Source organism: Scyliorhinus canicula, chromosome 27, assembly GCF_902713615.1.
Source record: "Scyliorhinus canicula chromosome 27, sScyCan1.1, whole genome shotgun sequence".
NCBI classification, from domain to species: domain Eukaryota; kingdom Metazoa; phylum Chordata; class Chondrichthyes; order Carcharhiniformes; family Scyliorhinidae; genus Scyliorhinus; species Scyliorhinus canicula.
The window spans coordinates 12,507,067-12,578,294 of record NC_052172.1 but is presented as its reverse complement, the minus strand read 5'-3'; the positions used below and the strand labels follow the sequence as shown (position 1 = coordinate 12,578,294).

The 71,228-nt window shown below is 49.2% G+C and overlaps 3 protein-coding genes across 6 annotated transcripts in view; 2 read left to right on the top strand and 1 right to left on the bottom strand.

Moving 5' to 3' along the window:
• LOC119957725 (synapse differentiation-inducing gene protein 1-like) overlaps positions 1-14,575 on the bottom strand; it is a 20,718-nt gene extending 6,143 nt beyond the window's left edge. The window contains exons 1-2 of the mRNA XM_038785805.1: positions 14,407-14,575; positions 8,554-9,053 (exon numbers count right to left, since the gene is read on the bottom strand). Of these exons, the coding sequence (XP_038641733.1) occupies positions 8,554-9,003 (450 nt within the window). The 5' untranslated portion in view covers positions 9,004-9,053; positions 14,407-14,575. The remainder of the gene's footprint in view (positions 1-8,553; positions 9,054-14,406) is intronic.
• A 34,064-nt stretch (positions 14,576-48,639) lies between these two features.
• b9d2 (B9 domain containing 2) lies at positions 48,640-70,475 on the top strand. Of its 4 annotated transcripts, none has more exons than XM_038785978.1 (5): positions 48,640-48,658; positions 52,241-52,332; positions 53,692-53,817; positions 60,285-60,579; positions 69,871-70,475. In XM_038785978.1, the coding sequence occupies exons 2-5, from the start codon at positions 52,245-52,247 to the stop codon at positions 69,932-69,934; spliced, it is 573 nt and encodes a 190-aa protein (XP_038641906.1). In that variant the 5' UTR covers positions 48,640-48,658; positions 52,241-52,244; the 3' UTR covers positions 69,935-70,475. The 4 variants fall into 4 exon arrangements, with proteins under 4 accessions (XP_038641906.1, XP_038641907.1, XP_038641909.1 ...); XM_038785979.1 differs by having other exon boundaries at positions 69,867-70,475; XM_038785981.1 differs by lacking the exon at positions 48,640-48,658 and adding an exon at positions 48,712-48,863 and having other exon boundaries at positions 69,871-70,455.
• LOC119957836 (PAX-interacting protein 1-like) lies at positions 64,991-66,783 on the top strand. Its single transcript, XM_038785977.1, has 2 exons — positions 64,991-65,867; positions 65,931-66,783. The coding sequence occupies exons 1-2, from the start codon at positions 65,283-65,285 to the stop codon at positions 66,693-66,695; spliced, it is 1,350 nt and encodes a 449-aa protein (XP_038641905.1). The 5' UTR covers positions 64,991-65,282; the 3' UTR covers positions 66,696-66,783.
• Positions 70,476-71,228: the final 753 nt, after the last annotated feature.

Genomic DNA, 71,228 nt, shown 5'->3' with positions numbered 1-71,228 from the left:
TTATCAGCGTGCAGGTACTTGTGTTGGCAAAGACAACAGGCAATTTGTACGCAGCAAGGTCCCACAACGGGCAAATAAAGTGATGGAGTCATTAAACCACAGGAGGCCATTTGGCCGATTGAGTCAATGCTAGCTCCTTAGTGCAAATCAGTCAACCCCCTTTCCCCATATTACTACACGCTTTTGCAATTTTATTTCCCTCAAATGTCCAGCCCGTTCTGTTCCCTGACGAAATCATCGATTGTCTCCGTGTCGACCACCCTTGTTAGCAGCGGGTTACAGAACCAGTGGCACTTGATGCATAAAAAAAACGTTCTTCCTCACCCCCTCCCCAGCATTTCTTGCTAAAGCCCTTAAGTCTCTCTTCCCCAGCCCTCGTACCGCTAGCTGATGGGAACAGCTCTCCTTTTGTCTACCATTTCTAAACCCGTCATGATCCTGGACACCGCCAATAGAATTTCCCCTCAACCTCCATTGATTCAAGGAGAGAGGTTTGAACAAATGAGATGCATGAGCAGCGATGCTGTTTCCAATGATGTGTGTTGAGAGCACAGTGTTGGCCACGGGGAGAACTTTCTACTCTCTGTGTGCGGGACCTCTTACATCAACGAGTTTAACATTCCACCTAATGAAGATGTAGAGTTGCAAACCCTCCAGGATTGCCCAGGAGTCTCCGGGAGTTGAATTGCATTGAAACCCAGGGAAGAACCAATTGTGTCCACCTGATACAAGATATAGGAGCGGAATTAGGCCATTCGGTCCATCAAGTCTGCTCCGCTATTCGATCATGGCTGGTATGTTCCTCATCCCCATTCTTCTGCCTTCCCCCCCATAATCCCTGATCCCCTTATTAATCAATAAATCCCCTTATTAGTAAAAACCACCAGAGTTATTGGATAGGCCCATGGAGCACACCAGAATGGCAGGGAGTGGAATAGCTTGATCTTGGTTTCGGACAATGCTCGGCACAACATCGAGGGCCAAAGGGCCTGTTCTGTGCTGTACTGTTCTATGTTCTATATGTGCTTGAGGTGCTGTTACCTACAGGGCTGGAAGGTTGAATTAGACAGAATAGTTCTTCCTTGGAACTTAAGAACTAGGAGCAGGAGTAGACAATTTAGCCTCCCGAGTCCGCTCCACCATTCAATACAATCATGGCTGATCTCATCACAGCCTCAACTCCACCGTCCCTGCCTGCTCTCCGTAACCCTTCAGCCCATTACAAACTAAAAATCTGTCTAACTCCTCAAATTTACTCACTGCCCCAGCATCCACCACACTCTGGGGTAGCGAATTCCACAGATTCACCCTTTGGGTGAAGTAGTTTCTCCTCAACTCTGTTTACATTTTTCTACCCCTTATCCTAAGAATATGATCTCTTGTTCTAGAATAACCCAAGAGGACGCATCAGCCCCACCTCTACTTCATCCATACCTTTTATCATCTTGTATATCTCAATTTGATCCCTCATTCTTCTAAACTCTCGAGAGTATGGGCCCAAACTGCTCAATCTCTCCTCACAAGACAAACCCCTTATCTCTGGAATCAATCCGGTGAACCTCCTCTGAACTGCCTCCAACGCCACTACATCTTTCCTCAAGGAACGAGACCAAAACTGTGCCCAATACTCCAGGTGCGGTCTCACCAATGCCTTGTATAGTTGCACCAACGCTTCCTTACCTTTTATACTCAATTCCTTTTGCTATGAATGCCAACACTACATTTGCTTTCCTTATTATCTGCTGCACCTGCAATGCTCATTTTCTGTAACTCATGCACAAGGACACCCAGATCCCTCGACATCGGATCACCCAGACGTCTCTCCCCATTTAGATAATAAGTTTCCTTCCCATTTTACTGACCAAAATGGATGACCTCACACTCATCCATGTTAAACTCCATCTGCCATGGTCTCCATCTTCTTTTGGCAACTTAAAACGATTTGAGAATTAAAATGCACTCACTCAGCATTAAATTCACTTTGATTAATTTATCTCTGCAATGCTGTTGATTTTTCCAATTATTTCCTCGTTATCACTTCTGTGAAATAAATTAATAATTCACACGATTGAAACAACCGGGATTTATTTTAATTAGTTCCCTTAGGATTAGGATAACATTAGGCAGAAATTTATAGCATCAAAATCCATTACAATCTCTTAAACACTTTCGAGCAGAGCGAGGAAGAGATAAATGGAGATGGGAGAGGAGGTTGCAAAGAGATTGAGCAGGAGCAGAGATAAAGAGAAACAGGCCAGGAAAGAGAGAAATGGAAAGCCGGGGGGTGGGGGGGGGAATGCAGAGAGATATAATAATAATCTTTATTGTCACAAGTAGGCTTACATTAACACTGCAATGAAGTTATTGTGAAAATCCTCTAGTCGCCAAACTCCGGCGCCTGTTCGGGTAGACTTTTTCCCTTTTTTCAATTTTTCCAATTAAGGGGCAATTTAGCGTGGCCAATCCACCTACCCTGCAGATCTTTTGGGTTGGGTTGGGGGGGAGGGGGGGGGTGAGACCCACGCAGACACGGGGAGAATGTGCAAACTCCACACGGACAGTGACCCAGAGCTGGGATCGAACCTGGGACCTCAGCGCCGTGAAGCAGCGGTGCTAACCACTGCGCCACCCTCTACTTAATGTTAATCATCAACCAATTGTCGGTTAATGTTGCAGGCAATTTACTAGTCATTGGGTCAAGTGGATCACCCCTAGTTTATTGGAGTATGGTAGGTTTACAGATTTGGTGAAATGGTGGATGTGTGCATCGCATCGCGAAACAATGGGCCACTTTTATCTTTCTCAATAAAAGAATCATGAAGGAAGACATTTCTACAGCACCCAGGAGGTCCCAGAGCACTTGACAGTCAGTGAAGTACTTTTGAAATGTAGTCACTGCTGCGATGTGGGAAATGCAGCAAACGCTTTGCACAAAATAAGCTCCCTCAAACAACAGTAACGTGTGATTTAAGCACAATGACTGTCCCAAGGTTAAAAACCAGGTTAAAATTTTATTCCACTGGAATCAAAGCTGTATAAACGCTGAAGGGAAAGCTTAACTTCAAGGAACCAACTATTGAATATTCACAACTGATGAGCCAGATCCTTGTTGCTGCCCTTCCCTCGCTGCTTGATGCCTGACTCAATCTCCAATTTTGCGCTATTCATGGCCTCTGCTCATCACCGGCCCATAACTCTCAAGATCTGGACATGGAGGGGCAGCACAGTAGCATGGTGGTTAGCATAAATGCTTCACAGCTCCAGGGTCCCAGGTTCGATTCCCAGCTGGGTCACTGTCTGTGTGGAGTCTGCACGTCCTCCCCGTGTGTGCGTGGGTTTCCTCCGGGTGCTCCGGTTTCCTCCCACAGTCCAAAGATGTGCAGGTTAGGTGGATTGGGCACGCTAAATTGCCCGTAGTGTCCTAAATAAGTAAGGTTAAGGGGGGGTTATTGGGTTACGGGTATAGGGTGGATACGTGGGTTTGAGTAGGGCGATCATTGCTCGGCACAACATCGAGGGCCGAAGGGCCTGTTCTGTGCTGTACTGTTCTATGTTCTATGTCCTGGCTGCCAACCAGTTCCCCTGCTCAGTGACCTCCCCCACCATCGCCACCTGCTGACCCGAGGTCCTGCTACACACTTCCCTGCTTGAGAGTTGCCATCCCGGGTGGCTGTTTACTGACCAATCTTGTGAGCAGCTGGTCCAATTGAGTTAACGTCAGCTAGCATATTCGAATCCACATTGGTGGCAGCATTTCCTTTGTGCATCACTGAGGTAGTGGTGCAGTGGTATTGGCATTGGGCTAGTAATCCAGAGTAATGCTTTGGGGGGGCCCTGGTCCGAATCCCACCACGGTAGATAGCAAAAGTTGAATGGAATAAATATCTGGAATTAAAAGTCGTCAAATGCCATGAAATCATTGTTGGTGGTTGTAAAATTTGACATCCTTACAATCTTGGTCTGGCCGACACGTGACTCCTCCCACAGCAATGTGGTTGATTCTTAAATGCCCCAACAAAGTCATGTAAAAATATATTCGGGTGCTGCAGTGGTTAGCACTGCTGCCTCATGGCCCCGGGTTTGATCCTGACCCTGGGTCACTGTCCGTGTGGATCTGCAAGTTCCCCCAGTGTCTGCGTGGGTTTTCTCCGGGTGCTCTGGTTTCCTCCCACAACCAGATGTTCAGGTTAGGTGGATTGGCCATGATAAATTGCCCTCAGTGACCAAAAAAAAGGGTTAGCTGGGTTTACTGGTGGAGGCGTGGGATTAAGTAGGGTGCTCTTTCCAAGAGCCAGTGCAGACTCAATGGGCCTAATGGCCTCCATCTGCACTGTCAGTTCTAAGATTCTGCATGGGTCTCACCCCCACAACCCAAAGATGTGCCTGGAGGGTAAATTGGCCATCCTAAATTGGGTACTCTAAATTAAAAAAGAACTGGGCAAATGGTGCAAGGAAGATATTCAGCATTTTCTCAAAATGACCTTCTCAGCCCCTCTTCCAAATTGGCACTTCCAATAGCACCAGGCTCTGTGTTGGGTCAACGTTGTTTCCAGGGACTATAGTTGCAGCCTCCCTGCTTGACATATTGGCATCTCCTTCCCACACCGCACATGACCTCCTTACATTGGATGCAGCAACGGAATGTCAGACACGCACACAATACAGGATTTCCTGTCACCACCCGACTCCTCTTTACTCTGGCCACCGCTTCAGGTTCAGCTACCCTGTTACGTGGGCAGCCTGCCCCCCACATCATACCTCAGGCATCGGGTAACTCCCCTCAGAGGCAGGTCTGTGGTTACCCACCGCCCTCAGGTCACGTCGAGCCGCCTCACTGCTTTGCCCAAAGTACGGTTCTCACAGTTCCGGCAGTAACCAGCCATATCGGCAGCCATGAGACATAGGAGCGGAAGTAGGCCACTCGGCCCATCGAGTCTGCTCTGCCATTCAATCGCGGCTGATATTTTCTCATCCCCGATCTCCTGCCTTCTCCCCATAACCCCTGATCCCCTTATTAATCAAGAACCTATCTATCTCTGTCTTAAAGACACTCAGTGATTTGGCCACAGCCTTCTGCAGCAAAAAGTTCCACAGATCCATCACTCTTTGGCTGAAGAAATGTCTCCTTATCTCAGTTTTAAAGGATCGTCCCTTCAGTCAGAGGCTGTGCCCTCTGGTTCTAATTTTTCCTACTAGTGGAAACATCCTCTCCATATTCTTGTCAGTGCTGCTGTCTTCTCGGATGTTCGGTGTCCCAGCTGATCGTGAACCGCGGCCAACACTTGATGCTTGAGCCTGCCGGGCTTCACCCCTCTCCCATGAACCATCTGGCAGAGAGCTCCTCCCTCATCCTCTTCCAGCATCTCAGCCGTTTACATGTCTGTTTGGACCCAACCAGTAGACAGAGATGGGTCAGTGGGCATTTAATCTTCCAGCAGAAGTGCAATCCACCAATATCTTCTTCAACCAGCTGAAGCTGCCTGAGGTCCTCTTTCGAGATGGATGGCAAAGATGAAACTGTACTTGGCTCTAACCCTCTGGTTTGGGTTTGAATCTCCATCACAAGCACATCGGTGATACTTTGATTCCCTGCGTAGATTCCACCGGGGGGGGGGGGGGGGGGGCGGGGGGGGGGGGGGGGGTTGGATGAGCCATAAACCTCTCTTAACTGGCAAAAGTAGGCTGCCTTCCATGTCCAGTCTTCCGTCTGAGGGCCTCAGCCTCCCCCATTCCCTTTGCCAGGCCTGTACCTTCTCTGGTGAGGGACGAGGAATGGAGTTGCGCTGGACTAGATGACCAACTCGACATCTGTGGTGTTTGTGGTTGTTGGAAGTGCCCGACACTGATACAATTCCAGCACCTCTTTTGGAGTATCGCTTGAGCCCGCCCGGTCCCAAGACTTACTGTAGAGGTAGGACACAATCCATTTGCCTCTTCAGCCTGAGGCCTACACCCCCATCCTTGCTCACAGTCACCTGCCTGATGATAGCTTTCTCTCCTGGTCTTACAAGTCTTCCCCCATGTCCTGGATGGTACCATCTCGTTTGTCAAAGAAGGACAGTCGGGTTTTATCTCTGTTAGGTGTCCTCAACTCTCTCCGGATGTTCTGATCCCTCACCCCTTAGCTAGGCTATATTTCAGCTGTGTGCCTCTGGTTGATTTGAAGGAGGAATCCAGGAGGACAATGCGGTCACCTCGCCCTTCCATTTCCTCTGCCATTATTCGCTGTTTGTGGAACCTTTGGCCTGCCACCAGAATGTGCCACCAGATTGCATGGAGGTTAAAAAACTGGGTTCCTTTATTCCACCGGCATCAAAGCTGTACAAACTCTCAAGGGAAAGTTTAACTTCAAGGAACAAACTATTTTGCAGTAAATATTCACGGCCGATGTGCCGGACCTTTGCTATTGCTCTGCTCCCTCTCTTCTGCCTCTCCACAACGCTTCTCAGACTCCAGTCAATCATAGAATCATACAATTTACAGTGCAGAATGAGGCCATTCAGCCCATCGAGTCTACACCGGCCCTTGGAAAGAGCACCCCACTTAAGCCCACACTTCAATCCTATCCCCGTAACCCAGTAAACCCACCTAACCTTTTTTTTTGGACACTAAGGGCAATTTACACGGCCAGTCCACCTAACCTGCACATCTTTGGACTGTGGGAGGAAACCTGAGCACCCGGAGGAAACCCACGGAGACACAGGGAGAGCATGCAGACTCCGCACAGATAGTGACCCAAGCCGGGAATCGAACCTGGGACCCTGGAGCCGTGAAACAACTGTGCTAACCACTATGCTACCATGCTGCCCTGACTAGGTCTCCAGTTTTGCCCAATCATGGCCTTGGCCCATCACCAGTTGACGACTCACGAGTCCGAATCTTGCCCCTGCTGCTTTCTCCCTCGCCTCAGCCCCGGACTCTGCCCCCCACTCCACATCCACCACCCTCAGCTTGCCAACGACACTGCTTCTTGCAGGGAGCGGCCCACTGGGGTTGACCAGATCCCCTGTTCGGTGCTCTCCCCCACCGTCGCCACCTGCTGCTGGAGGCCCTGCTGCACAGCAATAAGACAATGACTCGGGGGGAGGTGGGGGGGGTGGCGTTAAGCTCAGTTGGTTGGACAGCTGCTTTATGATGCAGAGCAAGGCCAACAGTTCAATTCCCCGTACCGGCTGAGGTTATTCGTGAAGGCCCTGCCTCCTCAAACTCGCCTGAGGTGTGGTGACCCTCGGGTTAAATCACCACAAGTCAGCTCTCTCCCCTCAAAGCCTATGGCCACCTGGGACTATGGCAACCTTATGGTGTTGATTGAGAGCAGACACCAGAGAGAACTTCCCAGCTCTTCCACAAGTAGAGTTATTTGATCGTTTATGCGCACCTCAGAGAGCAGACGGAGGCCTTGGTGCAAGTCTCATCTGTCAGGCAGCATCACCAACTCCCTCAGTATTGGCACTGGGAATGCCAACATAGAGTCTTGTGTTCAAGTCGCTTTAGTTGGTTCCCCTCATCCTAATTTGCCTTCCCTGCTTCCACATCCTTCATCGACCCCGCCCAGTTGGGAGCCACAGATGAGGCACGTATTTGACCTCTGGTTGGGCCATGCCAACTCGTCCCTTGGGTCACACAAATCCCCCTGGAACTTTGAAAACGTATGAAGCGGATATAGATCAGAAAATGCTGGCAAAGCTTTGAGACTAACAAAGGTTTTTAAAAAAACACATGCTATATTTAGCTAATCACAGAGATTCTGAATAAATTGTTGGGCAAAAAGGTAGTGTTTGTATAAAGCTCGTCACAATCCCTGGAAAATGCCTCAATCTGCTTCACGTCCAATGAATTGCTTTATAGTATAGTCACTGTTGTCATGGCAGCCAGTACAGCAGCCACTTTGCCCGTTGAAAGGTTCCACAAATAGCAATGAAAGGAAACATGGGCTGTTTGCGGTGTTATTGAACAAGGGTGGAATATTGGCCAGGAACATCAGTGGGTTGAAAAGGTGACTAGGCATACTCACGGGGAAGCAGGGATTTGAGATATGTGAAAGAGTAATAATTTTTAAATAATCTTTATGAGTGTCACAAGTAGGCTTACATAAAGACTGCAATGAAGTTCCTGTGAAAAGCCCCCAGTCGCCACACTCCGGCACCTGTTCGGATACACTGAGGGAGAATTTGGAATGTCCAATTCACCGAACAGCACGTCGTTCGGGGCTTCTGGGAGGAAACCGGAGCACCCGGAGGAAACCCACGCGGACACGGGGAGAACGTGCAGACTCCGCACAGACAGTGACCCAAGCCGGGAATCGAACCCTGGGACCCTGCCGCTGTAAAGCAACAGTGCTAACCACTGTGCTACCGTGTTGCCCACGGAGTAGATGGGGGAGGTTACCAATCTGAAGGGGTGGGTTTCTTGGTTCTAACTCAAATAACCTATTTGCACAGTCCCAACACTGTATTTCCCTCAGAAATCTTTGAAAGACCCTAATGTAACAGGCAAATTCTGATAGTTTATACTGCCTGACATCCATTTTTACTTCCATGGTAACCAATTTACCTGCGTCTCCAGGAACGGAAGTTCCTCCACATCGATCGAGACAGTTGGAACTTTTGCCTGGCTGATTTCCGATCTCAGGGCGTTGGGTTCTTTGGGGTTTACGATCTCCTGGTCCCCTGCACCGTCCTCGGTGAAAGTGGTCTCTTTGCAGTCTTTCCGGCTCGTCCAGCCCCGAGGGTCTGCACACAGTGTCAGGCTTGGGCTGTACAGAGATTCCACAGTGTCCTGCAGTGAGCAGGTGTCCAGGAGCTGCGGGACCAGCTGAGAGGCCGCGCTAGTGGGAGCACCGCCCTGGAATAGGTAGCTCCAGATGGGCGTGAGGTCGGCTCCGTCATGGGGAGAAGTCGGTTCCTCCTGGGCTGAACAGCGGCCCAGCGATAGATGGCTAAATGCTTTACTGCTCCTCTCCTTTCCCAACAGGGGTCTCTGAAGCTCACACAGATTTTCCATCCCTTCCCAGGTCTCTTGTTCCCAACGTTAACAGATGCTCTGCTTCATACCTGTCAAACAAAAGGATGATTGGCGGCGATTAAAATCTTCAAGTTTTCTCAAACTTCCTAGTCAAAGATATACATTTTGGAAGCGTAACATAGGAAACACGGCTGCCAATTAGCCCACAGGAAGCTCCCAAAACTAGCAGTCTGATAACCAGTTTGTCCAATTTAGTGAAGCTGGTTTAGGGGTAGTGATGGAACCATCAATTCACGAGACACGTGCTTTAAGATATGAACAGTGGTTTTAATCTACTTACTACAGAGCCAGCCTGTTACCCGTTGCACTCTCGATGAACTGCAGGCTGTCTCGGGACACGGTTATTTATACAGCAGTCTAGGGGGAGGAGTCATGGGCGGAGCCAAGGGTGGAGCCCTGTACAAGCTCCTGAGCATTCCCAGAGCTACTCCCCCTAGTGGTCGGATAACGCTACTGCGCTTACAATGGTATTGGTAAATACAGTGTGAATTACTAAGTTACATTCACCACAGGTAGATACTGGCCAGGACACCGGGGAGAACTCTCTTCCTCTGCAAAGAAAACCAGGATAAATTTGTAAAGACAATTTGTTTTGAGGAGGTAACCAATGTGATATATAAGGCAATATCTCTGAATCTTATTTAAATGGACATCCAAGAGGCTGTCAACATATGAATTAGGAGTAGGCCCCTCGAGCCTGCTCTGCAATTTGATAAGATCATGGCTGACCTGATTGTAACCCCAACTCCATTCTCCTTCCTTACCTTCCCGGACCCCTGTGGCCACACTCCCCCCACCCGATACCCTTTGACTCCCTTGTCAACTAACCTGTCCAACTGAGTCTCAAAATTATCCAATCACCTAGCCTCCACTACTCTCTGGGCGACAGAATACCACAGACCATGCCCCTCTGAGAAAAAATGTTCCCCCCCCCCCCCCCCCCCCCCCCGCCTCTCAAATGGGAGACTCGTCGAATCCTTACACTGCAGAAGGAGGCCATTCGGCCTATCGAGTCTGCACTGACCCTCTTAAAGAGCATCCTACCGAGCCCCCCGCACTGGACTGCAGGAGGAAACCGGAGCACCCGGAGGAAACCCACGCAGACACGGGGAGAACGTGCGGACTCCACACAGACAGTGAGCCCAGGCCGGAATTGAACTCGGGTCCCTGACGCTGTGAGGCAGCAGTGCTAACCCCCTGGAAGACAGTTGGATAGAAGCAAGATAGAAGCTCAGCCACCATTTAGTGGAATTTTGGGGTGACGGTGATGTAGCGATAATGTGCGCGAAAGCACAAGGCTAATGTCCGAGGTACATTGGTTCAAATTCAATTGGCACAGCTGATTGGACGTTGGAATCGAAAGCTAGTCTCAGTAACGATGACCATAAAAACTCATTGATTGTCGCAAAAAACCATCTGGTTCACTAATGTAATAAATAAAAGCAAATTACTGCGGATGCTGGAATCTGAAACGAAAGGGAAAATGCTGGAAAATCTCAGCAAGTCTGGCAGCATCTGTAGGGAGAGAAAAGAGCTGACGTTTCGAGTCCGACGACTCTTTGTCAAAGCTAACAGACAGAGAGAGTGGGAAATATTTATACTGTGGAGTGAGAATGAAAGATGAGTCATAGCCACAGAAACCCAGGGAAACCGGGTGCTAATGGCCACAGAATCCAAGGGGAAAGAGTGTTAATGGCAGTCCCCAGAGAGCACAAAAGATGTGAAAGGTCAAACAGCAGAGAAACTAACATCAGAGGATGAACTGTAGGTGTGGGGAGAGGGGAAGGGGGAAGCAAAGAGGAGAAAGGTGCAGGAAAGAAAGAAATGGTAAAAGACAGTTAAAATGAAATGAAAACAAATGGGTCGAGGTGAGGCTGATCATCTGAAGTTGTTGAATTTGATGTTCAGGCTGGAAGGCTGTAGCGTGCCTAACCGGAAGATGAGATGTTCTTCCTCCAGTTTGCGTTGCGCTTCACTGGAACATTGCAGCAGGCCAAGGACAGACATGTGGGCATGGGAGCAGGGTCTTTTGTTAAAATGGCAAGCAACAGGAAGGTCAGGATCCTGAATGCGCACAGCGAAGTCCCTTTAGGGAAGGAAATCTGCCGTCCTTACCCGGCCTGGCCTACATGTGACTCCAGACCCACAGTGATGGGGTTAGAACATAGAACAGTACAGCACAGAACAGGCCCTTCGGCCCTCAATGTTGTGCCAAGCCATGATCACCCTACTCAAACCCACATATCCACCCTATACCCGTAACCCAACAATCCCCCCCTTAACCTTACATTTATTAGGACACTACGGGCAATTTAGCATGGCCAATCCACCTAACCCGCACATCTTTGGACTGTGGGAGGAAACCGGAGCACCCGGAGGAAACCCACACACACAGGGGGAGGACGTGCAGACTCCACACAGACAGTGACCCAGCCGGGAATCGAACCTGGGACCCTGGAGCTGTGAAGCATTTATGCTAACCACCATGCTACCCTGCTGCCCCGTGTTGACTCCGAAATGGTCGAGTAAACCACTCAGTTCATTGTGGATGGTCATCAGATGCCGGCTGTGCCAGCAAGGCCCGATACCCACACCCCATCAAAGAATAAATAAACCCCCCCCCCCGTCAACATCACCAGTGACTAATTCAGCCAAAAAGTGCAAAGCGAGTGAATAGTTTTCTTTTTAAATTTAGAGTACGCAATTCAATTTTTTTCCAATTAAGGGGCAATTTAGTGCAGCCAATCCACCTACCCTGCACACCTTTGGGTTGTGGGGGGGTGAAACCCACGCAAACACGGGGAGAATGTGCAAACTCCACACGGACAGTGACCCAGAGCCGGGATCAAACCTGGGACCTCAGCGCCGTGAGACTGCAGAGCTAACCGCTGCGCCGTGCTGCCCTGAGGGTGAATAGTTTAACAAAGCTGGAGCGAGTGCCGTAGTGAATAATGAGACCCCTTACTGCAGTGGTTGACAGGTAGAGATAGCGTTGAAATAGTTCGGCAAATAAATTACTCCCACCCACACACAGCCAGACAGATATTGTCACCCGCCCACACACACACAGATACACATACAAAATACAGCAGGGGGGAGGTGGGGGCCTCGATGGGGTCCCCGATACGGGGGAACCACCGGTTTGTTCCAGGGAGAATCGATGGCGGGTTCCTGAGGTGGCACAGGGCAGGTGTTAGGAGGTTGAGGGACATGTTTGCGAGCCTGGGTGAGTTAGAGGGGAAATTCGGGCTCCCCCCGGGGAACATTTTTAGGTACATGCAGGTAAGGGCATTTGCCAGGCGGCAGGTGGCGGGGTTCCCTCTGTTGCCCTAACGTGGGGTCCAGGACAGGGTGCTCTTGGGGGTGTGGGTTGGAGGGGGGAGGATTTCGGACATGTACCAAGTGATGCAGGAGGTAGATGAGGAGGAGCTGAAGGGTAAATGGGAAGAGGATCTGGGTGAGGAGATTGAGGAGGGGACGTGGGCGGATGCTCTGGAAAGAGTAAACTCCTCTTCTTGTGCGAGGCTTAGCCTCAGACAGTTCAAGGTGCTGCATAGGGCCCACATGACTGGGTCGAGGATGAGTAGGTTCTTTGGGGGCGAGGACAGGTGTACTAGGTGCTCGGGGAGCCCAGCGAACCACGCCCATATGTTTTGGGCGTGCCCAGCGTTGGGGGAATTTTGGAAGGGGGTAGCAAGGACGGTGTCGAGGGTGGTGGGATCCAGGGTCGAGCCAGGGTGGGGACTCGCAATTTTTGGGGTTGCGGTGGAGCCGGGAGTGCAGGAGGCGAAAGAGGCCGGTGTTCTGGCCTTTGCGTCCCTAGTAGCCCGGCGGAGGGTTCTTCTTCAGTGGAAGGATGCGAGGCCCCCAAGCGTGGAGGCCTGGATCAATGATATGGCGGGGTTCATTAAATTGGAGAGGGTGAAATTTGCCCTGAGAGGATCAGTACAAGGGTTTTTCAGGCGGTGGCAGCCTTTCCTGGACTTCCTGGCAGAACGGTAGGGAAACAGGCCGACAGCAGCAGCAACCCGGGGGCGGGGGTGTGTCGTCTCTTTCCACCTCTTTTTCAGACACTCTTTAAACCCTACTTCTTTGACCAATCCTTTGATCGTCTGCGTCTTTTGGGCTTCGGTGTCATGTTTTGTTTCATAAAGCTCCTGTGAACCACTCGTGATGTTTTCTTACATTGAAGGTGCGAAATAAATACAAGTTGAAAAAGCGAAGGAAGAGATGGAACAGAGGGAAGGAGTAAAGAGAGAGAGTAACAAACGAGAATTTGGAAAAGAGATTAAAGTGCGAGTGGAATAGAAAGAGGGGATTAATAGAGAATAACCAGCGTGCCGAGCTGCTGTACGGGGAGTTATGCAATCTGATTTGGATGAGACGGTTCTAGTGATGGAAATGAGAGAGGCCTTTTACATTCTCTCTCTCGACTCTTAGACAGACAGATGGACAGCAGTAAATTGAAGGGGTGTAGGTTAGGTTGATCTTAGATTAGGATAAATGGTCGGCACAATATTGTGGGCCGAAGGGCCTGTGCTGTACTGTTCTATGTTCTATGTTCTTTCTATCTCTCTACCTCTCAGTTGTCTCTCTCTCTCTCACGCAGGCACAAACAAACCCTCTGTGTAACTGCAGAATTCTCTCCTCTCAGTTTAGATCCTGCTGTTGAATTATTTGAATTGACTTTTAGATGCAAAATTGTTTTTTTTCTCCCTTGAGGAATAAGAGGGAGAATGTTTAGAGCGGCTTTGAGGGGGAAACCACTCGGAGTGGTGGGGAGGGAGGGAGAATTCACTGCCTGAGAGGGTCTTAGAGGCAGAAACCGTCGTCACATTTGTAAAACATAGAACAGTACAGCACAGAACAGGCCCTTCGGCCCTCGACGTTGTGCCGAGCAATGATCACCCTACTTAAACCCACGTAACCCAACAATCCCCCCATTAACCTTACACTACAGGCAATTTAGCATGGCCAATCCACCTAACCCGCACATCTTTGGACTGTGGGAGGAAACCGGAGCACCCGGAGGAAACCCACGCACACACAGGGAGGACGTGCAGACTCCACACAGACAGTGACCCAGCTGGGAATCGAACCTGGGACCCTGGAGCTGTGATGCTAACCACCATGCTACCGTGAGGCCACATAGTTGGGCATACACCTGAAGCACCGTAACTTATACAAGGTGTGGACAGGAGCTGGGAAGTGGGGTTAGACTGGAGGGATACCTGTTCGCCAGCATACGCACAATGGACCGAAGGGTCTTCTTCTGTGCTGTTCATCCACACGTGCAAGCTGTTCACCTTTACACGCCACTTTGATTAGGAATGGAGAGGATGGAGGAAGAGACGGTTCAGCAACACACAGCAAGCAACTTACCAGGAGAAACTGTGATGGATCAGGCAGCGAGCTTAATATGGGAAGGTATCAGCTCCTTCAGCCGTATAAAACCCCCATCAGAAATTATCTGCCTCGCACACACAAGAGAAGCAGCCCAGCCCTGCAATAAGACTTCCCCGGTTAAAGTTTTCTGAAACACAGACCTCTTCATTCAGGCATTCACCAAATGTATCAGTTCTGGCGGAGGCACTGACTGCAGGGCTCCTCCTGGGTCCTAGTGCCCATCTGCTGCTGCAAGGACTGTGCAGAGCAGGTGGGGTTCAATCCGCTCTCTGCCGTTGCCTGCTTTTCCCCTCCCTCGCACTCCAACCTGGCGTCGTGGATTGCGTCAGGTGTCTGGCAGGTGCCCTGCAGCTGGTACCCAGCCACAGTTAACTGCCCTCTGCTGAGCAAGCAGCTCAACGCAGGGCGGGCGCTAGGTGTAGTTAAAAGCTGGAACATGGTCCTTGGACATCTTCGCTTCCTGCCCCTGAGGACGATCCAGAGGCGAACCGTAGGTTAACCTAATAATAATCTTTATTAGTGTCACAAGTAGGCTGACATCAACACTGCAATGAAGTCACTGTGAAAATCTCCTCGTCGCCACATTCCAGCGCTGTTCGGGTACACAGAGGGAGAATTCAGAATGTGCAATTCAGCTGACAGCACGTCTTTCGGGTCTTGTGAGAGGAAGCCGGAGCACCCGGAGGAAACCCACGCAGACACGGGGAGATCTCCGCACAGACAGTGACCCAAGTGGAGATCGAACCCGGGACCTTTTGCTGTGAAGCAACAGTGCTAACCACTGTGCTACCGTATCTGCAATTGGACCAGAGCTTAATTGCCTTCCCCCAACCCTGGAAGGTGCTGCCTGTCTGTGTGGGGAGGGGGGGGGGGGGGGGCTGTCTGTGTGGGGAGGGGGTGGTGCAGTTCCGAGGACGAAGGAAGGTCTTGTGGCATGATGGCCACTCGGCCCTGCTTCTGCGCTCAGAGCTCCGGGTTAGAGTCCCGCTCCAGCACTTGATGGCCAAGGAAAGTGCATCCATAATGCAGCCAAACAGGTCAACTGGGTGGCAAGATCAGGTGAGACATCTGGTCATCAACACCTGGTGTTAAATGCTGTCCTCAAGCAGTTGCTTTAAGACCTGTTTCAGGGGAAACAGGCTACAGAAAACAAACATGTGCTTCGCCTGCCTCTGGATATGGGGGGCCATCCAAATTCCAGGGATGCTATCTCTGAGAGGGAATTTTTTATGCCATCCTTCTCTCACTCTCCCTGCCTCCTTCCCCTTGGCTCCTCACCTCCCTCCTTTCCCTTTCCATTCCTCTCGTCTCCCTTCCTCTCTCTATCTCCCTGTCACTTCCTGCTGCCTTCTTTTTATTCTACCTTACCCCTTCATTTTCCTTCTCTCACCATCCCTGCCCTCCGTCCTGCCTCTGACTGCGTGCACACCTCACTCCAACCAGGGGCTGGTTTAGCTAGGGGCTGGTTTAGCTCACTGGGCTAAATCGCTGGCGTTTAAAACAGACCAAGCAGGCCAGCAGCACGGTTCGATTCCCGTACCAGCCTCCCCGGACAGGCGCCGGAATGTGACAACTAGGGGCTTTTCACAGTAACTTAATTTGAAGCCTATTCGTGACAAGAAGCAATTTTTTATTTCTATTTCTCCCTCCCTCCATCCTTCATTCCTCTCCTCTTCCCTTTTCTTCCCATTTCCTTTTCCCCCTCTGCTGTTCCTCCCTTTTTGCTGAACCCCTGTTTGCACTGCATCTGCCTATAGTCATACATGTGTTGTGGTGCGAGCTGCGTTCTGCAGGGTATAATGTGTGTGAATCAGAATGGGAGCAATTAACAGCACTGAACTGCATTATAATGAGATAAGTGGCACAAAGCCCAGGTTGAGGATCATTCCCTCAGTTTATGATTACTAAATCTCAACAGTGGTCTCTCCGTAATTAGTGTAGTTTGTTTTCATACGTGAACATTAACCTGTCTGTCATTCCCAAATCGCAGCCAAGCCTCCCTATAATCTAAAGAGCTGAACACTCGCTTCACAATGTCAGTTTAACACAAAACCTTCATGGCTTCTAACTCTCTGGTGACATGCTTCAGTCACGGCTCTCCAGAGAGCGGCTGTTTACAATTGACCTCGTCAACAACAACTTGAATTTATAAAGTGCCTCTAAAGGACCCGAGGCTTCCGTTGCACGGATCAGCCACGTTTTCCTTGAATATCGAAAATTAAAGACCAAATTGGGGCGTTTTAGGTGATTAAAGGTAAGGGAGGTAAAGAGAACCCATTTCCTCAGGTTCCCATTTCCCCGTAACCCCACCTAACCTGCACATCCTTGGACACCGTGGGGCAATTTAGCATGACTATTCCACCTAACCTGCACATCTTTGGACTTGTGGGAGGAAACCGGAGCACCCGGAGGAAACCCACGCAGACACGGGGAGAATGTGCAAACTCCACGCAGACAGTCACCTGAGGCCGGAATTGAACCTGGATCCCTGGCGCTGTGAGGCAGCAGTGCTAACCACTGTGCCACCGTGTCACCCTTACCCTTCAGTCAAAGGGTAACGGAAACCAAAAAATCTGTGGAGGCCGGAAGTGGCAAAAGTGAGATTGATTAATTTTTTTTGAAAGACTGGGGTTTTAAGGGTTACTGAACCAAGGTGGTTCGATGGAGTTAAGGTACAAAACAACCATGATCTTGTTGAATGGCAGACCTGGCTTGAGGGGGCTGAATGGCCTCCTTCTGTCACCATGTTCTGGTCCAAGCACATCCCTGTATAGCCTTAACTCTCCCGATTGAATCGGCCTGCATTTTGATTCTGATGTCGCCCTGGCCGCTAAATTACTGAGCCCATTATCCAAAATGTTTTTCACTCCCACCCACAGGGATAATTTGAGTTCCACTGCGGTTCGTAATTTTCTGTAAAGCACGGTTCTTCAGAGTCCATGGGGCTCCAGCTTGATTCACTGGCACTTGAGAGGCAACCGCTGTAAAGTAACCCCAATTGGAGACAATCAGTGTCTCTCTCACACACTCATCGCTGCATTCGAAAGAATGGGACCTCTGCCAGGAACTTCAATTTCCCCCTGAAGGAGATATTTAGACTTTCCATGCAGCCACTGTGCTTTGTGTCATAAATAATGTCCTCCTGTCTGTGGTAGAGTGAGCTGTCGCCTTTCGTTCTCCTGTCGAGTGGGGCCTGGGCTGATGCCAACATCTAACAAAATGAAAATACAACATGCATGCTTCAAGTACGATTCAACATTTTTAAAAAATTCATTTATCAGATGTGTGCATCGCTGGCAGGGTGTGGTGAATGTAATATGATCATTCACACTATGTCTTTGTAAGCGCAGTAGCGTTATCCAACCACTAGGGGGAGTAGCTCTGGGAATGCTCAGGAGCTTGTACAGGGCTCCACCCTTGGCTCCGCCCACGACTCCTCCCCCTAGTGCTGCTGTATAAATACCCTTGTCCAGAGTCAGCCTGCAGTTCACTGAGAGTTCATCAACGGGTAACAGGCTGGCTCTGTAGTAAGTCGATTAAAGCCTATATTCATATCGGAAACACGTGTCTGGTGAATTGATGGTTCCATCACAGGGTCAGCACTTATTGCCCATCCCTAAATGCCCTTAAACTGAATGGCTTGCGAGACAATTTAAGAGTCAGCTACATTGCTGGAGGCCTGGAGTCACATGTAGGCCAGACCGGGTAAGGACGGCAGATTTCCATTAATTGATTCATGGTCATTGTTAGACTTTTAATTCCAGATTTTATTTGGTTTAAAATTTTACCAATGCCATGGTGAGATTCAAGGCCAGGTCCCCAGAACATTACCCAGGGTTCCTGGTTACTAGGGCAATGGCAATACTGCCACATCACCACCTCCCCAAGTGTATTGTTGAAAAAAGACACATGTTGTTGAAGCATTTCATCTTGCACTCATCAGGACAATTCGCAAGAATACCAAATGTAAAGGGAACAATTTATACTTCATGGGAAGAGAGCGCTGATTGGTTGGCAAATGGACAGTGATTGGCAGAGGCATTAATGGAGTTAACTGCCGGTTGATCTTGGCAGTTAACTGAGGCAGAGGCAGTTTGGGAAAGTTAACCCCAGAGCTTGGAGTTTAGGCCACTGAAGGTGTGGTCAACAAAGGTGAGGCAACAAAGAAATCATGAGCTCCTCATTATCGCTGGCGGCGACGAAAGGCATTTAAGGAGATGGTGGGAACAGGGAAAAGAGGACAATATAGTTTTCACCTTTCAGGTGGTGAGGAGGGTGGGTTGATCTGTCAAAGGACACCAAGGCCTGACAGATCTCAGTGTAGTCCAGCCAGATCTGGTGAGGGACAGTAGATATAGCCAACCAGCAGCTGTTGTCCGCAGTGACGTCTTGTCAAGTTTATTGAGAGGCACCAGGATATATTAAATAATGAAGTGTTTTGTAAATGTCAACTTGCAGTTTATGGCCTTCTTATCAATAATGCAAACATGCTGCCTGACAGCTAATAGCTCATGTTAATTAAAAAAAGGTGGGCTTTAATTCACAGTAACGGCATTTTAAATCAGCCTCAAATCTGTGCCAGGCCATTCTCGCTGACAGATTTCTGTCGAGATGTTATTTCATGTTTGGTATTTATAGTGAGATGTCCTACCTGGCTGCCACAGCCTCTCAGCAGAGCTGACCTAAGACAGCAGTCGGGGTCCTATCCACCTCATAAAAAACAAATTTCCACTGTGGTGGCACAGCGGCACAGTGGTTAACACTGTTGCCTAACAGCGCCAGGGTGCCAGGTTCGGTTCTGACCTCAGGTGACCGTCTGTGCGGAGTCTGCACGTTCTCCCCGTGTCTGCGTGGGTTTCCTCTGGGTGCTCCGGTTTCCTCCCACAGTCCAAACATCTGCAGATTAGGTGGATTGGCCTTTAGTGTCCAGGGATGTGCGGGTTAGGTGGGGTTACGGGGATAGGGCGGGGGAGTGGGCGTAGGCGGGCGGCTCTTTCAGCGGGTCGGTGCAAACTCGATGGGCCAAATGGCCTCCTTCTTCACTGTAGGGATTCTACAATTCTGTGAAAAAAGGCTGTTTGGGTTGTCAGTCGAGCATCATCCAATTGGCTAATGACTCATTTTGCTTAACGATTGGCGGAGGAAGGCCGTACGTCACAAGGACGGATGTGTTGGCCGACTAATGGCTGGAGCGTGGGAGGACCTCCAGCAAGGCACTCAATCACAGTTGGCAACCCTAAGTAGAATCTAAAACATCCTCTGCTCTTTGACACCTGAGGTGTATGACGTGAGGGGGAGGGGCTGGAGGGGGGTGTTGGTGGAAGAGAAACAGCTTGCCAAAGCTGATGAAAGATGATGTTCACTATGTGTGCATGACGGATGATGATTCAATACTGACTGTCTTCCTGGCCACCGCAGCTCGTAGCTCTGATGACTTGCTGAGCAGCTGAGAAATAATGAATTCTGTCAGCTGGCTGGTTCGCAAATAATTCACCCGGTGGACTGCCCCGAGCAAGGCAAACTAAAATGATCCATGCCGTCTCTTCAAAGTTGGCCAGGTTCAAAGGAACCTGGCTCAGTGAGGAGTTGGGCATAGTCCTGATTGGCCACATCATGAACAAATCGTCCTCGCCCATCAAGTCTTGGAATGGGGCTTGAACCTGGCCCTTCTGGTTCAGATGCAGGGACACTACCCGGTGGCCCACAGGGCCTCCCCTGTGGTCGTTATGTACTGTAGCCAATGCCGTCAGTATAGAATGTCACATGATTACGTGGTGACATCATCAGAGGCACTCTGGAAATTTTCCCTCATTTCCATCTTAAGGCTGTGAGCAAGTAACACCTTTGCCAACTGGTTAAGTAACCTTACAATGTGGCAACCTGGTTATCCTTTGACAGTACTGTGAGTTAAAGGGGATCAGGGGTTATGGGGAGAAGGCAGGAGAATGGGAATGAGATAAATATCAGCCATGATTAAATGACGGAGCAGACTCGATGGGCTGAGTTGCCTAATTCTGCTCCTTTGTCTTAAAATAAAATGCCCAAAAACATAACAGTATAAAACAAAAACAAGGAGGATGTTTTCCCAGTGAAATAGTAAAATAAAAAGACCTGGGGCAGGATTCACCGTTCCCCGACGCTGATATCGTCAACGGCGACTGGGCGGAGAATCCTGCCTGACGCCAAAATCGGGGGCGCCACCGATTTGACGCCATGCACGGCCGGCGCCATGTTTTATGGCGCGACTGCTGCAGGTCATGGCCGTGCGTCTGTCCGGCCAAGGACTTGGCCATACCGCAGGCGTTAATGTCGTGGGAGCCGGGAGTTTCACCCGGCGCAGCTGCTAGCCCCTCACCAGTCGCAGGATTGGTGAGAGTTCGGAGCCGATTTTGCCATCGTAAAACGCCATCGTTCCCAGGCCGCCGTCGGCACTTAACCTTCAAAACGGTGAATCCAGCCCCTGGTTCTCGGGGTGAAGATCAATTTTCAGGAGACCACTCCCTCATGGGCAGCACGGTAGCATGGTGGTTAGCATAAATGCTTCACAGCTCCAGGGTCCCAGGTTCGATTCCCGGCTGGGTCACTGTCTGTGTGGAGTCTGCACGTCCTCCCTGTGTGTGCGTGGGTTTCCTCCGGGTGCTCCGGTTTCCTCCCACAGTCCAAAGATGTGCGGGTTAGGTGGATTGGCCATGCTAAATTGCCCGTAGTGTCCTAAAAATGTAAGATTGGGGGGGGGGGGGGGGTTGTTGGGTTACGGGTATACGGTGGATGCGTGGGTTTGAGTAGGGTGATCATGGCTCGGCACAACATCGAGGGCCGAAGGGCCTGTTCTATGCTGTACTGTTCTATGTTCTATCTATAAACGTGCGGTAAAACTGGCCGTCGGGAATGTGGGTCTGGCTTTGCTGGGAGTGCATAGTGATTTTGGAAGTTATAGAAAACACTCAGGACTGCTCCTGAAAGATTTTCTCAGCAACCACGACCCCAGGAGTTGCAGGCGGGAAGAGAGAGACTTTTTTTTCAGCCAGAGTGTCGGCTGTTGAAAATAAATCTTCTGGAAAACGAGCAGAGAAAGCCAGGGAATAAGAGGATTATCTGTAAAAAGTTATGAGTTACTTACCAAGCTGGGGAGTTTTTCATTTGTGCGCCTTCTCAAGTGGCGGGCTGCACAGTCGGCCCCAAAATGAAAAATACACCGACAGTAACCAACATTAAGCTGGATTAAAGCTAAAATCTGCTTTTTAGAAACAGATTAGTATCTGGAAAAGAGAAAGTTTTTTCCCTTAAAGCCACAGTCCAACCACAAAAAGAGAATTTTTAAAGAAACAACAAAATAATACAAATTAAGTTGGAAAAGAAAGAAATTAAAAGAGAGGAAAAGTTAAAGAAAGTTCTTCAACTTAAAACCAGGTAATTGGCTGGGAAAAGGTGACGCTGTGGACCGTTCGATGAGAATGAGAATTGAGTTCCTATGAAGGGAGATTCCAATAATACCTTGCTGTGATCAGGATACCGGATCAAATTAAGGTATCAACTTTCTTGAGTGTAGTAGAAAACCTTCACCCTTTTACAAAGTTTTGTACTTCCTGGTATAATAATGTACAGGGAATTAACGAATGTCCTTGAATATCCCAAACCATTAATTACAGCAGAGAGATTCAGATTTCATTGGTGTAGTCAAGAAGAGGGTGAAAATATTCTACAATTTGTAGCAGTACTCTGGAAACTGGCAAAGAATTGTGAGTTTGGATCGACCCTTGAAGACACGCTGTGAGACAGACTCGCATGCGGATTGAGAATTGAGACAATGCAGAGACGATTGCTAACAGAAAGCTCTCTAACACTCACACGTTTGAAATAGCCGTGACTATGGAATTACCGGCAAAAGAAGTTTCCCAAATTGGAGCTGCCACCAAAATAAGCACAGTGCATACTGATGAAAAGAAGATCACTCAACATGCAAGCATGCCACAGGTGTGCCCAGGGGGTGTCGAGAACATAAATGTCGTATTTGTGACAAGAAAGGTCACATAATAAAGGGGTGCTGGGCCAGACTCAATCCTCAAACCTCGAAAATGGGTAAACGGAAGAACGCACCCAAAACCACAAAAAGAGTCCATTGAATGTCCAAAGACAATTATGAGAATTCCCAGGAAGACACAATGTCCACGGAGATCAAAGAACTAAAAGTTTGTGTATTATCGATGCAAGTGTCTGCGTGGGTTTCGCCCCCACAACCCAAAAAATGTGCAGAGTAGGTGGATTGGCCATGCTAAATTGCCCCTTGATTGGAAAAAATAATTGGGTAATCTAATTATCGATGCAAGGCAATGCAGAGAGATTTTGGATCTATCCAAAATTGAATGGAAACAAAATTAAATTGGAAGTAGGTACGGGAGCTGTTGAATCTCTTATCTCTAAAAAATTATATCAAGAATGTACTATTAAAGCCATCTGATATAATCTTGAAAAATTACACGGAAGAGGTGGTTCCAGTGAAGGGTTATATCTTGGTGCAAGTTGAAGTGAAAGGTCGATCTGAAAAATTGTCACTACATGTGGTAAAAGGCAATTTTCCTGCACTTTTTGCAGTTGAACAAGATCAAAATATTTGGTAAGCTGTGACCCAATTGGTTAATGGAAAGAACACATTACAGAAACTCTTAGAAAAGTACAAGAAAATATTTGTAAACACTTTAGGGGAAATGACTGGAGTCGAGGGGTGGCTCAAGATAGCACTCTCAACGGCAAGAACTGCCATATGCTATCAAACCAAACGTTGAAGTGGAACTTGGCAAATTGATCAGAGACGGCGTGATGGAGAATGTTACATCGAGCAATTGGGTGACCACAACTGTCCCAGTTATCAAACCAGATGGCTCAGTAAGAATCCGTGGTAACTTTAAAATGACGATAAACACAGTGTTGTGTGCTGACCAGTATTCCTAATAAAGGACCTATTTACTGGATTTCCGGGTGGACTAAACCACACAGTAAGATCATGGACCAAATCCTTAGTGGCCTCAACGGTGTTCATTGTTATTTGGGTGACATTACCGGCAGGACTGAACAGGAGAACCTCATGAATTTAGAAGACACAATGGAGTGTCTCGAATGACACAATCTTCATGTCAAGAGTGAAATGCAAATTTTTCTAATCATCAATAAGCTATCTTGTCCATGTAATTGATAAGGACAGGTTCCGCAAGGAACCTAAGAAAATGACAATGATTTTAGATGCTGCAAGATCGCAGAATACATCACCACTGAGATCTCTTTTAGGACTCACCAATTACTATGGAAAATTCATTCCAAATCTCGTCACCTTATGGGCGGCACAGTGGTTAGCACTGTTGCTTCACAGCTCCAAGGTCCCAGGTTCGATTCCTGCTTGGGTGACTGTCTGTGCAGAGTCTGCACGTTCTCCCCGTGTCTGCGTGGGTTTCCTCCACGCGCACTGGTTTCCTCCCACAGGTCCCGAAAGATCTGCTTGTTAGGTGAATTGCACACTCTGAATTTTCCCTTAGTGTACCCAAACAGGCGCCGGAATGTGGCGACGAGGGGATTTTCACAGTAACTTCATTGCAGTGTTAATATAAGCCTACAATAAAGATTATTATTTAAAAAAGCACTCCTGGCCCTGGGCCTCTGTCCGTGAGGAGTTTGCATAGGTTTGCACATTCTCCCCGTGTGTGCGTGGGTATCACCCCCCACAACCCAAAAGATGTGCAGGGTAGGTGGATTGGTCATGCTAAATTGGCCCTTAATTGGGGAAAAAGAAAATTGGATACTCTAAATTTATTTTAAAAAGAGGACTCCATATATTCTTACATACGATTCAACAATGAATTGGACAAAAGGCTGTCAAGAGGCACATACAAAAGTCAAAAATGTGCTAAAGAAATCAGAATCTTTGTTCATTTCGACCGTATGTTGAAAATACCACTCACATGTGACCTACCACCCTATGGGGTAGGTGCAGTTGCCTTTTATACAATGGCACATGGCGATGAAAGAGCTTTTCCTTTGAGAGCATTAACAAGTGCTGAACAGAATCATGCTCAATTTTAAAAAGCAGCCTTGAGTATATTTGGAGTCAATTTCATCATTTCCCTTTTGTTAACATCTTATTGTAGGGCTTCTGTGGATTCAAAACCTGTGAGGTAAATAGATGGGCCTAGCTTGCGAGGGGTAGAATCATAGAATTTACAGTACAGAAGGCCATTCGGCCCATCGAGTCTGCACCGGCACTTGGAAAGAGCACCCTACTTAAGCACACACCTCCACCCTATCCCCGTAACCCAGTAACCCCACTTAACCTTTTTGGACACTAAGGGCAATTTAGCATGGCCAAGCTGGGAATCGAACTTGGGACCCTGGAGCTGTGAAGCAATTGTGCTAACCACTGTGCTCCCGTGCTGCTACGGTTAGAAGTGTGACAGATGAATTACATGGAATGTACAGCACAGAAACTGGCCATTCAGCCCTACCTGTCTGTGCCAGCACTTTATGTTTGACATGCGCCTTCTCCCGCTCCTCTTTATCAAACCCTAATCAACATGAACTGCTATTCCCTTCTCCCTCATGTGTTTATCTTTCTTCCCCTTAAACACTTAGAATCCATACAGTGGAGAAGGAGGCCATTCAGCCAATCGAATCTGCACCCAGACCCACAACTGGGCAGCACGGTAGCATGTGGTTAGCACAATCGCTTCACAGCTCCAGGGTCCCAGGTTTGATTCCCGGCTGGGTCACTGTCTGTGCGGAGTTTGCACATCCTCCCCGTGTGTGCGTGGGTTTCCTCCGGGTGCTCCGGTTTCCTCCCACAGTCCAAAGATGTGCAGGTTAGGTGGATTGGACATGATAAATTGCCCTTAGTGTCCAGAATTGCCCTTAGTGTTGGGTGGGGTTACTGGGTTATGGGGATAGGGTGGAGATGTTAACCTTTCCAAGAGCCGGTGCGGACTCGATGGGCAAAAAAATGGCCTCCTTCTACACTGTAAATTCTATAAAACTTGGCCCATTCTCCCACACTATCCCCGTAACCCCACCTAACCTACACATCTTTGGAGGGGGCAATTTATCACGGTCAATCCACCTAACCTGCACTGATCAATATCTAATCAATAAATATTCGCCATCTGCACCAATCCTGCTTTTTAAAAATAAATTTAGAGTACCCAATGCACCAGGGACCTAGGTTCGATTCCGGCCTTGGGTGACTGTGTGGAGTTTGCACATTCTCCCCGTGTCTGCGTGGGTCTCACCCCCACAACCCAAAGATGTGCAGGTTAGGTGGATTGGCCACGCTAAATTGCCCCGTAATTGGAAAAAAAAAATAATTGGGTACTTTAAATTTATTTTTAAAAAAGCAGGATTGATACAGATGGAGACCATTTATTGATTAGTTATTGATCAGCTCCCTAATTGACTGCTCACTTTGGGAACGAGTCATACTGTCCCAGATGATTCCTGCATCAAAATTGGCGTCATGTTTTTTAACCATGATGTGGAGATGCCGGCGTTGGACTGGGGTGAGCACAGTAAGAAGTCTTACCAGGTTAAAGTCCAACAGGTTTGTTTCAAACACTAGCTTTCGGAGCACTGCTCCTTCTTCTCCTCATTCACCTGAGGAAGGAGCTGTGCTCCGAAAGCTAGTGTTTGAAACAAACCTGTTGGACTTTAACCTGGTGTTGTAAGACTCCTTAATGTTTTGAACTACTGTCCAGGTTGGTGCTGCTCCCACGTTGATGCAGCGAGCAAAAAGCCGTGAAGAGTTTGTGGCTGGTGAGGGGTGTAGCCATGCTGGCCACGCAAAATGGACACTGAGCCAAACTAAAATGGAAGGCTGCTGAGAAACAGACAGTTCAGCCAGAACAGCAGTCTGCACAGAGCAGTTTGCATTCTGCAGCAGCAGAAACCAGTTTGGGCTCAGGTGAAGAGACCTTAGCTAGGTGCAAATGGCAAAACGCTTTGCATGCTAATGAGGCCATCAGACTTGAACACCCACACAATAGATACATTTGGTTCTGAATGGACACATTCCAATCAAGACCCAGACATCGAGGCACCAGAAACCTCCAAACAAAAGGACATAAGAAACGCCCCCTCCATCACGGAGACCCCCTCGCATTGGGGAATTAATCCAGTATCGATAAGAAATTGATCCAATAGGTAGAGCCCGCCCGAGAAGAGGGAAGGACAACGGAACCCCTATAAAAGATAGGGACCTCGTGTTGTCCGGTCTGTTAAACCTGTGCTCCGGCCCCGACTGACACCTGGTATCCTGACTCCAGCCGTTGAGCACCAGCCGCCGAAACCGTAAGTTCAACGCTCGCTACGCGATCCAAGCCCGCTAGACTCCCAAGTGCCAGAACGCTTGCTGAAGGCTGCAGACAAAACCAGGACGAAGGCCTCGTTCTCTGACCTTGCCTGTTCCTGTTAGATAAGTATTCTGTTTGCTTATGTTTAGTTGTAGCTTAGTCTCCTAGTGTGTGTGCATGAGTATTTATTATTAACTGTATAATAAATATTGATCGTTTGAACTTGACTAATCGGTGTATCGTCTTTATTACTTTGAATTTGACCTTGGAATACTTGTGACGTTGCCTATACGGCAGCTGGCGACTCCAGAGCTTAAATAATTACATAGAACAGAGCCTAGCAGTGTTAAGCACACGTCGAACTCGGAGGCGTGTTAATACACTCCAATAAACGCGTTTTACGCCCATAGTAAAACGTGCAACATTTAGTGGCGACTCCGCCGGGACCCTGTTGTAAGTGGAAACACCACAGTGTCCAGGACCCTGAAATTTGAACTAGAACTCCAAATTGCAGAGAAAGAAAGAGATCACAAGTATTCAAGGTGTTCAAAATAATAAGCGAAATTCGGAAGTGTGTTTAGTGCATGCGTACTAACAGGGCTGTAAGGTAAAACTGAAAGCTTTTTGTTGCGACAAACTTTCGGTAGTTTTGTGATCGGAAAATAGCGTAAGCCGTACCCTTTTTACGAAACACCACCCCAGCAACCCCCTGTTCCAAATTATAAAAAGAGAGTCAGAGGAAATGGCCATGCAGGCAATGGAACGTCTGATGGACCCAGAAAGGTTTGTGGTCGCAGCGACCAGCAGCAGTAGCAGAGTAGGCCAGTGTCCCACGTGGGAGCTGGAACTCCGCAAATATCTGCAGGGAAAGGGATGGCCCCTTTGGAAAGAGTTTTGTGCAAATGAGGAGACAGGTCCCGGAAGTATAGGTCATACTTGGTGGGAGAACCTCTCTCAGATACACAAAAAGAGTTTAAGTAAAGCACGCAAGCCGATGGCGATTGTGTCCTGCTTGGCACAGTTGCGAGGCGCAGAGGAGGTCATCAGGACGCTCCGGGCAGATTTAGAGGAAAGGAACCGAATGAGTAAGGTCGATGTCAGGGACATCGAGAAAGAAAACCTGGATCTTAAAGGGAAGTTGGCAGAGAAGGGTAGAGAGGTGGATGATGCCAAGAGGGCTCACCAGTCTTGTCTAGCTCATCTGAACAGTTCCCAGACCCAGTATGAGAAAGCCTATCAGGACGTGCAACGTGCCGTTCTGATAAGACAGGAATCGGAAAAGCAGGTGGAGGCATTGCAGAGGCAATGTTCGGATCTCAAAGCAGCTTTGAGAGCACTCCACGCTGCAACGACCGAACAAAGACAAAGCACAGTTGACCACGCGAAATGCAGAAAACAGATTGCGGAACTGCAATCTCTGCTTTCGGTGCAGAATGGCTTCCAAAGCACCTTTGGAGCTCAGTTAGATGGGGAAAACGCCCCAGATTGGCAGGAATTAAGCGAGACAGCGCAGCGTTATGTTCAGGGAACATGTGCGCCCGCAGCTCAGCAGAAACGACAGGCACCCCAACCCCCCACAGCTCAGATCATAACCGCACCCATGAATCCCGTAACCACACAGAGGAAAGCCGAATCCGAAGGCGCCCCAGACATAACTTACACCACCCCGTTAACAGTAACCCAGCTAAGGGACGCTTGTGAAAAGATCACTCCGTTCCTCCCCACCGCAGACCCCCACCAGTTCTTCGCGAAAGTAAAACAGCAGGCTACCATGTACGGCCTGGATGAGAGAGAGCAGGTTAAGCTCACCGTGTTGAGCTTAGACCAGAGTGTAGTGGCAGCCCTCCCCGACCCACAAAACGTGGCAGGAGGCAGCCTAGAGGAGATGCACACTGCCATTTTAGATGCCATCGGGTACAATAGAGGTGACCCCGTAGAAGGCTTGAATAAGTGCAGGCAGAAGAGATCTGAACACCCCACAGCATTCGCCGGAAGGCTGTGGATTCACTTCAGCGCAGTTTTCGGACAGCTAGATAGAGCGCATTTAACCCGCGAAAACATGGTTAAGTGGACGCGCACAATTATCTCACACGCAACAGACGCAGGACAGAGCGCTTGCAATAATTACGACCCCTCAGAAGAGGCCCATAACGAAAAATGGGTCCTCAAAAGATTGTCCCGCGCTTGGGAGCAATCGCTTCAGGCAAAAGCAAAGGTTAGATCCCCAGAAGAGGCTCAGGCTGCTGCAGATATCCAAGCAGTCAGAGAGCACCAGAAGCCCGCATGGGTAAATGAAGGCAAGAGCAGCCCACAACAGAAAGGACAGGAATGCTATAACTGTGGACAGTTAGGGCATTGGGCAAAAGAGTGTAATGCACCCCAGCGATCTCAGAGAGGCCAACAGACAGGCACTCTGAACCGCAACAAGGCAAAACCCATCCACAATGTAGCAGTACAGTCAGGACCCACCAATGTGGACGAGACGAACTGACGGTGTTCGGGCTCCCCCACTTGGGTCTGTGACACACTATGGGACTCATCAGGGAGGCCCGTAGTCACGGCAAAAGTCAAAGGGAAGCCCATAGAGTTATTGTGGGACACAGGAGGATCCCGCACCACCATTAACTCCACAACCACGGCACACGCAGACACGTGGCCGACCACCTCCACCATCACACTTAGCGGGTTCACCGGACACTCGCAGCAGGGACATATCACAGCACCCGTAGCGATCCAGCTAGGGAACATTAGCACAAGACACCCCGTAGTTCTAGTAAATCTTCCCCGGACAGCAGAGCACATCCTGGGGATAGATTTCATGAACGCTCATAGCTTGTCGTTCGACCCAGTGAACCAGTGTGTCTGGCGAATGGCGAGATCGGACAGAGCCCCAGCCACCCTCACAGTAGGAGACTACGCTAATCGGATTAGCGCAGTGGGAGAGTACTCATTCGACCTGACTACACTCCACAACGACCGACAAATTAAGGCCCTACTAAACAAACACAGGACAGCATTTGCAAGTCACCGTCATGACTGTGGTAGAATGACTGGACAAGTTCATGTTACCGGACAGGACCCCCGACCGCAAAAGCAGTATAGATTTCCCCTCGAGGCAGAGGTGGAAATAGAAAAAGTTATAGGCAGCTTGTTGGACCAAGGTGTACTGAGAACGGTAGCCTCCACCAACAATGCCCCTATTTGGCCAGTGAGGAAGCCCGATGGATCATGGCGTCTGACCATCGATTATCGGGAACTCAACAAAGTAACCCCCGCAGTAGCCCCAACGGTAGCTACTAGTCCCGAGACCATGCTCAAGCAGGGTCTCAACGCCAAGTACTTCACGGTATTGGACATCAGTAATGGATTCTGGTCAATACCATTGGCAAAAGCGTGCCAATACAAATTCGCATTCACTTTTAAAACGCAGCAGTACACGTGGACATGCCTCCCACAGGGATTCCACAATTCACCCTCCATTTTCCACCGACAGCTGGCAAGTGGATTAGAAAAATTTTCCCGACCCGAATGTCTGGTACAGTATGTAGACGACCTACTACTGCAGACAGACACAAAGGCAGAGCACATTTCGCTTCTGGCCGAACTCCTAGAACTCTTAACTGAAATTGGCTGTAAAGTTAACCCGAAAAAGGCCCAAATATTGGAAAGTAAAGTGATGTATTTGGGATCAGTCATCACGCACGGCAAACGCGAGATCGAATTCAAAAGAATTGATTCGATCGTCAAATTGCCCCTTCCCCAGAATGTATCAGCCCTCCGGTCGTTTTTAGGACTGGTTGGCTATTGTCGGAACCACATCGACGGATTCGCGACAAAAGCCGCCCCACTTTCAGACCTCCTTAAGAAAGGAGCCCCCTGGGAATGGCTTCCGCAGCATACAGGCGCTGTGGAAGAGTTGAAACGAGCCCTTAGTGCAGCACCCGCGCTGCTAGTCCCCGACCAACTTTCACCGTACGCAATAGAGGTAGCGAGCACCGATCTGACCCTCTCGGCCGTGTTGCTTCAGGAACGGCACGAGCAGCTAAGACCAGTGGCTTATGCCTCCCGACTGTTAGACCCAGTAGAACAAGGATTTTCGGCCTGTGAGAGGCACCTCCTTGCTGTCTTCTGGGCAGTGCAGTATTTCTCATACATCACCGGACTCAACCCCATTACTATTCTGACCGAACACACACCCACACAGCTACTACTAGACGGTCGACTGAAGGACGGTTCAGTTAGCCAGATTAGGGCAGCTAGGTGGACCCTACTTTTACAAGGACGGGACATTACAGTAAAACGGACACGCACCCACACATACTTAGCAGACAACCTCCAATACCCCGGACAGCCCCATGACTGTGAAATTGTAGCTCCCCTGCATAACACAGGACCCTTTTTAGCGAAAACACCCCCCAGGAAGATAGGGAACCCGAAACAAAGCCCCCAGCCCACAGACACGTGTGGACCCTTGAGGATTTATGTAGACGGTTCCTCCACAGTTTTAAATGGTGAGCGTATCACAGGATGCGGCATCTATGTAGAGGACGCGCAGGGGCGCGCTCTCGAAGAGATAGCTCTTAAGTTACCAGGTCACTTAGGCGCGCAGGCAGCAGAGCTAGCAGCCATAGCGTACATAGTGGACCACCCCGATTCTTTCCCCAGCCCAGCAGACATATATTCGGACAGCTTATATGTCTGTAACAGTTTAACCGATTTTCTGCCCCTGTGGAGGACACGAGGTTTTGTCTCCGCAGACGGGAAACCCCTTCCATCAGCCCCTCTACTCCAGCATATTTTAGCGAAAGCGAAGGACAGGACCTTCGGCATAATAAAAGTAAGAAGTCACCATAGGTCATCACCCCCTGGGAATGTAAAAGCCGACGCGTTGGCTAAGGCAGGTTCCAGGAGAGGACACTTATGGACCCCCCCAGCTAGCGCACCAGCTAGCGCCCCTGTGAGCGCAGTCCAAGTCTCACAGACTGATATTAAAGATCTCGTGGCAGCACAAAAACAGGACGGAGACCTCAGGGAGGTTTTCAAGGGAAACTTTGTGCCTGCTTACGAGCACTTTAAACACGCACTGACCACACATGAGGGTGTGATCATTAAGGACCGACTTTATGTGGTCCCACAGCAGGACAGGAATCAGATAATTGCCTTGTTCCATGACGGACACGGGCATCAGGGAATTGATGCAACAACGAGGCACCTCAGGCAACTCTGTTGGTGGCCTGATCTCAGGAATGAGGTAACGCACTACATTGAGAATTGCCTGATTTGTGCTCAGAATAACCCGGAGAGGTATTCTAAGAAGGCACAACTTCGGCATACTCGCCCAGTTAACGGCCCTTGGACAAACCTCCAGATCAATTTTATAGGTCCATTGCCCCCTTGTCGGAATGGCTATAAATACGTTCTGGTGGTGATAGATACCTTTACCAAGTGGGTAGAGGCATTTCCCTCACGAACAAATACAGCAAAGACAGCTGCAAAGATCCTGACCCACCACATCTTCACGAGATGGGGTTTACCCCGAAGTATCGATTCGGACCAGGGATCTCACTTTACAGGACGGGTCATGAGGAACGTCCTGACAATATTCGGAATCAAACAGAACTTCCACATTGCGTATCATCCACAGTCCAGCGGGATTGTGGAGCGCATGAATCGGACCCTAAAACTACCCTTAGGAAAATGGTTCAAGAGAACAATTCCACATGGGATTCAGTGCTCCCCTTTGCACTTATGTTCATAAGGAACACTGTCTCCACATCGACAGGATACACCCCACACACACTCATGACCGGACGCCCTATGAAAGGTACAGAATTCCTTTCAGGACTGGACATGACAAGCCCCGAAGTGACGGCCCTCACACATGAAAAGGCAGTTAAAGAACTAGTTGAGACTGTGAGGTCTGCACAGCTCGCAGCCGCAGTCCAGCTAGGGAAACGCCGACAGCAACGGACTGCCTGTTTCAATAAGACCGTACACACCACAGAATTCCAGGTTGGGCAACAGGTAATGTTATCTGTTTATAACCCCAGCAGTGTTTTGGCTCCAAAATATTCCGGTCCCTACTCAATTTCGGACAAAATTAGCCCCTCCGTTTACAGGATAAAGTATCCTAATGGGAAGACCGCGTGGTTCCATATAAACCAGTTAAAGGCTTATGGAACACAGGCCAACCATGCTCACCATGTCCTGCTGGATGCAGCAGAACACTTCACCCCGCCCACCAGAGACACTTTTCCACCATCCCCCTCACAGACCAGTTCATCAACGGACTCGCCCACGACTCCGCCCACAGACCACTACAGACCACGCCCCGACACGCCCACAAGCTGCCACAGCAGAGACAGTAGGACAGACACTGACTCTGAAGACAGCGACACCACACAGCCATACAGCCCACACTGCACCACCTACGACCCCGACTCCAGTGACCCCATGGAAGTCACTTACCTCAAAAACCCCGAACCACCACCCGACCCCGACTACCCCGACAACACACTCGACGCTACCCAATGGCACAGGGACAATTCCTACAGACTTGTCCGCAATGATGAAAGTGACCCCCGGTCACACAACTCCAAAATAGCATGCCTGATCCACACAAGGGTGTGGGATCCGGGAGAGCAGGACGACACGGTGTCTGACTCCCGACACGGCAACCCCTTTGTGACCCTGTTCACAGAGGCAGAATCAAAGTGAGGTGTCCAGATGATGTAAGATAGGAATCGTTTGAGGGAAACGATGTCCTTTCTGATGGAACCTGCACGTATGTTTGTCTTCGTTTTATGTTTGTTTGTTTTCAGGAATGTAAATGTTTCAGCTGGAGGATGGACATCTTCTTTTCAGCTGAAAAGATTGTGACCACCTCACATACACGTTAGTTTGTCCGCAGATACTTCTGAGAACTTCGGTTTGATTGGAGATCTTTTCCAAAGTTGTAAGGCCACACGCCAAATAGCTTGTCCGCAGATATTTCTGAGAACTTCAGTTGTATCCTCTGGTGAACCGACACGGTTCACGACTTGTTCCCTGTTTTCAGAACGGAGCATCTTGGCTCCATTGTTTTTAGGTGCCCCTCTATTCGGCGAAATAGAGGCTGCAAGTCATGGTCAACACATTCGTACCCGTTTTTCCAGGTTACTCAGGCAGTGGACAAACGGCACTGAGGACCCGCCCTGTCTGAGAACCAACCCTTGGTCAGCCAAGCTCGGGTATGGCACAGCACGCCCTACCCGGGGATCCCATCCAACTCGCACCCGTAGCGGCCCATACGCAACTCATTCGGACGTTTCTTTCCACATTTTGTTTTCATTTTACGTTAGGTAGCCCTTCGGCCACCATCCCACATGCTATTTACATCCGGGAACATTCGGATGGTAAATCAGCAAAGCCTGCGAGACGGCTCGCAGAAGGAAGGATTGTTAGGTGTATGCTGGTCTTTAAATTCGCTTTTTGAAAAAAAATGAGGGGAGTCACAGGGTGTGACTTAGCCAGTCATTTTAAAGGGTCAATTGGGTTTTGAAAGACAGATGCACTAACAAGTAAAGGTCTTAAACTGTGTATTGACAGATACTGTGCTTGATCCCAAAGGTTTCAAAGGACGAGACAGAGGTCGAAGCCAGGATTGTCAATACCGGAGGAAGAAGGAAGAGAAAGAGGAAGAACAGCAAAATGATGGAAGCCCACTTATTACTATTTAATGTCATATGTATATGTGTGGAAACAAGACACGTTTCCCCCACAACCCCCACCGTAAATGTTAGTACAGCAAACCCCCAGTGCTCAGCTCTGATCAGCGAGGTTCAGACCTGGTGTACTAAATTCATGACGTGGTACTCCATGTCCTACATAATCGAATCACTGTTGGTGATCGCGATCCTCACCATCCTAGTGCAGACCCTCAGGTTGAGGAAATGGAAGAGGAGAGCCTCTCGTTCCAGCACCTCACCCATCTATAGAGTGCAATCCCCCATCTTCGGATTCCACCAAACCCCTCAACCCCTCACTGATTACAACACTCTGTAAATAAAAATTCAGCCATGTATTATATTGTTCCATACTCGACTGCCGAGTTGGGAAGTGTGATGTTGTGGTGTGAATGGTTAAGGTTTAGAGTGATTAAATGTTTAAGTTAAGGTTAAGGTTAATAGTGATAGGTAGAGGTTCCCAATTGTAGTAATGCATGTCCCTTTGACATAGGGCCAAGTAGAAATGTTAGTTAAAATTTTTTTCTCTTCTTCCCATAGTTTAGAACAGAGTAGAACAGGAACTGGCAAGAGGTCAGAACACAAGGAGGCAAAGTACATAGGTGATCCTTCACAATAGTATGATTGTGAGGATCACAAGGAGGGAATGTAGCCATGCTGGCCACGCAAAATGGACACTGAGCCAAACTAAAATGGAAGGCTGCTGAGAAACAGACAGTTCAGCCAGAACAGCAGTCTGCACAGAGCAGTTTGCATTCTGCAGCAGCAGAAACCAGTTTGGGCTCAGGTGAAGAGACCTTAGCTAGGTGCAAATGGCAAAACGCTTTGCATGCTAATGAGGCCATCAGACTTGAACACCCACACAATAGATACATTTGGTTCTGAATGGACACATTCCAATCAAGACCCAGACATCGAGGCACCAGAAACCTCCAAACAAAAGGACATAAGAAACGCCCCCTCCATCACGGAGACCCCCTCGCATTGGGGAATTAATCCAGTATCGATAAGAAATTGATCCAATAGGTAGAGCCCGCCCGAGAAGAGGGAAGGACAACGGAACCCCTATAAAAGATAGGGACCTCGTGTTGTCCGGTCTGTTAAACCTGTGCTCCGGCCCCGACTGACACCTGGTATCCTGACTCCAGCCGTTGAGCACCAGCCGCCGAAACCGTAAGTTCAACGCTCGCTACGCGATCCAAGCCCGCTAGACTCCCAAGTGCCAGAACGCTTGCTGAAGGCTGCAGACAAAACCAGGACGAAGGCCTCGTTCTCTGACCTTGCCTGTTCCTGTTAGATAAGTATTCTGTTTGCTTATGTTTAGTTGTAGCTTAGTCTCCTAGTGTGTGTGCATGAGTATTTATTATTAACTGTATAATAAATATTGATCGTTTGAACTTGACTAATCGGTGTATCGTCTTTATTACTTTGAATTTGACCTTGGAATACTTGTGACGTTGCCTATACGGCAGCTGGCGACTCCAGAGCTTAAATAATTACATAGAACAGAGCCTAGCAGTGTTAAGCACACGTCGAACTCGGAGGCGTGTTAATACACTCCAATAAACGCGTTTTACGCCCATAGTAAAACGTGCAACAGGGGTTTGGCTCTGTTGGCCGTCAGCCAGGAAGTGTGTCTGAGTAGATGGGAGATGTGCTCTCCTGGGAGAGTGGGACGAGAAAAGAAAAGATCACTCAGATCACAAGCTAGTTCTTCAGGTTGGAACTCTGCAGATGGCCATTGAGTGACCTCAGTATCCACATCTTGAAACTTGAGATCTGCTCCTTTAATGAAATCTCCAGGGAAAATGTGCCACCTAAGATGTAGCTGTTTGCTTCCTCTGCCTGCAGATCAGCCACTAAACAGACCCAAAGAGTCCTTGCTCTCTCATCAATAATTCATTGGATGGGTGCCTTTTATGCATGGATTGACTAAACTATCCCTTGCTGAAAGCACAAAACAACCTCATTCCAGTTGATTGCCACGTGTATAAAGATGTGTAGTGGTCACGCACACTATTACACATAGACAGAGAACATTCAGTGCAGAAGGAGGCCGTTCGGCCCATCGAGTCTGCACCGACCCACTTAAGCCCTCCCATCCTATCCCCCCAACCCACTAACTCCTCCGAACCTTTTTTTTTGGACACTAAGGGCAATTTAGCACGGCCAATCCACTTAACCTGCACGTCTTTGGACTGTGGGAGGAAACTGGAGCACCCGGAGGAAACCCACGCAGGCACGAGGAGAACGTGCAGACTATGCACAGACAGTAACTAGGCAGGGAATCGAAGCTGGGACCCTGGCGCTGTGAAGCCACAGTGCTAACCACTATGGTACCGTGCTGCCCATGCATATTGTACAGTATCACCCAGAATGCTGATACCTGCTTCCAATTCTCTAATTCCACCAATCTTATTGAACATCTACGATTTTAATCGCTCCACTATTGGTGGTCATGCCCTCAGCTGCAATGAGCTTTGAAATTCCCTCTCCACCTCACTTTCCTCCTTCAAGATACTCCTTAATACCTTACTTGACTAAGCTTTAGATCATGTGTCCTCAGGTATCTCGAAGTCGAAAATTATTTCATAATTATTTTTATTAGTGTCACATTAACACTGTGATGTACCATCAATTCGACTCAAGACACATTTAGGATCCGAACTGTGACTTTAATCAGCTAGTTGTTAGCCCGGTGGTCGACTGCAGAGAATGACCGACCGCCGGGAACTTATACCCCGCCTCGGAGGCGGGGCCTACTTGCCTCGCGACCAATTGGAGAGCAGTCACATGATTAGTCCCAACCAATCGGACGGGAGGCACATGACCAGCCAGAGCCAATGGGAAGCCAGTGCTCTGCACCAATGGCAGTGCTCATAACCATACCACCACACACTGCAATGAAGTTACTGTGAAAAGCCCCCAGTCGCCACACTCCGGCGCCTGTTCGGACACACAGAGCGAGAATTCAGAATGTCCAATTCACCTAACAGCACGTTTTTCGGGACTTGTGGGAGGAAACCGGAGCACCCGGAGGAAACCCACGCAGACACGGAGAGAACGTGCAGACTCCGCACAGACAGTGACCCAAGCCAGGAATCGAACCTGAGACCCTGGTGCTGTGAAGCAACTGTGTTAACCACTGTGCTACCGTGCCGCCCCAGATCATTTTCTAATGTTAAAGGCACTATATAAGTTGTTGCTGTTCAGGAATCAGGGAGCTGAATGACTGTACAATTGTAAGGGGATGGGAAGTAGTGGGAAACGGCCTATAATCTGGGAATGGACCCATGATGTTGAATGGCCTCCATGTGCTTGGTAATAGCTACCCACTGACTCCAACACTCTCCGTCAGATCAATCCCGCCGGTTTGCAACCTTCTGGGAAGTATGTTTCCCGGGATGTTTAGTCGCTGTAACCTGGTTTGATACATGTTTGTGATAAAATACATTAAAAAAAAGAATTGGCAAACTACAACATAAAAACGGTTAATAACGCCCAAATGTCTATCCAATCTTTTTTCCCAAGGTAGGGAATTGCAATATTTTGTCCTAGTCCCCGTCATGGTACATTGGAGTCCGAAAACTCGCTGAGACACTGTTATAACCCGCACGAGACCTACAGGGTTGGAGCAATCAGTCTCCCTGCGAGTGTCGCCAAGTACGAGCTCCCCCGCTAAGGAAGCGGGAAGCCCGAGGACATTCATGATTGAGTTCGATACAAAGTCGGCCAGGTATGGAACCGACAGAGCAGACCCGGCTGGGATCGGGTGCATATTGTAAATATAATTGCTTTGCAATAAACATCGTTTTCTTTTACCTGCTTGATTTGGACTCCTCCGCGGCCTACTAAAGACACCAAAAAAGTCAAGCCCTCCATCTCAACGCCAACATTAATACTTGTGAGCGAAACAGAACAACACGAAAGTAGGATTGACCATTGACGGTTTTTGGCCTTCGAGCAGAAATTAATAAATGTTTTCAGCTGAACCAGAGATCAATGGCATTATTTCAGAGGAGGCATGTTTATACATTGGCTGGATCTCCAGAGAGCGATCAAACTGAACAAACTCCAATATCTGTCACGGTGTTCGCGCACAAATTCAATACCCGTTACGTTGCAATCCTATTTATATCCAAGCAGGCCATTTCCGCGTTACATGGGCATTAGTCGAGTGTGTAGACTTAAAATGAAACGAGATGTAAAAACATGCACACAGTCATTATAACCATGTCACAGCAAGGTGCATGATTCCCTTTGCATTGCTCTGACACATTCGGGGATTAATAATTTTATTTAATAACCCGTCATGGGGCTCTGAAAGCAAAGGAGAGGCTTTCATGGCAACATCAGGTCCTTCAACCACCAGCCTCCGCATCAACTGATCTCCTTCTTTGCCCCACGTACAGGCACTAAATTCCATCGGGCGTTGCCGATCCTTAAATCCCTGCATTTGTTCACAGAGAGATTATTGTCTCCTAGTGAACAGTAATACTCCCTGGGGGGGGACAGAGGATACAAGGCGATGGGAAGTCAAAGTGTCATCATGTTAACACAATCGGAGGACGGTAGGAGGCTCTGAGGAGGGTGACTGCATCCTCTTTGTCCGCTGGGTTTAGCCTCATAAAGTATTATGACGGTGGCTAGAATGAGCAGGTTTTTTGAGGGGGTGGAGGATAGGTGTGGGCGGTTGTGGGAACCATGTCAACATATTGTGGGCCTGTCCGAAGCTGGGAGGGATTCTGGCGGGGGTTCGCTGACGTGATGTCTGAGGTGCTGAGGGTGAAGGCGGTCCCGAGTCCAGAAGTGACCATTTTTTGGAGGACCCGAGAGTCCAGAGGGTGAGAGAGGCCGACGTTTTGGCCTCCGCCTCTCTGGGAGCCCGGAACGGATCCTGTTGGGATGGAGGGACTCGGAGTCCCCCGAACCCCCGGGGGGGGGGGGGGGGGGGGGGGGGGGGGTGAGCGACCTCACGGATGTCCTTCGGCTGGAAAAAAAAAATCAAGTTCGTTTTGAGAGGGTCTGTGGAGGGATTTGCCCGGAGATGGAAACCATTTATCTATTTCCTCCAGGACCTACAGACTCCACACAGACAGTGACCCAATCCGGGGATCGAACCCGGGGCCCTGGCGCTGTGAAGCCACAGCGATGGATTGGATGATTTGATTGATATTTATTGTCACATGTACCGAAGTACAGTGTTTTTCTGCGACCAAGGGAAGGTACACAGTCCTACAACATAGTAGACAAAAGAATTATCGACAGAGTACATTGACAGTGGTGCGTCAACAAATAGTGATTGGTTACAGTGCGGAACAAGGCCAAACAAGAGCAGCATAGGGCGTCATGATAGTGTTCTTACAGGGAACAGATCAGCCCGAGGGGGAGTCGTTGAGGAGTCTAGTAGCTGTGGGGAAGAAGCTGTTCCTGTGTCTGGATGTGCGGGTCTTCAGACTTCTGTATCTTCTGCCTGATGGAAGGGTCTGGAAGACGGCAATGTCTGGGTGGGAGGGGTCTCCGATAATGCTGTCTGCCTTCCTGAGGCAGCGGGAGGTGTAGACAGAATCAATGTGGGGGTGGCAAGCTTGTGCGATGCGTTGGGCTGAGTTCACCACACTCTGCAGCTTCTTGCGATCTTGGACCGAGCAGTTGCCATACCGAGCTGTGACGCAGCCGGATAGGATGTTCTCTATGGCACATCTGTAGAGGTTTGTGAGAGTTGATGCAGACATTCCGAATTTCTTTAGCTTCCATAGGAAGTAGAGGCTTTCTTGACTGTTGCATCAACGTGAGTGGACCAGGACAGACTGTTGGTGATGGTGACCCCCAGGAACTTAAAGCTGTCGACCATCTCCACTTTGGAGCCATTGTTGAAGACGGGGGTATGTGTTGTGTTACACTGTGTGAGTGTTGTGCTAACCACTGTTACCGTGCCACCCATGCCCTGCAAGGTGTAGAGTCGGTGAGGTTGTCCAGGTTGGAGCAACGTTGGAGAAAATTCCAAGGCGGAATTATCCATGGTGCAGACTGGAATCCCTGTGAGAGACACGGAGTTACAATGAGATTTGTTGACTCACAGTGTTTACTGTCTGGATGGTTCATTGAGCAATCTGTGGAATGTGTTTTTGTCACATCGACCATTTATTGTACAGTGTGGCGTGTTCGTCCACGTGTAACTCATGGAGAGTCACAGAGTTTACAGCACGGAAAGAGGCCCTTCGGCCCATTGTGTCCAAGCCGACCATCAAGCATCCAACTACATTAATCCCATTTTCCAGCAGCCTATGACATTTGAAGTGCTGATCTAAATGTTGTGAGGGTTCCTGCCTCTACCGCCCTTTCAGTCAGTGACTTCCAGACTCCCACCACCCTCTGGGTGAAAGCATTTTTCCTCACGCCCCCTCCAAACTTGCTGTCCCTTACCTTAAATCCATGCCCCCTGGTTATTGACCCCTCCGCCAAGGGGAAAGGTTCCTTCCTATCCACCTTATCCATACCCCTCATAATGTTGAACATCTCAGTCAGATCCCCTTCTCTGATCCGAGGAAAACAACCCCGGCCTATCCAGTGCCTCACGATAGCTGGAATGCTCCGGCCCAGGCAACATCCTGGTGAATCTCCTCTGCACCCTCTCCAGTGCAATCACATCCTGTGATTGGCAGGACACTGCCACGCACGGACCCACGCACATTGGAGAGGCAGCACGGTAGCATTGTGGATAGCACAATCACTTCACAGCTCCAGGGTCCCAGGTTCGATTCCGGCTTGGGTCACTGTCTGTGCGGAGTCTGCACATCCTCCCCGTGTGTGCATGGGTTTCCTCCGGGTGCTCCGGTTTCCTCCCACAATCCAAAGATGTGCAGGTTAGGTGGATTGGCCATGATAAATTGCCCTTAGAGTCCAAAAATTGGCCCTAGTGTTGGGTGGGGTAACTGGGTTATGGGGATAGGGTGGAGTTGTTGACCTTGGGTAGGGTGCTCTTTCCAAGAGCCGGTGCAGACTCGATGGGCTGAATGGCTTCCTTCTGCACTGTAAATTCTATGATCCTTCCGATACTGTGGTGACCAGAACAGCACACAGTACTCGAGCTGGGGCCTAACCAGCGTTTTATACAGGCCCATCATAACCTTCCTGCTCTTATAGTCGATGCCTCATAATGAAGGCAATTATCCCAAATGCCTTCTTATGCATCTTATCAACCTGTCCTGCTGGCTTCAGGGATTGGTGGACATGCACCCCCCCCCCCCCCCCCGCCCGCTCTGTACTTCCTAGCGTCGTACCAATCATTGCTTATTCCCTTGCCTTGTTAGTCAACTAAAATGCACCAGCTCACACTTTTCAGGGTTAAATTCCATTTGCCACAGTTACATAGAACAGTACAGCACAGAACAGGCCCTTCGGCCCTCAATGTTGTGCCGAGCCATGATCACCCTACTCAAACCCACATATCCACCCTATACCCGTAACCCAACCCCCCCCCCCCTTAACCTTACATTTATTAGGACACTACGGGCAATTTAGCATGGCCAATCCACCTAACCCGCACATCTTTGGACTGTGGGAGGAAACCGGAGCACCCGGAGGAAACCCACGCACACAGCGGGAGGACGTGCAGACTCCACACAGACAGTGACCCAGCCGGGAATCGAACCTGGGACCCTGGAGCTGTGAAGCATTTATGCTAACCACCATGCTACCCTGCTGCCCCTCTGACCAGCCCATCTATATAGTCTCGTAATCTAATACTGATCATACGTGCTACATTCACGTCAAACAGCAAGGGGCCCCAGCACCAATCGCTGCGGAACATCACTGGACCAGGCTTCCAGTCACAAAAACAACCTTCCACCCTCTGCCTCCTGCCACTGAGCCAATTCTGAAACCAATTTGCCAAATTGCCCTGGATTTCATGGGCTCTTGCCTTCTTGACCAGTCTCCCATGTGAGACCTTGTCAAAAGCCTTACTGAAATCCATGTCGACTACATCGACTGCACTACCCTCATCCACACACCAAGTAACCATCTCAAAAAAACGCAATCAAACTTGTAAAACATGGGGCGGGGTTTTCCATTTTGCCGGCACCCCGGGGGGTTTTCCTGACGGCGTGGGGCTGCCCCACAATGGGAAACCCCGTTGACCGGCTGCCGTTAACGGAGAATCCCATCGGCCGGGGCGGAGAATCCAGCCCATGATCTCTCTTTGACAAAGCTATGCTACCTTGATTAATCGTTGCCTCCCCAAGTGGAGGTTAATTCTGTCCCTCAGAATTTTTTTTGCAATGGTTCCCCGACCGTTAAAGTTAGAATCTCTGGCCTGTAATTTCCTGCTTTTATTCCTACTTCCCTTCTTGAGTAACGGTATCACATTAGCCGTCCTACAGTCCTGCGGCCAGAGAAGATTTGAAAATGATTGTCAGAGCTTCTGCAAACTCCTCCTTTACCTCCCACAGCAGCCTGGGATACATCTTATTTGGATGTGTGGATTTCCCTGTTAATATCCCTTTCAATGTTAATTTGTTCAATTTGCACATCACAGTCCTCCCCCCCTGTTTTCAATGCCGACAATGTCCTTCTCCATAGTGAACACAGATACAATGTACTGATTTATAACCTCCCCTATGTTTTCCAGCTCCACACACATATTGACCTTCATTGTTTGAGTATAAGATAGATATTATAGAATCATAGAATTTACAGTGCAGAAGGAGGCCATTCGGCCCATTGAGTCTGCACCGGCTCTTGGAAAGAGCACCCTACCCAGGGTCAACATCTCCACCCTATCCCCATAACCCAACCCAACACTAAGGGCAATTTTGGACACCAAGGGCAATTTATCATGGCCAATCCACCTAACCTGCACATCTTTGGACTGTGGGAGGAAACCGGAGCACCCGGAGGAAACCCACGCACACACGGGGAGGATGTGCAGACTCCGCACAGACAGTGACCCAAGCCAGAATCGAACCTGGGACCCTGGAGCTGTGAAGCCATTGTGCTATCCACAATGCTACCATGCTACCCTTTGTAAATATTGTAATATTGTACATTGTTTTATTTTTCATACCTAGTTTCATTTTGTTTGTTTAAAACCTGTACAACCTTGTGGCTTAGCAAGTGTCCTGATTCTCAAACTTTGTACACTTCAAACAAATAGTTTTTTGGGCCCAAACCGGATAGCAGCAAACATTTGGGGATCTGGTCAGGAATCATCACACAACTTTACCTACTGGTCCTCCGTGAGAGACTTTTGTCACACGCCTTAGGAAAGTCCACATAAATAACGCCCATCGATATTCCCATGTCCACTGCTTTAGTCACGTCTTCAGTGAAGCTTCCAATGGGGTTGTCGGGTGTAGATAATAATAATAATCTTTATTAGTGTCACAAGTAGGCTTAAATTCAAACTGCAATGAAGTGACTGTGAAAATCCCCTTGTCGTCACAGTCCCGCGCCTGTTCGGGTACACGGAGGGAAGATTCAGAATGTCTAATTCACCTCACAGCACGTCTTTCTAAACTTGTGGGAGGAAACCCTTATAAATCGATAGTGGCTGTTATATTAAACTTTGTGGTAATATGTCGTTATTCTTTGCCTTGTGATCCAGAATGGTCTGATGAGTTGATGATAAAGAAACCACCAATCTTTAGATTGAAGCAAAACTGATTTAATGAATAACGATTAAATTAAATAGAGTGCGCACTCTATAGAGCTATAACTACTAATAAAGTAAGATTGAGTCTGTTAAGCAGTAATCTATAATCTAGAATTAACTAATGATGTCCTTGTGCTACTTCTCTCTAATCTAAACTACTCCCTGAACTGTGATCAATACTTCTCCTCTGCTAACATTACCTAAGATTCCCTGAGGTCTGATATTTATACTGGGAACTGGTAGTGCCCTCTAGTGTTGTATTACACTGAGATGTAATAATTAACCCTTCACTGGTGTACCTATATACGTATCATTACAGTGGCGATCTCTGATCAGTTGAAAATTTTGTCATTCTGTTCTTAAGAATGGATTCTTGTTAATTTCTCCGACATAAGATGTTAGGCGAACTACTGTACAGTTCCCCGATTTTCCCCACTCACCTTTCTCAAACAACCCTGATAATCTTTAAATCAACAGGATGTGGGAATCGAGAGAACTTTGGAAGATTATAGTTTGAGAATCTGCAATGTTTTCACCTTCATTCGAATCGAAGGATGGGAACCATCTGGTCCTGGGGATTTGTCTCTTTGGTGCTGTTATTTTCCTCAATACTGTTACTTCACTTATGTTAATTTTGGTGAGTCCCTGTCACTGTTTCCATGGCCTTTGAGTGTTAGCCGTTGATAATTATGGAAGCTCAGTCAGTGAGTATGTTTAAAACAGAGATTGGCAGATTTCAATGACATAAAGGGATATGGGGATAGCGTGGAGAAAAAGGCATGATTGTATTGAATGGCGGAGCTGGTTCAATGGGCTGGATGCCTACTTGTGTTCCTCTAAATCCAAAAGTTAGAAGTTCAAGTCCCACTCCAGGACAAGTCAAGGCAAACACTGCAGAATTGAGGGAATGCCGCACTGTTAGCGATGCTGTTTTATGGATGATTTATTGAGGCCCCATCTCCTCTCTCAGATGGGTGTCCAAGATTCCTTGACACTATTTCAAAGAAGAGCAGGAGAGTTGTCCTGGCCGACATTTATGCCTCAATCAACAGCACGAAAACATATTATTCAGTCACAAATCACATTACTGTTTGTGGGAGCTTTCTGCGAGCAGACTTTACAGTGTTTCCTATATTACAATAGTATAATTTTGTGATTGTCACTGCAAAGATAGCTTTGGGATGCCATGTGGCTTTCAAAGGTATCTTTGGATTAAGGTTTTGTAACGCCTCCCACTAATCATAGAATCCCTCCAGTTCAGGAAGCCATTCGGCCCATTGAAAAGTGTAACCTATCTAGGTCCAAGCCCCCACCCTATCCCCGTAACCCAGTAACCCCACCTAACCTTTTGGACACGAAAGGGGCAATTTGTCATGGCCAATCCGCCTCACCTGCACATCTTTGGACTGTGGGAGGAAACCGCAGCACCCGGAGGAAACCCACGCAGACACGGGGGGAGAACGTGCAGACTCCGCACAGTCACCCGAGGCTGGAATTGAACCCGGGTCCCTGGCGCCGTGATGTAGCAGTGCTAACCACTGTGCCGCCCACATTTACCCATTAGCAGATTTTCCCAATTGATTGTGCCTCATCCCATTGAAGTCAGCCTTACCTCATCTAATAATATCATAATCTTTATTGTCACAAGTAGCCTTACATTGACACTGCAATGAAGTTACGGTGAAACTAAATCAGGCTCGTTGCTCAGTATTAACTAAATCTAATATGGAATAGCTTTTACTACGGGAGTAATCGATGTTAAAATAAGTAATATAGGGCAGCACGGTAGCATAGTGGTTAGCACAGTTGCTTCACAGCTCCAGGGTCCCAGGTTCGATTCCTTGATGGGTCACTGTCTGTGCGGAGTCTACACTTCTCCTCGTGTCTGCGTGGGTTTCCTCCAGGTGCTCCGGTTTCCTCCCACGGTCCAAAGATGTGCGGGTTAGGTGGATTGGTCATAATAAATTGCCCTTAGTATCCATAAAGGTTAAGTAGGGTTACGGGAATAGGGTAGATATGTGGGCTTGAGTAGGGTGCTCTTTGTAAGGGCTGGTGCAGACTCAATGGGCCGACTGTATGATATCATGTTGCATAAGTAAAAAGATTGGCATCAGTGCCCAGACACAAGCTTGTTAATGGACATCTGTCTCCCTCTGTTGGGCAATTCAGAGAGTTTGTACATGAACGGGGAAATAGAGTCACGGGGCAGAATTTTAATCAGAGGAGTTCTGTTACTGATGGGACCAGAAGTGGATGTCATTTCCGCTCATGTGTCGGGAGCCATGAACGGCACACATACACCAATTACGATGCCAACTTAAGGGTTTGAGCACAGGGAAAGCTTACAGTAGGACTGGGTTGGGGGGGGGGGGTTTGCTGCATAGTCCGAACTGCTGTCTGTCGGATGAGTTCGACCGAGGTCCCGTCTGCCACGTAAGGGTGGCTGCGAAAGATGCCACTGTCTCGGAGAAGAGGGCAGCAGTTCAACCTGGTGACCGGGCCAAAATTTGTCCCTCAATCAACATCACACTAAACAGATTATCTGGTTGTCGCCACATTGCTTGTACAACTAGGAAGGCCAATGAAAGGCATGCTGGCCTTCGTAGAAAAAGCAGTCCAGGCCTGCAGGAATCCCCATCTGGAATACCGTGCGTTGTTTTGATCTCCATATTTACATAGAATGCACTTTCATTGGAGGCGATAGAGCGGAGGTTCACCACGTTGGTCCCTGGATTGAGAGGCTGAGTTACATGGTATCTATATTCTCTGGAGTGTAGAAGAACAAGAGGTTATCTTGATCTTAGTGAAATGTTTAAGATTCTGATGGAGGTTTGATGCGACAGATACTGGAATCTAGAAATTGGGGGCAGAGTCTCAGGATAAAGGGGGCCGATCGTATACGACTAGAGATGAAGAGAACTTTCTTCACTCAAAGGGTGGTGAATCTTTGGAATTCTCAACCCCAGAGGGTTGGGGTGTTCCATTGTTGAACATGTTTAAGACTGGGAGAGACGGATTTTTGGTCTCTCAGGGGATCAAAGGATATGGGGAGGGGGAGAGGAAAGTGGAGTTGAAGCCCGAGAACAGCCATGATCATATGGAATAGCAGAGAAGGCTCGATGGGCTGAATGGTGTTGAATTGTGTGCAAATTGGCTGCTGTCTTTCCTACATTACAACAGTGACTATAATTCACAAGCATTTAATGAGCTGCAAAGTCTATTGCGTCATCAGGTGATCAGGAAAGGCACTACATAAATGAAAACCCTTCATTTAGAACTTAAGTTTCTCAAACATGTCGGCATTCTAGTAAGTCTGTCCATACCAAAGGCCTCGACATTCTTCCTAAAGTAGCTGTGGACCAGCAGCATGGTGGGAGGGAATGGTGGAAGCTCGGAAAATGGTTGATGGAGTGGGGGGAGAGAGGGCTGCAGTAATGGAAGATTATGGGTCGGGTGAAGTGGGAGTCAGAAGATGGGTGGGAGAGGGAAGCAGGTAAGGGGTGGGAGGGAGTGGAAGGACTGGAGCTGGGGAGAGGGATGGAAGAGGTTGGGGAGAGGTGGGATGGGGTGGGGGAGAGGCGGGAAAGGGCTGGGGGAGAGAGGAGGGAGGGAAAGGGTGGGAGGAATGCAGATGGGCGAAGAGGTAATGGGGTGGTGGAATGGTGGGGATGGGGCAACGGGATGAGGGTGAGGTATAGTGTGGGGAGGGGGTTGGGTATGTGGTGGGGAGGGGGAGGGGTGGGGGTTGGTCTGGGGATGGGGTCGAGAAGGGGGTGGGTTTGGGGAGGGGCGGAGTTTAAGGTGGGGGAGGGGGGTGGGGTTTGGGGAGGGGTGGGGCAGGAGGCGGGGATTGGGGTCAGCGAACAGGGTTCCTGGGAGGGATGGGGTTTGGTGTGGGGGAGGGGCAGGGTCTGGTGTGGGGGAGGGGCAAGTGGGTGTTTTGGAGAGGGGAGGGGGAGTGGTTTGGAGTGGGGGAGGGGCAGGGGTGGGGTTTGAGATGGGAAGTGGGTGGGGCAAGAGGCAGGGTTTGGGAAGGGGTGGGGTTTGGGGAGAGGCGGGGTTTAGGGTGGGGTTTGGGGAGGGGATGGGGCAGGAGGCGGGGCTTGGGGGTGGGGTCAATGAACAGGGTTCCAGGGAGGGACGGTGTTTGGTGTGGGGGTGGGGGAGGGGCAGGGTTTGGTGTGGGGGAGGGGCAAGGGGGTGTTTTGGAGAGGGGGAGTGGTTTGGGGTGGCGGAGGGGCAGGGGGCGCAGTTTGGGATGGGAAGGGGGTGGGGTTTTGGGTGGGGCAAGAGGCGGGGTTTGGGGAGGGGCAGAGTTTAGGGTGGGGGGTGGGGCAGGGGGCGGGGTTTCGGGGAGGGAAGGTGTGGGGCAGGGGGCGGGGGAGGAGCAGTGGGACTCAATCCGCCCTCTGAATCCTATTGGCTGAAGGCTCCTCGCCAATGAGTGAGCGCGTTACTAGATTGACGGCGAATCGGAGAGACAGCGGGAGCCAGCCTGAGAGAGAGAGAGTGGGGGACGGAGGAGGGTAGGAGCGGGGGAGACGGCGGCGGAGGGTAGGAGCGGGGAGACGGCGGAGGAGGAGGAGCGGGGAGACGGCGGCAGAGGAGGAGGAGCGGGGAGACGGCGGAGAAGGAGGAGGAGCGGTATACAGACGGACAGATAGCGGCGGCGGCGGCGGCGTCTCCCGGGGCAACTGGCGGCAGCTAAGTCCCGCCCCTCTCCTCTGATTGGTGGGTTCATCAAAGGATCGCCCAGCGGCGCGTTCTGATTTGTCAATTCGCCTGTCAGTCAGGCCGCGGCTTGGATGAACAGAGTTTAGCTAAAGTAGTCGGTTCTCGCAGTGCAGAAGGAGGCCATTCGGCCCATCCAGGCTGCACCCACCCACTTCCACCCTATCCCCGTAACCCAATGACCCCCTCCTAACCTTTTTTTTGTTTATTAACAGCAATTCATCATGGCCTAACCTGCACATCTTTGAGATAATGGGGGTTCATAGAATTTACAGTGCAAAAGGACAGCCATTCAGCCCATCGAGTGAGCACTGGCCCCTGGAGGGAGCACCCTACTTAAGCCCTCACCTCCACCCTACCTAAACGTTTTGGACACTAAGGGCAATTTAGCATGGTCAATCCACCACACCCGCACATCTTTGGACAGTGAGCACCCGGAAGAAACCCACGCAGACACAGGGAGAATGTGCAGACTCCACACAGACAGTGACCCAAGCCGGGAACTGAACAAGTTTTGTTTTATTCTTTTACTGGATGTCGGTGTTGCTGGTTAGGCCAGCATTTATTGCCCATCCCTAATTGCCCCTTGAGAACGTGGTGGTGAGCTGCCTACTTGAACTGCTGCAGTCCGTGAGGTACACTCAACAGAGCTGTTGGGGAGGGAGTTCCAAGATCTTGACCCAGTGATAGTGAAGGAACGGCCAAGTCAGGATAGTGAGTGTCTTGGAGGGCAACTTGCATGTGGTGGAATTCCCATGTATCTGCTGCCCTCATATTTCCAGAAGGTAGAGGTCACAGGTTTGGAATGTGTCATTGAAGGAGTCTTGTGTGTCCCTGCAGTGCATTTTGTAGATGGTACACACTGCTGCCATTGTGTGTCAGTGGTGGAGGGAGTAATTGTTTAAGATGCTGGTTGTGTGCCCATTAAGTGAGTTGCTTTGTCCTGGATGGTGTCGAGTGAAGAGTGTTGTTGGAGCTGCACTCATCTAGGCAAGTGGAGCATATTCCGTCACATTCCTGACTTATGCCTTGTTGATGGTTGACATGGCTTTGGGAGTCAGAAGGTGAGTTAGTTGCTGCAGAATTCCCAGCCTCTGATTTGCTCTTGTAGCTACAGTTGCATTTCTGGTCAATGGTAACCTCCAGGGTGTTGATAGTGCAAGGAGGTTTGCGCTGTTGAATTGCCTCCCCCTGTGGAAAGGCAAAAGAACCATATTTTTCATAGCCAGTGTCTGTGTAATCGAAGCCGCAAGAATGAAAAAGTTGCAGGAGTGGACGGGATTCCAACGGAGATTTTCAAATTCCCCCGCCATCTCCATCAGCTGTTCCTGAAAATCTGGGACAGAGAGGAAATACTTGCCGATCTCAGGGATGCTGTCATCACCATCACCTTCAAGAAAAGAAGACAAAGCAGATTGTGGGAACTACTGAGGAATCTCCCTAGTGTCCGTCACTCGTCAGGCTATCGCCCAAATCCTCACTAGCAGCCTTCTCCCAGCCTCTGAAGCAACCCTTCTGGAAAGACAGTGTGGCTTCCAACCAAATCCTGGAACAGTGGACACAATTTTCACTGTTCAATAACTTCAAGACATATGCCAGGAGCAACATCAACTCTGCACGGCATTCATCGATCTGATCAAGGCTATCGACTCGGTCAGGAAGTATTATGGAAGACCCTTTCGAAGGCCGGCTGTCCAGAGAAATTCATCAACATCCTCCGACATTCCTCACCCGACGGAAATACAACTTAAACCTTCAAGGTCAAGACTGGTGTCAGGATGTGTCGTGGCCCCACCCTTGCCTCCAGTTTAGTTACCACCATCTTTCCCCTAGTCAAGAACCAGCTTCCCAGTGGAGTTGACATGATCCAGAAGATGGACGGAAAACGTTTCGACCTCAACTGGTTGAAATCCAAGAAGAAAGTGACACTGGCATCGCTCATGGATTTTCAGTATGCGGATGAGAAAGCCATCTCTGCTCTTTCGGAGGCAATCTCCAAGCTGCGCTTGACGCCTTCGTGGAAGCATACCAAAGAATAATTCTCCGCCTCAACCTCCTCTACGCCTGTATCAACCTGCCCCTGGGCAAGATCCGGTCCCTCCCTCCATCAAGATCAACAGAAAAATCCCCCCACACGTGAAACATTTCCCCTACTTGGGGAACCGCCATTCATCTAAGGCTGGCATCGATGTGGAGATCCAACATCGTAACCAATCTGCGAGAACTGTCTTTGGATGCCTCAGGATGAGAGCCTTGATGACTATAACATCCGTGCTGATACTAAGATCCTCGTGTACAAGGCAGTCGTCTTCCCAGCTCCGCCAAACGGCTCAAAATCCTGGAATACGTACAGACGCCACCTAAAGGCTCTTTAGAGGGACCATCAACGCTGTTTGAGAAAGATTCTCTGCATCAGCTGGGAGGACAGGTGTACGAACATCAGTGTCCTTGAAGGAGCCAGGAGCTCCATCATCGAGGCCATGGTTATCAGAAATCAACTTGGTTTGGCCGATCACGTGCTTAGAATGCCAGAGTCCTTATTGTCAAAACAAGTCTTCTTTGCCAAGTCCAAGGAAGGCACCCGAACTAAAGGAGGATAAGGAAGCGCTTCAAAGACACCCTGAAGACTTGCCTCAAGAAGTGCAACATGGACATCAATGCCTGGGAGACCCTTGCTTAGAAGAAACCTACCTGGAGGAACCTCCTGAATGAAGGGACACAATTCTTCGCGAATATTCGACGGCAAGGGGAAGTCTGGAAATTGGGCCTGAGAAAGGACTGCCAACACTCTAGAGTACAGGGACCAATCCCACCTCCCAGAAACCTCTGCCACATGGGCGATTGAAGATGCATCTCTAGGATCAGGCTCATCAGTCACGCAAGGACCCACGACCAGTGAAACGGAGTTTGTTAGGTGGACAGTCATACTCATTAGCGAGCGATGGCTGAAGAAATGGTTTAGGAATACACTGCCTGAGAGTGTGGTGGACACAGACTCAATTGGGCCATTCCAAAGGGAATTGGATCATCACCTGAAGAGAGAATGTTTGCAGGGTTGCAAGGGAGTGGGATTGGCTGAGTTGATTTTGCAGGGAGGAAGCACAGACATGATGGGCTGAATGGCCTCCTGTATTAACACCATTCTATGATGGAAGAAGTGAGTTGACGAGTGTGACTATTTAACCCAACCCTCGCGCAACTAACTATTAAAGTTTGGAAGTTTAAAAAGGTTGATTTATGCCTGTTGTCTGTCGATAGTGCCTTTTATGCCAGAACAATAGCATTGATTGGTGATGGGGGAGTTTGACTGCTCTGCACAATGCAGTATCTGGCTGAGGGTGCAGTATGCTAAAAGTCTCATGTCTTTTTCTGTGCAGGAGGATGGCTGAGGTACACATTATTGGACAGATTGTTGGAGCAAGTGGCTTCCCGCAGAACAGCCTATTCTGCAAATGGGGGCTGCAGGCAGGTAAGACCCTCGTCTGGGGTTGCATGAGCATAGGGTTCCACACTTTAGCTGCGGCCTGTTCAACTTTTCAACAAGTGGAATTTGAAGAAAATCCATCTTCTTCCAATTTGCACCCTTTTATAAGGAAGAGTAAGACTTGTATTTACACGGGTGCAGTACCATAAATCTGGCACCGAGGCAGTGCTGGATTTTGGTTGTAGTCGCATTTCGAGTCGGGCAGCCAAGTCGGGTGGTTCACTGGTCGCTTGGAGTACCGGATAGGGCAGCAAAGCTGATTACGATGTTGAAGGCTGAGTTAAGACAGATTTGTGAGGGTTCTGGGAATAAGGCGGGAAAGTGGAGTTGATCGTATCAGATCAGTCATGATCTCATTGAATAGGGCAGCACGGTGGGGCAGTGGGGTAGCCCTGTGGCCTCACGGCGCCGAGGTCCCAGGTTCGATCCCGGCTCTGGGTCGCTGTCCGTGTGGAGTTTGCACATTCTCCCCGTGTTTGTGTGGATTTCGCCCCACAATCCAAAGATGTGCAGGGTAGGTGGATTGGCCACGCTAAATTAATTGCCCCTTAATTGGAAAAAATGAATTGGGTACTCTAAATATATTTTTTTAAATGATCTAATTGAATGGCGGAGCAGACTTGATGGACGGAATGGCTTGCCTCTGCTTCCACGTCTTACGGCTTTACTAATCTGGAGCCACGCCCCATCAATGCAGTGCCAATTGTCCAGGTTAGTTGTTTAAAATAAATTACTCCATTCAAATGGATGCACGGAACATTATAAAAGAGCCTGGTTTTTGGACAACTGGTCTTGAGGCACTGTACCTGTACAATGTATTTTTGAGCCTTTCACAATCTCTGGATGTCCCACACCAGCAGGCACTTTGTGCAGTCACTGTTATAGTATCGGAAACCCAGCACAGCCTCAGAGTTAAAAGTAAAAATCTTTGTGTTCGAATCCTTCTCTCTTCCCTATCTTTGTGACCTCCTCTAGTCTAACAACCCTCAAGAACTCTGAAGAAGAGTCGTACGGACTCGAAACTTTAACTCTTTAAAAAAAAAAAAAAATTTCCCCCTCTCTCCACACAGATGCTGCGGAATTACTGAGTCTTTTCCAGCATTTTCTGTTTTCACCTGAAAGAACCCTGGCACTAAGTCACGTGCTTGTTTGGAGAGCCGGCACAGTTACCGATGCTGAATGGCCTCCTCCAATGACATTGTGATTCTGATTCTATGACTTTCAGGATGGTAGCCTTTGGTCTGCCGTTAGGTAATTTCTGTGCTCGCAGTGACCAACTCCTCCTTGTTTTTTTTGTAATTATAGAATGTAAGCTCCTTTCTTCTCCCTCTTCCATGTCTGCAGGGTGTGCTTGGAAACTGCTGTCTGGCTTAAAGGATGGGCAAACGCAAGTGGACAATCCGGTAATCAAGGACATGGCCTATTGGTCGCATCCTATTGATGTACACTACGCAACCAAAGGCCTCCAAGGTAACCACAGTGCTGTTGTCTTCTTGAGCTGTATGTTTTCTCCTGCTGTTAGTGTAAGTTCTCTCTTGAGTTAGCTGGCTTACAATGAAATCAGAGAGGACAGATGGATGCCGTTCGGCCCATCACGCGTGTGGCAGCTCAGTGCAAGAATGATTCAATTAGTCGCACACCCTTTCTCCCGTTGCCCGTTCTGCATGATCAAGTTCCCTCCCAAATTCATTTCCGGCAGCACGGTCCTGATTATCATTGCTGCATTGAAGACAAAAGTCTCCTCATCTCCCTTTATCTCTTATGCTAATTATCTTAAATCGGGGTCCTCGGGTTACCGACCCTTTGGCCAACAGAAGTGGTTTCTCCCTATGACACTGAGCCACATAAGGAGATATTGGAGCAGACGACCAAAGGTTTGGTGAGCGATAGGTTTTAAGGAGGAAAACCAGGTAGAAACACACAAACATAGAAAATAGGAGCCTGGAGTAGGCCATTCGGCCCTTCGAGCATGCTACAGCATTCAATATGATCATGGCTGATTCTTTATCTCAATGCGACATTCCCGCGCTCCCCCCAGTACCCTTCACACCTTTCGGGTCTGGAAATCTATCCATTTTCTTCTTAAATATATTCAGTGACTAGGCCTCCACAACCTTCTGTGGTTGAGTATTCTGCAAGTTCGCCACCCTCTGAGTGAAGAAGTTTCTCCACATCTCAGTCCTAAATGGCCCGCCCTGTATCCTGAACTGTGTTGCCTGATTCTAGATCCCCCGCCGCCCAGCCAGAGGCAAGCACATCCCTGTGTCCAGTCTCTCCAGCCTTGTCAGAATTTTATACCTTTCAATCAGATCCCATCTCATTCTTCTAAACTCCAGTGAATACAGGCCCTCTCAACCCAATCCCTCCCCCCTACATCCCCCCCTACAACAATCCCACCATCCCAGGAATCAGTCTGGTGAACCTTTGTTGCACTCCCTCTACGGCAACTATGTCCTTTCTTCGATAAGGAGATCAAAACAGCCCACAATACTCCTAGTGTGGTCTCACCGAGAGACCCTGTGCAGCTGCAGTAAGACATCCCAATTCCTGTACTCGGGTCCTCTCGCGATGAGGTCCCACATACCATTTGCCTCCCCAGGTAGTGAGGTGTTGCGAGATAATTCCAGGGCTTGGGGCCTAGGGAGCTGAAGGCACAATTCCCAATGGAGAGTGATTAAAATTGGGTCTGCTCAAGGGACTAGAATGAGAAGAGTGCAGTTACCTTGGAGGGCGGTGGAGTTAGAGGAGATTGCAGAGATAGGGAGGAATTTGAAAACCAGGAATATAATTTTAAAATCAAGATGTTGCTTGACCAGGAGCTAAGGTAGGTTATTGAGCGTGGGGTGGTCGGTGTACATGACGTCGGTGAGAGTTTTGAATGAACACAAGTTGGCAGAATGTGGAAGAGAGGTCAGCCACGAATGCGTTGGAATGTAGTTCGTCGACGTAACTAAGGCCCACGAACGAGGGATTCGGCAGCAGTTGAACTGAGACTGGGCCAAGTCGGGTGATGCTGCAGAGCTGGGAATGGGCGATCTCTACGAGGGCCCAGATGTGAATTTGGAAGCTCGCCTCCAGGGCAGATGTGGCATCAAACAGTCCGGTTTAGTCTCTGTCCAGGGAGAGGGATGGAATCAGTAGCTCAGACCCACAATTTGGAATGGGAAGGAAGACAATTACTTCAACCTTTCCCAATATGTAATTGGAGGAAAATTCAGCTCAACCAGCACTGGATGTCGGATGTGAAATGTAACACTGTGCTTTCAGATGATGTTGCCGAGGGGCAGTATGCAGATGAGAAATAAGACCGGGAGGTGGGGGCTGGCAAGCCACTTTCCTAGAAACATATAAAATAGGAGCAGGAGGAGGCCAATCGGCCCATCGAGCTTCATCTACCATTCATTATGATCATGGCTGATCATCCAACGCAATAGCCTAATCCTGCTTTCCACCCCCATATCCTTTGATTCCCTTCACCCTAAGTGCTGTATCTAACTGCTTCTTGAAACTATATAATGTTTTCTCCTCAACTACTTCCTGTGGTAGTGAATTCCACAGACCGACCATTCTCTGGGTGAAGAAATTTCTCCTCATCTCAGTCCTAAATGGTGCACCCCGTATCTTCAGACTGTGCCCCCTCGTTCTGGACACACCCACCATCGGGAACAACTTTAGTTCAAGGGCATGTAAGAATGGGCAATTAATGCTCACCTTGCCGGCAACACCCACATCCCAAGCATGCATTATTTAAAAAAAAATTTGGCTGGTTCACTAATGACGCATTGGAAACCTGCCACCCTTGCCTGGTATTCCCCACCTTTATTTTCAGTAACCCTGAATACCATTTGCTGACCTTGTTCCGTACCTATAGCCTGTTCTGCTGGCATTCTGGACTCTTGTAGACCGGGCTGTGCTTGGGTTCCTAGTCTGTAACTTGAACCTACAACCTTGCGGCACGGAGGCTTACTGCTGAGCCAAGGGTGGTAGTGCTCAGTGTTTTCTGCCGGGGAATTCCCGCAAGCCCATGTGAAGCTGGACTTGGCGTGTGAAATCAGTGGCTGGAGGGCAACAGTGGTTGTGGAGGGTGAGAGCCACGCAGACTCTGGGAGAATGTGCAAACTCCACACGGACAGTGACCCGGGGACGGGATCGAAACCCGGGCCCTCGGCGCCGTGAAGCAGCAGTGCTAACCACTGCATCAATGAGCCGCCCCGCAGTTGCTACCTTTTTGAGAATTGAAGCAGCTCAGAGTGTAAATAGGAGCAGGAGTATGTGATCTGGCCCCCTGAAGCCGTTAGGTTCCATGGCTGACCTTCCGCAACAGTTCCCCTTTCTCGCTTTCGTCCCCAAACTCTTTGATTCCTTTACTGTCGAAAAATGCATCGACCTCCGTCTCGGGAATATTCACCGACTGAGCATCCAGTGTTAAATAAACCAATCAAACCAATTCACAAATGTTAAGCACAGAGTGGCATTGTTTTCATCATGTTGCCTCGGGAGTTATCGCCTTCCCATCCTTTTGTGGGTTCAGTGTTTCTGGAGGCTCAATTAAGCTTGTCACCTTATATAGTCGAAAGGAGGTTAATAGGCTTTTGTATTTTGTTCAGAATTGCCTGGGAGAAAGTTTGCAATTATCAGCGCTCTTTTGTTTTGAATTCCAAAAGCACGAAAAGAAAATTAATTTTAAAAAAAATCAAGAGACGCTCTTTGTTGAGTGTCAAGCTTTGAAGTTCAGATCTTTGTCTGGTCTTGTGACTATTGACTCAATTCAGTTTCCCGGCTAGAGAGAGTGTCTGTGGTTTGGAAAGGAAAATACCACAGAAATTAATCCAAACAGATAATACTGCAGCTCTCTCATAGAATCTTACCGTAGAGGAGTAGGCCATTCAGCCCATCCTGCCTATTCTGGCTCTTTTGAAAGAGCTGGCCAGTTTGTCCCACCTCCTCTGCTTTACCGATGCACCATCCTATCTGGCTGCATCACAGCCTGGGTATGGCAACTGCTCGGCCCAAGACCGTAAGAAGCTACAGAGAGTCGTGAACACAGCCCAGTCCATCACACAAACCCGCCTCCCATCCATTGACTCCGTCTTCACCTCCCGCTGCCTGGGGAAAGCAGGCAGCATAATCAAAGACCCCTCCCACCCGGGTTATTCTCTCTTCCAACCTATTCCATCGGGCAGATGATACAAAAGTCTGAGAACGCGCACTAACAGGTTCAAAAACAGCTCCTTCCCCACTGTTACCAGGCTCCTGAACGACCCTCTTATGGACTGAACTGATCTTTCCACAAATCTTCTCTACTATGTAGCACTACACTCCGTATTCTTCCCCCGATGTCTATGTATTTACATTGTGTATTTATCGTAGGTCCTATGTTTTATTTTCATGCATGGAACAATCTGCCTGGACTGTACGCAGGACAATACTTTTCTCTGTACACGTGACAAAACTAAAATCTAAATCTTCCCCCCCCGAGCCCTGCAAAACTGTCCTTTCTAAAGCAGGGATTCAATTATCTTTTGGAATGTATTATTGAATCTGCTTCCACCGCCCTATTGTATAAACCACTCACTCTGTATGTTTCAAAAAATAAAGACGTTCTCCCACTGTTGTGTCAATTAATTAAAATCTGTGTTCTCTGGTTACTGACCCACATTTGTTGGTATCCAATCAAACTGGGGTCCTGACGGAGTGCAAAGTCACATAATGCTGTTCTGATGAAGAGTACCATCTGAAGTGGTAACGTTTTGTATGCCTGGTGCTGATATGCTGTCTGTCTGATATGCTGTAAGCTTCCAGCACTTGGGTGTTTCCTGTTGTAGTCTCCACTTTGTACGCTCTGTCATTCCCATCCCTACCTCCTGTGTCTCACTCTTGATTTTCCATTATTATCTCTTTCCCGTTCAAAGCTAGAGGATTACTGGAAGGAGGTTTTTCGGGTAATTTCTAAAGTGGTGCACGTGAAACTGGACCCGGGGCCCCAGGAGGCCATATTCGGGGTGTCGGACCAGCCAGGGTTGGAAACCGGTGCGGAGGCAGATGTTGTAGCCTTCGCCTCGTTGATCGCCCGAAGGCGGATCCTAATGGGTTGGAGAGCAGCCTCTCCACCCTTTGCCCTGGCGTGGCGGGGGGACCTGTTGGAATTCTTGAATCTTGAGACGGTCAAAATTGAACTAAGGGGAAGGATGGAGGGGTTCCACAATTCATGGGCATTATTCATTATGCACTTTCACATTGAACATTAGTTCGGGTGGGTGGAAGGGTTAGGGGGAGGGTGGCTGTGTGTGTTAATGGCAACTATGGGTGATCCCTAATTCCTTTTGTCATTTGTTTATGTGAACATGTGGGCTAATGTTTGGGGTTTGGTGGGAGGATGGGATTGTTGTTATTGATATGGGGATTGACATATTTGTTACTGATTATTGTTTATTGTTGGTTGGTGTAAATTTGGGAGAAAATGTGAAAAAGGAGAATAAAAACTATTTTTTAAAAATCATCTCTTGCCCATTTAGTTCCAAGGATCTGGCTCTGATCGTAGCCGTGTGGGGTTATGTGTGAGCCACGGGGGCTGAGAAGATTCCCTCCCTATCTCTGAGGTTCTGTTGATTGGGGCCTGCTGCAATTGACCCACGTTCCCTAGTTAGGGAAACTAGCTCTGTTCCTGATCCCTCCGCCTGACATAGGCTCATTCAACTCCGCGTTTGAGCAGAGGCTATGTTCTCTGGAGTTTAGAAGAATGAGAGATGATCGCATTGAAACATCTATAATTTTTGTGCTTGACAGCCAGTAGTGTTTGGAATTCTCTTCCCTCGAAGAGTGGAGGCAGGATCATTCAATCAATTCAAGGGGGAGCTGAACCGATTTTTTTTTGATTGGCAAGGGAGTCGAGGACAGGCAGGAAAGTGGAGTTTAAAAAAAAAACTTAAAGTACCCAATCTTTTTTTCCCAATGAAGGGGCAATTTAGTGTGGCCAATCCACATACCCTGCACATCTTTGGGTTGTGGGGTGAAACCCACTCAGACACAGGGAGAGCGTGCAAACTCCACACGGACAGTGACCCAGGGCCGGGATTCGAACCTCAGCACCGCAGTCTCAGTGCTAACCACTGCACCACATGCTGCCCACAGGAAAGTGGAGTTGGGCCACAATCAGACCAACCATGATCTTATTGAATGGTAGTGCAGGCTCAAAAGGGCCAAATTTTTACCTGAGAAAGGACGTACTGGCGCTGGAGGGTGTGCAGAGGAGATTCACTAGGTTAATCCCAGAGCTGAAGGGGTTGGATTACGAGGAGAGGTTGAGTAGACTGGGACTGTACTCTTTGGAATTTAGAAGGATTTGGGCGGATCTTATAGAACCATATAAAATTATGAAGGGAATAGATAGGATAGATGCGGGCAGGTTGTTTCCACTGGCGGGTGAAAGCAGAACTAGGGAGCATAGCCTCAAAATAAAGGGAAGTAGATTTAGGACTGAGTTTAGGAGGAACTTCTTCACCCAAAGGGTTGTGAATCTATCGAATTCCTTGCCTAGTGAAACAGTTGAGGCTCCTTCATTAAATGTATTTAAGACAGAGATAGATAGTTTTTTGAAGAATAAAGGGATTAAGGGTTATGGTGTTCGGGCCGGAAAGTGAGCTGAGTCCACAAAAGATCAGCCATGATCTCATTGAATGGTGGAGCAGGCTCGAGGGGCCAGATGGCCTACTCCTGCTCCTATTTCTTACATGTGGGGGTGTAAGGTGAGGACACGAGCGCATGATTCTCGCTACCTTGGTTGAGTAGCTAACTGATGCCTGTGAAATTGTATCATCATACGCTGTGTGTGGGGGGCGGGTTTGCAGGTAAGGGGAGTCATGCGACAACATCAATCCGAATTCTCGCCTTGCCTGAGCACAAACATAACTCATTCTGTCCATGTCTTCCCGCTGCAGGCTGGCCCAAGCTCTACGTACAGGTCTGGCACCAGGACTCCTTCGGCAGGAACGATCTGTACGGCTACGGTTTCTGCCACATCCCCAGCAGCCCGGGGACCCACGAGATTCAGTGCGTCACCTGGCGGCCCCTGGGTACTTGGCAGGAGCAGCTCTCCCAGATGTTTGTGGGTGGCGGGCCTCAGCTGAAACACAGTGACCTCATTTACACCGGAGCTGACCGTTATCGTCTGCAAACTGTGGCCATGGGCAAAGTGCACCTGCAGCTCAGCATCATTCTCCGCAACTTTGACCAGTATGGGGTAGAATATTGATCGAGGGGAGGGGGGGGCTTTATTACAGTTTAAAAAAAATGTATTTTATTACCAACATGTATCAAAACAGGTTACAACACATAAACACCCCGGGAAACATACTTTCTACAATTTTCTTTTCACAAAGATCCCAGTTTCCTCAAACCCCCCCCCCCCCCCGAAGAGCTCCATTCACTCACTTTATCTTCTTTAACCTCCGGAAGTCGTACAGGTCACCCCAACAAGCTGCCAACCCTGGTGACGATGCCGACCGCCACTCCCGCAAAATTCGCCGCCGTACAATCAGAGAGGCGACGGCCACAACATCGGACTTCCTCCTCTCCATGAGCTCCGGCTTCTCTGAAACCCTACCACCAAAGGGTCCAGGTCCACCCCCTCCTCCACTATCCTGGCTATTACCGCGAACACCCCTGCCCAGAATCTTCCCAATTTGTTTGCAACCCCAACACGTGCACGTGATTTGCTGGCCCCCGCCCACACATCTCGCACTCGCCTGCTACCTCCTGAAAGAACCCACTCATTCTCGCCCAAGTCATAAGCACCTTTTGCATCACCTTAAACTGTATCAGGCACATCCTTGCACAAGAGGAGGTCCCGTTTACCCTTCGCAGTGCCTCACTCCATACTCCCCAGTTGATCTCCCCTCCCAACTCCGCTTCCCATTTCTCCTTGATCTTGACTTCATTACAGTTGATGGATGTTGACCGGGTGCTCCGCTGCGCTCTGCACTTGCTCTATATTTTGTCCTTATGCCTTCCCAAAGCTTCCGTCACCTCAGATTACACACCAAGTGATCCTTTTACCTGAGTTCCTATTCCATGCCATTTCTATTCCACACAGATTCCAGCTCAGTGTCTGCTGCCAGGGCTGTTTTTAAAAAAAAAGTAATTTACATTCAAATGTTAACATTTTTATATTTAACATCCATAACATTACAAAACAAAATGAATGCAACACCAGCCCCTGAACCAGCCAGCTCCCTTCCCGCCCCCCCCCCCCCCCTAACAGTTGACGGTCACCAGCTCCCTGACATGCAGTATAACTAAACCCCATTTTTTATGGAACACCTCACTCGCCTGCCTTGAAGCCTTTTTTCCAAGTACAAGAAGTCCATTAAATCCCCCAGCCGCTCCAAGGCACAGTGAAGCTGACCTCCACTCCAACAGGACCCACCTGCGAGCAGTCAACAAGGCGAAGTCTAAAACATCTGCCCACCCACTCCCATCTGCAACTCCGGCAAGTCCGACACGCGAATATGGCCCCCAGGGGACTGGGCTCCACGTGCAAGATCGCCGACATGGTGCTGAAGAATGACCAGAACATGTGTATGTGATTGGCTGGACATTTCCCACAATACTCACAAATATCCTCCACCCCCTAGACCAATTGGCTCATCCTTGACTTCGTCAGCTGCGATCTGTATACTACCTTTAGCTGTATCAACCTCGCAAAGAAGGTTGAGGCATTCACCCTCCGCAGCACCTCACAACGCAGCCCCTTCTCCAGCGGTACCCCAGCTGCTCCTTCTACTTAGCCTTCACCCCTCCAGTGACGCCATATTCTCCTCCAAAATCCTCCCATAGATCGCTGGGACGACCCCCCCCCCCCCCCCCCCCCTCCTCGACAACCCCCCGTCCAGCAACGAGGTGGGCGTGCCACCGGAAAGGTTGGGAAAACGTTTTTTGCGAAATCCCGCATTTGCCTGAATCCCTCCCCCGTGGGACCTCTAACTTCTCCCCCAGCTCCCCCAAACTTGTGAACCACCCTTCTAAAAGCAAGTCCTTCATCTCCATCGCCTGTCGTTCCTCCCATTGCCGCCGAAATTGCCTCCATAGTTTCAGCATGGCCACCACCATAGTCAACGAGAACCTCCCTGGGGCAAGTGGGAGCGCTGCCGTTGCCAGCGCCTGCAACCCCGGCCCCTTGCAAAGAGCCTGCCTCCAACCTCACCCACAAAGCCTCCATCTCCCTGTTCCAACGCTGCACCTTCTCTGCGTTCGCCGCCCAATAATAGTATAACAGGTTCGGAAGGGCCAAGCCCCCCCTCCGTCTGTCGCCCTCTCTGAAGTACTGACTTCCTAAGCTACCAGGACTGTTTATAATGGATATTTCGACAGGCTGCAACGATGCTTTGTAATCTTCTGCGTACCTTCCCAGAGTGGGATGTGACGTTGGTTCTTACTCCTGGTGATTTGTAGAGTAGCCATGTACTGGCGATTCGCTTTCCCCACTGGGTACATTTCGCGTTGTAGTTTATTCTTAGGCGAGAAATCAGTTTAAAAAATCTTTACGAGAAGCCCGAATCCTGTGCGAGGTCACAAGGGGCAGGGGATTGTGATGGGTGGGGCGGACTTCACTCAGTTGAATAGCTCACAGAGTTGTCCAGCAAACAAAAAGGAACATTTATTCAAAGGCCTACAGGCTCTCAGCAGAACAGAAGAGAAAGCAAATAAATACTCGCTCTTTGAGCCCAACTTTACTCACCAGGTATCCCTATTTAAACCTGGATGGTTAACCCGTTTCCCAGGGAAGTTTTAACATTGTATGTAACAGCGACTTCAGGAGGGCAAGGCAGCAAGGTCAAAACACGGACGAAGAAGGTCAGATTACTAGAGCGGGTTGCCATACAGGCCAAAGTTCAATCCAAATCGGGGTCAGCCACAAACACAAGGTCTACACACAGCGACCTCTTCACTCTCCGAGGCACCTTCCTCACCAAGTTGGCATTCCCCTCGAAAGGGATTTGCTGCTTTGCTTATATAGTCAGGTAAGGCTACGCAAGGGCAGCACGGTGGCACAGTGGGTTAGCCCTGCTGCCTCACGGCACTGAGGCCCCGGGTTCGATCCCGGCTCCGGGTCACTGTCCTTGTGGAGTTTGCACATTCTCCCCGTGTTTGTGTGGGTTTCGCCCCCACAACCCAAAGATGTGGAGGGTAGTCAGATTGGCCATGCTAAATTGCCCCTTAATTGGAAAAAATTATTTGGGTATGATGTGTTGGGTATGCTGGGTCTGTGAGGACTGCGTTTACCAGAGCAGTCAGAGAGACAGGCTACCAACACTTGTTGAAGTACAACTCTATTTTATTTAACTATGAGCTGTTAAACATACTTGCACTGTGGGTCGACACTATGTTAGGTTGACTGGAGACCTGAGGCTAACCTGACCAGACTATACTGCTCGCATGTGGTAGATGTTCGTGTTACTGATTATGGGCTCTGGCTGTCTCAGAGGCTGCATCCCGAATGAGCGGGAAAACTAGTGCCCTCTGGCTTTATAGTGGCCGTGTCCTGTCTGGTGATTGGCTGCAGTGTTCTGTGTGTTGATTGGTCTTTCAGTGTGTCAGTCAGTGTCTGTCTGTGCACCATCATATACTTGTGTGTATATTATGACAGGGTACACTAAATTAAAAAAAGGTAAGGCTACATAGCTGACCCTCATCGCACGGATTCCCAAGAGGGTTTTTCTTCCCTCAGTCTGACATATGACTTCCTGTGGCCAGCTTGGTGGGGGGGGGGGGGGGGGGAGGAATTGTGTCAAAAACTGGAGCACATTATGAGAAAGGTCCTGCCCTTCCAGCACACAGCCCCTGGTCAGACAACACCCGTCAATCTGTCTGACTGCAGGGCATGGGTACTGAACTACATTGATCAGTAAGTCACAGACTCTGTGACACACCATGTTTGATTGCTGATGTCAGCTGGCATTGTGACCTGGGTGGTGTGGCTGGCTGGTCGTTCGGTTGGGGGGGGGGGGGGGGGGGGGAAGGTGGTGCCTGGCTAATGTTTCCTCCCCTGGTCCCGAGCACTTGGCTCTGTGGCTGCTAACCAAACACAGTTCATCAGTTATGGGTTTGAGTTCTGTTAGGGTTGACTTGATCTGGGTCTGAATCTTCAGATGCTGCACCACAAATTGAGGTGCATTCTGGGGTGAGCTTTGTGATTTGATAACGAGTACATCCCCAGGGCAGAGTAACCATTGCTCACTATCAACAGTCGGACAGAATGAGAATTCCCATTTGGGTAAGGTACAGGAGGGATGCAAGTGCCTGTGGAACTGGACCCCAAAGTGACAGAGACTGCACCCGCATTAATTTATCCCAGTGAGAGTCCGCACCTTCAGAAAATGAATGCCAGTAAGGGACAGCACCATAAGCAATTGGGTCCTACTGAGAGTCAGCACCTTCAGGAACTGTTTCCTAGTGAGAATCAGCACCTTCAGGAACTGTGTCCTAGTGAGAGTCAGCACACTAAGCAACTGTGTCCTAGTGAGAGTCAGCACAGTAAGCAAATTTGTCCTAGTGAGAGTCAGCACAGTAAGCAACTGTTTCCTAGTGAGAGTCAGCACCGTAAGCAACTGTGTCCCAGTGAGAGTCAGTACCTTAAGCAACTGTGTCCGAGTGAGAGTCAGCACCTTAAGCAACTGTTTCCTAGTGAGAGTCAGCACCGTAAGCAACTGTGTCCCAGTGAGAGTCAGTACCTTAAGCAACTGTGTCCGAGTGAGAGTCAGCACCTTAAGCAACTGTGTCCGAGTGAGAGTCAGCACAGTAAGCAACTGTGTCCTAGTGAGAGTCAGCACCGTAAGCAACTGTGTCCTAGTGAGAGTCAGCACAGTAAGCAACTGCGTCCTAGTGAGAGTCAGCACACTAAGCAACTGTGTCCTAGTGAGAGTCAGCACAGTAAGCAAATGTGTCCTAGTGAGAGTCAGCACAGTAAGCAACTGTTTCCTAGTGAGAGTCAGCACCTTAAGCAACTGTGTCCTCGAGAGAATCAGCACCTTAAGCAACAGTGTCATAGTGAGAGTCAGCACCTTAAGCAACAGTGTGCTCGTGAAAATCAGCACCTTCAGCAACTGTGTCCTCGTGAGAGTCAGCACCGTAAGCAACTGTGTCCTAGTGAAAATCAGCACCTTAAGGAAGTGTACACCAGTGACAGTCAGCACCGTCAGAAACTCTACCCAAGTGAGAGAGAACGCTTTCAGAAAATGGTTGCCAGTGAGAGTCAGCACCTTCAGGAACTGTACCCCAGTGAGAGTCAGTACGTTCAAGAACTGTACCCCAGTGAGACTCAGCGCCTTGTGGAACTGCACTCCAGTGAGAGGAAACGTCTTCAAGTATTGTGTCCCAGTGAGAATCAGCACCTTCAGGAACTGTACCCTGGTAAGAGACAGCACCTTCAGGAACTGAACCCCAACGAGAGACGGTGGGGTCTGTACCCCATTGAGAGACAGCTCTTTCAGGGACTTCACTTCAGTAGGAGTCAGCACCTTCAGGAACTGTACCCCTGTGAGAGACAGTGCCTTGAGCGGTACCCAAGTGAGAGTCAGCACCTTCAGGAACTGTACCCCTGTGAGAGACAGAGCCTTGAGCGGTACCCGAGTGAGAGTCAGCACCTTCAGGAACTGTACCCCTGTGAGAGACAGAGCCTTGAGCGGTACCCGAGTGAGAGTCAGCACCTTCAGGAACTGTACCCCTGTGTGAGACAGAGCCGTGAGGAACTGTACCCAAGTGAGTCTCTGCACCTTCAGGATTTGTACCCTGGTAAGAGACAGCACCTTCAGGGACTGTACCGAAATGAGAGACAGCATGTTCAGGGATTGTACCCCAATGAGAGGCAGCACCATCAGGAACTGCACCCCAGTGAGAGCCACAACCTTCAGGAACAGTACTTCTGTGAGAGGCACCATCCTCAAGGACTGCACCCCAGTGGGAGTAAGCACCTTCAGGAGAAGCCCCGCTGTGAGAGGCAGCACCTTCAGGAGAAACACCGCTGTGAGAGGCATCACCTTCAGGAACGGTACCCCAGTGAGAGTCAGCGGGGTCTGTACCCCAGTGAGAGGCACCACCTTCAGGGACTGCACCCTAGTCGGAGTCAGCACCTTCAGGAGAGGCACCGCTGTGAGAGTCAGCACCTTCAGGAACGCTATCCCTGTGGGAGTCAGCACCTTCAGGAACACTATCCCTGTGGGAGTCAGCACCTTCAGGAGAGACACCGCTGTGAGAGTCAGCACCTACAGGAACACTATCCCTGTGGGAGTCAGCACCTACAGGAACACTATCCCTGTGGGAGTCAGCACCTTCAGGGAAGTGGGCCTAAGTGAGTCAGCACCTTCAGGAACGCTATCCCTGTGGGAGTCAGCACCTTCAGGAACTGTACCCCAGTGAGAGTCAGCACCTTCAGGAACTGTACCCCAGTGAGAGGCAGCACCTTCAGGAACTGTACCCCAGTGAGAATCAGCATCTTAAGGAACTGTACCCCAGTGAGAGTCAGCACCTTCAGGAACTGTACCCCAGTGAGAATCAGCACCTTAAGGAACTGTACCCAAGTGAGAGTCAGCACCTTCAGGAACTGTACCCCAGTGGGAGTCAGCACTTTCAGGAACTGTCTCCCAGTGAGAGTCAGCACCTTCAGGAACTGTACCCCAGTAAAAGTCAGCACCTTCAGGAACGGTACCCCAGTGAGAATCAGCACCTTAAGGAACTGTACCCAAGTGAGAGTCAGCACCTTAAGGAACTGTACCCAAGTGAGAGTCAGCACCTTCAGGAACTGTCCCCCAATGAGAGTCAGCACCTTCAGGAACAGTACCCCAGTGAGAATTAGCACCTTCAGGAACTGTACCCAAGTGAGAGTCAGCACCTTCAGGAACTGTACCCCAGTGACAGTCAGCATCTTCAGTAACTGTACTCCAGTGAGAGTCCGCACCCTCAGGAACTGTACCCAAGTGAGAGTCTGCACCTTCAGGAACTGTACCCCAGTGAGAATCAGCACCCTCAGGAACTGTACCCAAGTTAGAGTTCGCACCCTCAGGAACTGTACCCAAGTGAGAGTCAGCACCTTCAGGAACTGTACCCCAGTGAGAGTCAGCACCTTCAGGAACTTTACCCCAGTGAGAGTCAGCACCTTCAGGAACTGTACCCCAGTGAGAGTCAGCATCTTCAGGAACTGTACCCCAGTGAGAGTCAGCACCTTCAGGAACTGTACCCCAGTGAGAGCACCTTCAGGAACTGTACCCCAGTGAGAGTCAGCACCTTCAGGAACTTTACCCCAGTGAGAGTCAGCACCTTCAGGAACTGTACCCCAGTGAGAGTCAGCACCTTCAGGAACTGTACCCCAGTGAGAATCAGCACCTTAAGGAACTGTACCCAAGTGAGAGTCAACACCTTCAGGAACTGTACCCCAGTGAGGGTCAGTGCCTTCAGGGAGTGGACCCCAGTGAGAGTCAGCACCTTCAGGAACTGTACCCCAGTGAGAATCAGCACCTTCAGGAACTGTACCCAAGTGAGTCAGCACCTTCAGGAACTGTACCCCAGTGACAGTCAACATCTTCAGTAACTGTACTCCAGTGAGAGTTCGCACCCTCAGGAACTGTACCCAAGTGAGAGTCAGCACCTTCAGGAACTGTACCCCAATGAGAATCAGCACCCTCAGGAACTGTACCCAAGTGAGAGTCAGCACATTCAGGAACTGTACCCCAGTGAGAGTCCGCACCTTCAGGAACTGTACCCCAGTGAGAGTCAGCACCTTCAGGAACTGTACCCCAGTGAGAGTCAGCACCTTCAGGGACTGTACCCCAGTGAGAGTCAGCACCTTCAGGAACTGTACCCCAGTGAGAGTCAGCACCTTCAGGAACTGTACCCCAGTGAGAGTCAGCATCTTCAGGAACTGTACCCCAGTGAGAATCAGCACCTTCAGGAACTGTACCCCAGTGAGAATCAGCACCTTCAGGAACTGTACCCCAGTGAGGGTCAGTGCCTTCAGGAACTGTACCCCAGTGAGGGTCAGTGATTACACGTTACAGTGACCAGTGGGAGTAGAATTAAAAACTGATGTAAATGATACTGGCAACTTTGCTGTTTCCTGTTTCATAATCTTGTCCAATTAATCTCCAGGCATAATTTTAATCTGAATTATATTGGGTTACATTGCACAATTCTATCAAATGTTTGTGATCAAAAATATGTTTCTCCAGATCATTTGTTCCTTTACCTTGGTTGTGAGCATTTTATGTAACTCAATAAATTACCCTTGTGCAGGGCTTGCTACGGGAGAACTTGTCCTTGTGTGCTCGCGACTCGACGGCCCGCAACTCTCCCCCCATTTTTCTTTTGATTCATGATCAGCCGTGACCTGCTTCCGCACAACGTCAGGATCACCCACCCTGGGACTCGAGCACAGCTGACACTGCAGTGCAGCGCTGAGAGAGTGCTGTTTTTTCCAAGGTGCTGCATTTCGAATGAGACGTGAGAGCCCTGTCTGCCTCTCTTAGGTGATCGCTAACGATCCCATGGCACTATTTCAATGTATTACCAGGGTTTCTCCCCGGGGGTTATAGCACAGTGGTTAGCACTTTTGCTTCACAGCGCCAGGGACCCGGGTTCGATCCCCGGCTTGGGTCACTGTCTGTGCGGAGTCTGCACGTTCTCCCCGTGTCTGCGTGCGTTTCCTCCGGGTGCTCCGGTTTCTCGTACAAGTCCCGAAAGACGTGCTGTTTGGTGAATTGGACATTCTGAATTCTCCCTCTGTGTACCCGAACAGGTGCCAGAATGTGGCGACTAGGGGCTTTTCACAGTAACTTCATTGCAGTGTTAATGTAAGCCTACTTGTGACAATAATAAAGATGATTATTATTATTTATCTTTCATTCAACATTACAAAAACATCTGGGGCTGGATTCTCCGCCCCGCCGCACCACATTTCTGCTTCACCCCTCCGGTGGGCTGCTCCATTACGCCGGCCGGCCAATGGGGTTTGCCATTGTGGGGCAGCCCCACACCGCCGGGAAACCCCTGGGGTGCCGGCAAAATGGAGCATCCTGCCTGCGGAGAATCCCGCCCCTGGTCATTATATCATTGCCACGGGGAGCTTGCTGTGCCCAATATGGCTACCGTATTTCCTATAATCACAATAGTGACTACACCTCAAAAGAACCTCATTGGCTATAAAGCGCATTGAGGTGTCTGGTGGTTCTTAAAAGTGCTGATAAACGCAAGTCCTTTGTTTTGTTTTACCCCCTATGATTTTAATGCAGTCAGTTCTATCCCACACAAGGGGGCAGTCACGCACCATGAAGCATTGCGCACCAGTGAATAGATTGTGCCTCCCCCCCACTCCTCGCACCCTATAACAAACTGTTTACAAATGCACCACGCAGAACACGAGGTGCACTTTCCAGGGAAGCTGTATAAAATATTTGGGCCAAGTAACGTGCGGCGATGACAGCGAGACCTGATTGTTTAACTTCTGCCCCTTCTGTGTTTGCACCCGTTCTGAGGCAGGGCTGGAGCTGCAGACGGATTTTGGATCGCGACAAACCTTCAGAGTGACCATCCTGAGCCCTGAGCTTCATCGAAACGGCAGCGAAGGATGTCAAAACTGTGGGGAAATCTTGTAAAACTCCCCCGCCTTGTGAAAATGATCATGTCCCTCTCATACCGTCCACAGGAAAACAAAAGACTTGCGTTAATATAGTGCTCTTGGCGACCACCAGATATCTCAACGATTCACAGCATATTAAGTACTTTTGTAAGTGTAGTCACTATTATAATTGTTACGGGACCCTGGACTAGTGTGCGGTGATTTCCAGCCACAGCGGTTCCAGTCCCGGAGTCCCAACATAAGTGAATTAACCAATAATTGTTAGAAAAGCACCCAACGTCTTTGTCCTTGGCTGTCCAATAATTAAAGGTTCGTAAGTTTAAACACAATTACTGTTTATTTATAACAAGAACTATAATGGAATGTGCAGCAAAACAACTTGTTAACTATTAACCAATTCCCCATTTTAACTTGCCCTCCCGCCACCTTACAGACACACACAAGACAGACAAATACCGAGAGGAAGAAAGGGGGTAAAAAAAATCAATAAATGGAAAAATGTTTCAGATGGTGGTTTTTTTTAGCACTGTACTTTTCAAATCTTGTTTTGAGTTTGAGGCTTTTATTGTAGATTCATTCAGGCCTCTGCAGTTTCAGGAATGCCGCACTCAACAGCTCTGTGGAGAGAGGGAGAATCTCGACTTTGGGTGCAGCCAGTAATGGTTTTCCTGTAGATTCATTCATTCAGGTTCTCTGCAGTTCCAGGAATGCGGCACTCACATCCTCTCTGGAGAGGTAGAGAAAAGCAGCTCCTTGTCTTTCTGTGTCTAGGGCTCAACTGGTCCCTCAGGTCTCTGAGAAGCCTCCCACTGAGATAGGATCCGATCACCACCTGATACCGGGCAGAGTACAGCCCTTTGGACCAATTCATTAGCCACCAGCCAATCGATGGGACCGAGTCCCGCCCCAGCTCGCTCTCACTGGTTCCGAACATTCTGAGGCTCCTGTTGAAGCTAGCAGAGATTAGGAGAGTGTTCTCTCCTGTAACTTCTGAATTCCTCATTCCCTCTGCTGCAAGACCTAAAGACACATGTCCATTAATCACCCATGGATGAAAAATGATATCGGCAAAATAGAAGGGGGGGGGAGGGAATAAAGCTGAAAGGATCCTTACATGAAGCTGGCATTACGTCCGCGGCCAGGTTTCCTCGGAGAGGGAGCACGCGATGTCCACCGGGATGGTCGAGGTTTTCCATCTCCGGTGGGCACCCTGGGGGCTGGGTGCTTTCTTGACCCCCTTAAACACATTGCAATTTGA

Bases quoted from the DNA above. Each gene is read 5' to 3' on its own strand.
- LOC119957836 (XM_038785977.1), top strand. From the start codon at position 65,283: ATGTGTCCTAGTGAGAGTCAGCACAGTAAGCAACTGTTTCCTAGTGAG. The intron at 65,868-65,930 runs GAACTGTACCCC...CAGCACCTTCAG, and splicing joins GTAGGAGTCAGCACCTTCAG to GAACTGTACCCCTGTGAGAG.
- b9d2 (XM_038785978.1), top strand. From the start codon at position 52,245: ATGGCTGAGGTACACATTATTGGACAGATTGTTGGAGCAAGTGGCTTC. The intron at 53,818-60,284 runs GTAACCACAGTG...TTCCCGCTGCAG, and splicing joins CGCAACCAAAGGCCTCCAAG to GCTGGCCCAAGCTCTACGTA. The intron at 60,580-69,870 runs GTATGGGGTAGA...GTTCTGAGGCAG, and splicing joins ATTCTCCGCAACTTTGACCA to GGCTGGAGCTGCAGACGGAT.